At 41.1% G+C, this 62,668-nt stretch overlaps 1 protein-coding gene and 1 non-coding gene across 2 annotated transcripts; both read left to right on the top strand.

The window, feature by feature from the left end:
- The first annotated feature begins 21,584 nt into the window (after positions 1-21,584).
- LOC122699606 (adhesion G protein-coupled receptor E4-like) lies at positions 21,585-57,040 on the top strand. The gene is made up of 17 exons (XM_043911765.1): positions 21,585-21,628; positions 23,411-23,505; positions 27,748-27,798; positions 28,859-28,966; positions 31,039-31,191; positions 33,563-33,603; positions 34,471-34,606; positions 36,179-36,286; positions 39,149-39,333; positions 39,899-40,066; positions 42,077-42,271; positions 44,024-44,259; positions 46,551-46,617; positions 47,171-47,262; positions 48,240-48,420; positions 51,352-51,447; positions 55,573-57,040. Exons 2-17 carry the CDS (start codon positions 23,475-23,477, stop codon positions 55,681-55,683), a joined length of 1,959 nt encoding a protein of 652 aa, XP_043767700.1. The 5' UTR covers positions 21,585-21,628; positions 23,411-23,474; the 3' UTR covers positions 55,684-57,040.
- On the top strand, positions 24,752-24,816 carry LOC122701146. The gene has a single exon (XR_006342989.1). It is a non-coding gene; the product is annotated as a U7 small nuclear RNA (small nuclear RNA).
- Positions 57,041-62,668: the final 5,628 nt, after the last annotated feature.

Genomic DNA, 62,668 nt, shown 5'->3' with positions numbered 1-62,668 from the left:
GCTCGGAGATGTTAAAAAAATTTCATACTTTGCTGTATATCTGAAACTAATGTGTGTGCATGCTAAGTCGCTTCAGTTGTGTCTGACTCCTTGTGACCCTATGGACTGTAGCCCATCAGGCTCCTCTGTCCATGGGATTCTCCAGGCAAGAATACTGGAGTGGGTTGCCATGCCCTCCTCCAGGGGATCTTCCCATCCAGGGATAGAGCCTGGGTCTCCTGCATTGCAGGCAGATTCTTAACCATCTCAGCCACCAGGGAAGCCCTCTGAAACTAAGGAAACACTGTAAATCAACTATTCAACTGTATTTTATTGTTTTAATTGGAGGATAATTGTTTTCCAGTGTTGTGTGTTCTCTGCCTTACATCAATGCAAATAAGTCATAATTGTACATATATATCCCCTCCCTCTTTAGCCTCCCTGCCCCCCACCATCCCACCCCCTAGGTCATCACAGAGTGCAAGCGAGGCTGGGCTCCCTGTGTTATACAACAGCTTCCCACTAGTGATCTATTTTACACGTGATAGGGTATATGTGTCAGTGCTGCTATCTCAAATTCTCCTAGCCTCTCCTTCCCCTGCTGTGTCCATAAGTCCATCCTCTATGTCTGCATTTCCATTTCTTTGTAAATGGGTTCATCAATACTTTCTTCCAGATTCCGTATATATACATTCATATATGATATAATTTTTTCACTTCCTGACTTACTTCACTCTGTATAATAGTCTTTAGGTTCATCCACCTCATTAAAACTGACTGAAATGCATTCCTTTTTATGGTTGAGTGATATTCCATTGTATATATGTATCACAACTTCTTTATCCACTCATCTTTCAATGGACATCTAGGTTGATGGACATATGTAGTTCAGTTTTTAAAAAAATAAGAAACTTCCCTGGTTGTCTAGTGATTATGACTCCAAGCTTCCATTGCAGGGGGTGAGGTTGGATCCCTGGTAGGGGAACTAAGATCTCACCCATGCAGTGCAGTGTGCCCCCCCCCCAAATTAAGATTTTAGAAATTTGCACAGTCATTTATTCATCTGTAAATATTTATTAAGTATCTACTCTCTAGATATGATAATAAGCAAGAAGCACATTGCCTTTTTTTCCGTAGAACATATTTTCTAATGGCGAAGGAAACCCAATAAATATGTGAATGAATATCTAAATGGGCTGGATGTTGTCTGTTGACCCCTCTAAAGCCATTCAGTGGTCTTCCTGGAATGACAACACATCTGGAGTATGACTGTGGATGTTCTTGGCCTCTGGCTTTCAGTTGGTTTTGGCCAATGGGAGACACCAACAGAATATCATAAAAATGGAGGAGAGTGAGGTCAGGGTATTTGTTTTCTTAGCTTCTTCTCTACAGATCACCGTGCAAGGGTTTCTGTCCCTTGAATGGAGATCAGAGCTCCATGATCTGGTATACCGAGTCTTTTCAATTACAATTTCTTACTCCTTGTCTGTTCTGATATTTTCTCAGTAGCTTGACATGCAGTTTCTAAATGTCTTTAAAAAGATAATGTAGACAGGAATTGCCTGGTGGTGCAGAAGCTAGGACTCAGCGCTTCCACTGCCATGGGCCTGGGTTTAATCCCTGGAGAGGGAACTAAGACCCCACAAGCCATGAGGTGCAGTCAAAAAGATGTAGAAATCTTCAGTTATGCAATTTTTGGAATTAATATTCACATTTTTAAGGGCACAAACTACAATACATTTGTTCTCCCCACCAGCATTTTGCATGTTGTAATAACTACACAAAGAAAGTGAAAGTTGCTTAGTCGTGTCCGACACTTTGCAACCCCATGGACTATACAGTCCATGGAATTCTCCAGGGTAGAATACCGGAGTGGGTAGCCTTTCCCTTCTCCAGGGGATCTTCCTAACCCAGGGATCAAACCCAGGTCTCCCATATTGTAGGCGGATTCTTTACCAGCTGAGCCACCAGGGAAGCCCAATAATACTGGAGTGGGTAGCCTATCCCTTCTCCAGTGGATCTTCATGACCCAGGAACCAAATTGGGGTCCCCTCCCTTGAAGGTAAATTCTTTACCAGCTGAGCTGTAAGGGAATCCCAAATAACTACACAAATACCACAGAAAACAAAAGCCAATGTTTTCATAAAATCCATTCTGGAATTTATGAAAAATAACATCCATCAAAATTCATGGATAAGGGATATGATTTTGCCAAAATCCAAACAGGTCAACCAGATTCCCTGTTTAAATCTGTATGGGACTGGAAATTAATTTAGTCTTAATTTTTTAAGAGATCAAAGTCACATAACATAAAATTTTCCATTTAACCCATTTTATAGTGTATATAATTCAGTGTCTTATCAAAGAGTCAAAATGTGCAACCAAATGGAGTCATGTGCAAATCACATGGGGTCATGATTTTAACCATCTTATGTTCCAAGCTTAAAATTAAAAGTTGCTGGCTCTTTGAAAGGAAAGCAATGACAAACTTAGAGAGCATATTAAAAAGCAAAGACATCACTTTGCTGACAAAGGACTGTATAGTCAAAGCTATGGTTTTTCCAGTAGTCATGTATGGATGTGAGTTGGACCATCAAGAAGGCTGAGCACTGAAGAATGGATTCTTTCGAACTGTGGGGTTGGAGAAGACTCTCGAGAGTCCCTTGGACAGCAAGGAGAACAAACCAGTCAATCCTAAAGGAATCAGCCCTGACTGTTCATTGGAAGGGCCGATGCTGAAGTTGAAGCTCCAATATTTTGGCCACCTGATGGGAAGAGCAGACTCATTGGAAAAGACCCTGATGCTGGGAAATATTGAAGGCAGGAGGAGAAGAGGGTGTTGGAAGATGAGCTGGTTGGATAGCCAACATGAACTTGTGCAAACGCTAGGAGACAGTGGAAGACAGTGGAGCCTGGTGTGCTGCAGTCCATGGGGTCACAAAGAGTCAGACATGATTTTGTGACTGAAGAACTAAGAGCTTCCAAGCACACTTGGTACAAAGGGTTTGTTTGAAACAGAAGTGATGGTATACTCTACAGTCAAGGTTCAGTTCATGCCCAGTGAGCCAGGCAAAAAAGAATATTTGTATAAGTCACTAACCAGGAGCGTTTGGCATAAAATCTAAGCTGCTATTATAATAGGGCAGAGATACTGGGCTTTACTTTATTCTTGTGTCCTGCATGATGAGACACCTTCATCATATTTTCAACCAATTCCCATAGCAAAACCTACCATTTCAAAGTGTGTGTAGTTTCGTGAGAAACACTTGTTTGTAGATGATGGGCAATGGATTTGTGCTTTAGGTTCATGTGTTGGTCAAAGGAGAATGTTTTCTTCTTTTCTTTAAATGTAGCTTCCTCTTCCATGACAGTGGATAAGAAAGGTTTATTTATTTATTTTTCTTTGTTTTTTTTTATTTTTTATTAGTTGGAGGCTAATTACTTCACAACATTTCAGTGGGTTTTGTCATACATTGATATGAATCAGCCATAGAGTTACACGCATTCCCCATCCTGATCCCCCCTCCACCTCCCCCTCCACCCAATTCCTCTGGGTCTTCCCAGTGCACCAGGCCCGAGCACTTGTCTCATGCATCCCACCTGGGCTGGTGATCTGTTTCACCATAGATAATATACATGCTGTTCTCTCGAAACATCCCACCCTTGCCTTCTCCCACAGAGTTCAAAAGTCTGTTCTGTACTTCTGTGTCTCTTTTTCTGTTTTGCATATAGGGTTATCATTACCATCTTTCTAAATTCCATATATATGTGTTAGTATGCTGTAATGTTCTTTGTCTTTCTGGCTTAGTTCATTCTGTATAATGGGCTCCAGTTTCATCCATCTCGTTAGAACTGATTCAAATGAATTCTTTTTAGTGACTGAGTAATATTCCATGGTGTATATGTACCACAGCTTCCTTATCCATTCATCTGCTGATGGGCATCTAGGTTGCTTCCATGTCCTGGCTATTATAAACAGTGCTGCGATGAACATTGGTGTGCCCGTGTCCCTTTCAGATCTGGTTTCCTCAGTGTGTATGCCCAGAAGTGGGATTGCTGGGTCATATGGCAGTTCTATTTCCAGTTTTTTAAGAAATCTCCACACTGTTTTCCATAGTGGCTGTACTAGTTTGCATTCCCACCAACAGTGTAAGAGGGTTCCCTTTTCTCCACACCCTCTCCAGCACTTATTGCTTGTAGACTTTTGGATAGCAGCCATCCTGACTGGCGTGTAATGGTACCTCATTGTGGTTTTGATTTGCATTTCTCTGCTAATGAGTGATGTTGAGCATCTTTTCATGTGTTTGTTAGCCATCTGTATGTCTTCTTTGGAGAAATGTCTGTTTAGTTCTTTGGCCCATTTGTTGATTGGGTCATTTATTTTTCTGGAATTGAGCTGCAGGAGTTGCTTGTATATTTTTGAGATTAATCCGCTGTCTGTTGCTTCATTTGCTATTATTTTCTCCGAATCTGAGGGCTGTCTTTTCACCTTACTTATAGTTCCCTTTGTAGTGCAAAAGCTTTTAAGTTTCATTAGATCCCATTTGTTTAGTTTTGCTTTTATTTCCAATATTCTGGGAGGTGGGTCATAGAGGATCCTGCTGTGATTTATGTCAGAGAGTGTTTTGCCTATGTTCTCCTCTAGGAGTTTTATAGTTTCTGGTCTTACATTTAGATCTTTAATCCATTTTGAGTTTATGTTTGTGTATGGTGTTAGAAAGTGTTCTAGTTTCATTCTTTTACAAGTGGTTGACCAGTTTTCCCAGCACCACTTGTTAAAGAGGTTGTCTTTTTTCCATTGTATATCCTTGCCTCCTTTGTCAAAGATAAGGTGTCCATAGGTTCCTGGATTTATCTCTGGGCTTTCTACTCTGTTCCATTGATCTATATTTCTGTCTTTGTGCCAGTACCATACTGTCTTGATGACTGTGGCTTTGTAGTAGAGTCTGAAGTCAGGCAGGTTGATTCCTCCAGTTCCATTCTTCTTTCTCAAGATTACTTTGGCTATTTGAGGTTTTCTGTATTTCCATACAAACTGTGAAATTATTTGTTCTAGTTCTGTGAAAAATACCATTGGTAGCTTGATAGGGATTGCATTGAATCTATAGGTTGCTTTGGGTAGAATAGCCATTTTGATAATATTGATTCTTCCAATCCATGAACACGGTATGTTTCTCCATCTGTTTGTGTCCTCTTTGACTTCTTTCATCAGTGTTTTATAGTTTTCTATGTATAGGTCTTTTGTTTCTTTAGGTAGATATACTCCTAAGTATTTTATTCTTTTTGTTGCAATGGTGAATGATATTGTTTCCTTAATTTCTCTTTCTGTTTTCTCATTGTTAGTGTATTGGAATGCAAGGGATTTCTGTGTGTTAATTTTATATCCTGCAACTTTACTATATTCATTGATTAGCTCTAGTAATTTTCTGGTAGAGTCTTTAGGGTTTTCTATGTAGAGGATCATGTCATCTGCAAACAGCAAGAGTTTCACTTCTTCTTTTCCTATATGGATTCCTTTTACTTCTTTTTCTGCTCTGATTGCTGTGGCCAAAACTTCTAAGACTATGTTGAATAGTAGTGGTGAGAGTGGGCACCCTTGTCTTGTTCCTGATTTCAGAGGAAATGCTTTCAATTTTTCACCATTGAGGGTGATGCTTGCTGTGGGTTTGTCATATATAGCTTTTATTATGTTGAGGTATGTTCCTTCTATTCCTGCTTTCTGGAGAGTTTTAATCATAAAATGAGTGTTGAATTTTGTCAAAGGCTTTCTCTGCATCTATTGAGATAATCATATGGTTTTTATCTTTCAATTTGTTAATGTGGTGTATTACATTGATTGATTTGTGGATATTAAGGAATCCTTGCATTCCTGGGATAAAGCCCACTTGGTCATGGTGTATGATTTTTTTAATATGTTGTTGGATTCTGTTTGCTAGAATTTTGTTAAGGATTTTTGCATCTATGTTCATCAGTGATATTGGCCTGTAGTTTTCTTTTTTTGTGGCATCTTTGTCTGGTTTTGGAATTAGGGTGATGGTGGCCTCAGAATGAGTTTGGAAGTTTACCTTCATCTGCAATTTTCTGGAAGAGTTTGAGTAAGATAGGTGTTAGCTCTTCTATAAATTTTTGGTAGAATTCAGCTGTGAAGCCATCTGGTCCTGGGTTTTGTTTGCTGGAAGATTTTTGATTACAGTTTCGATTTCCTTGCTTGTGATGGCTCTGTTAAGATCTTCTATTTCTTCCTGGTTCAGTTTTGGAAAGTTATACTTTTCTAAGAATTTGTCCATTTCTTCCAAGTTGTCCATTTTATTGGCATAGAGCTGCTGGTAGTAGTCTCTTATGATCCTTTGTATTTCAGTGTTGTCTGTTGTGATCTCTCCATTTTCATTTCTAATTTTGTTAATTTGGTTCTTCTCTCTTTGTTTCTTAATGAGTCTTGCTAATGGTTTGTCAATTTTGTTTATTTTTTCAAAAAACCAGCTTTTAGCTTTGTTGATTTTTGCTATGGTCTCTTTAGTTTCTTTTGCATTTATTTCTGCCGTAATTTTTAAGATTTCTTTCCTTCTGCTAACCCTGGGGTTCTTCATTTCTTCCTTCTCTAGTTGCTTTAGGTGTAGAGTTAGGTTATTTATTTGACTTTTTTCTTGTTTCTTGATGTAAGCCTGTAATGCTATGAACCTTCCCCTTAGCACTGCTTATACAGTGTCCCATAGGTTTTGGGTTGTTGTGTTTTCATTTTCATTCATTTCTATACATATTTTGATTTCTTTTTTGATTTCTTCTATGATTTGTTGGTTATTCAGAAGCATGTTATTTAGCCTCCATATGTTTGAATTTTTAACAATTTTTTTCCTGTAATTGAGATCTAATCTTACTGCACTGTGGTCAGAAAAGATGACTGGAATGATTTCAGTTTTTTTTAATTTTCCAAGACCAGATTTATGGCCCAGGATGTGATCTATTCTGGAGAATGTTCCGTGTGCACTTGAGAAAAAGGTGAAGTTGATTGTTTTGGGGTGAAATGTCCTATAGATATCAATTAGGTCTAGCTGGTCCATTGTGTCATTTAAGATTTGTGTTTCCTTGTTAATTTTCTGTTTAGTTGATCTATCCATAGTTGTGAGTGGGGTATTAAAGTCTCCCACTATTATTGTGTTACTATTAATTTCCTCTTTCATACTCATTAGCGTTTGCCGTACATATTGTGGTGCTCCTATGTTGGGTGCATATATATTTATAATTGTTATATCTTCTTCTTGGATTGATCCTTTGATCATTATGTAGTGTCCTTCTCTGTCTCTTTTCACATCCTTTATTTGAAAGTCTATTTTATCTGATATGAGTATTGCGACTCCTGCTTTCTTTTGTTCTCCGTTTGCGTGAAATATTTTTTTCCAGCCCTTCACTTTTAGTCTGTATGTGTCTCTTGTTTTGAGGTGGGTCTCTTGTAGACAGCATATATAGGGGTCTTGTTTTTGTATCCATTCAGCCAATCTTTGTCTTTTGGTTGGGGCATTCAACCCATTTACATTTAAGGTAATTATTGATAGGTGTGGTCCCGTTGCCATTTACTTTGTTGTTTTGGGTTCACGTTTATACAACCTTTCTGCATTTCCTGTCTAGAGAAGATCCTTTAGCATTTGTTGAAGAGCTGGTTTGGTGGTGCTGAATTCTCTCAGCTTTTGCTTATCTGTAAAGCTTTTTGAATTCTCCTTCATATCTGAATGAGATCCTTGCTGGATACAGTAATCTAGGTTGTAGGTTATTCTCTTTCATTACTTTCAGTATGTCCTGCCATTCCCTTCTGGCCTGGAGGGTTTCTATTGATAGATCAGCTGTTATCCTTATGGGAATCCCTTTGTGTGTTATTTGTTGTTTCTCCCTTGCTGCTTTTAGTATTTGTTCTTTGCGTTTGATCTTTGTTAATTTGATTAATATGTGTCTTGGGGTGTTTCGCCTTGGGTTTATCCTGTTTGGGACTCTCTGGGTTTCTTGGACTTGGGTGGCTATTTCCTTCCCCATTTTAGGGAAGTTTTCAGCTATTATCTCCTCGAGTATTTTCTCATGGCCTTTCTTTTTGTCTTCTTCTTCTGGGACTCCTATGATTCGAATGTTGGGGCGTTTCACATTGTCCCAGAGGTCCCTGAGGTTGTCCTCATTTCTTTTGATCCTTTTTTCTTTTTTCCTCTCTTCTTCATTTATTTCCACCGTTTTGTCTTCTACCTCACTTATCCTATCTTCTGTCTCCATTATTCTACTCTTGATTCCCTCCAGAGTGTTTTTTATCTCATTCATTGCATTGTTCATTTTTAATTGACTCTTTTTTTTATTTCTTCTAGGTCTTTATTAAACATTTCTTGCATCTTTTCAATCTTTGTCTCCAGGCTATTTATCTGTAACTCCATTTTGTTTTCAAGATTTTGGATCATTTTTAGTATCATTATTGTAAACTCTTTTTCAGGTAGATTCCCTATCTCCTCCTCTTTTGTTTGACTTGGTGGGCATTTTTCATGTTCCTTTACCTGTTGGGTATTTCTCTGCCTTTTCATCTTGTTTAGATTGCTGTGTCTGGAATAGGGCTTTTTTTTTTTTTGTAAGGTTATAGTCGGATGTCGACCCGGCGGATGTCGACCTGGCGGATGTCGACCATCCAGAATCTCAGGAGGTCTTTGATTAGAAAGTGGAGGCCTGTTTGCAGTGCAGCAGGGGATGCCGTCCTTGGGGCCGAGCCTGCCCCTTTCCACTCCCCCCTGCCTCCTGCCTCTGGCGGGGCTGGGCCGGTCCGCAGCCTGCAAGCTCTTCTTTGGACTTTCTTGGTCCCTTTGTTCTGTGAACGGCCGGCAGTGTGTTCCGGCCGGTTAATTTTCTCTCTCTCTTTTGCTGCCCCACAGTTTAAGTTGGCAACTCACCAAAAGCTCCCTACGATTGTCCTCAGGGCACTCAGGCCCGGACCCTACCCCAAGCAATGCCTCCCGCTCCTCTCCGTTCCGCCCCCACTTGCTGGTGGCGGATGCGGGTGTCTGGGGTACTTTTCTGCTGGGAGTTGCTTTTAGGCTCGTAATCTGTGGGTTTTATTTATTGTTTCCCTCCCAGTCAGGTTGCCCTCTGAGATTCAAACACTTCCCCCAGGACCGCCAGTGCGAGGGTTTCCCGGGGTCTGGAAACGTCCTCTATTGAGACTCCCTTCCCGGGACGGATCTCCGTCCTTAGCTCTTTTGTCTCACTTTTTATCCTTTATATTTTGTCCTACCTCCTTTCAAAGACAATGGGCTGCTTTTCTGGGCGCCTGATGACCTCAGCTAGCGATCAGAAGTTGTTTTGTGAAGTTTGCTCTGCGTTCAGTTATTCTTTTGATGAATTTGTAGGAAAGAAAGGGGTCTCCCTGTCCTACTCCTCCGCCATCTTGGCGCCTCCTCTGATAAGAAAGGTTTAGCTTCAGGACTTCCCTGGTTGTCTAGTGGCTAAGAATCTGCCTGCCAATGCAGGGGGACTCAGGTTCGATCCCACATGCCATGGGAAATCTAAGCCCGTGTGCCACAACTACTGTGCCCAGGTTCCAGAGCCCACACTCCACAACAAGAGAAGCTGCCACGATGAGAAGCCTAGGTATGCAACTGGAGAATAGCCCCTACTTGCCACAACTAGAGAAAGTCAGCAACACAGACCCAGCACAGTCCAAAATAAATACATAAGATTTTAAAAAGACTATCTTTTAAAAAAAAGGGAAAAGTTTAGCTTCTTGGTAGAATGGTAGACATGCTAGAGTGCCAGGGTGTGTATTAGTTAGTGACCTGGTGAGAAGCAGCTGGACCAGTCAAGTGGATTAAACAGAGAGGGCTTAATGAAGAGACTTCATAGTGTGGGCAGATAAAAGCAGTTCTGAACCTAGTTCCAATGTGTGTGGTTTTCACAAAACCATTCTCTGACACCAGCTGGGAGTCCAACAATTCAACTCAATTGTGATACTGTCTACCCAGAGGTAGCATTATAAGTTCAGGGCTTGGTCCCACAAGACTGCCCCGCCCCCAACACCCAGTTTCAGATGCCAACACAAGTCCAAGTTGTGACCTGTGATTCTGTCCAACTGACTACAGATCAGAGGTTCCCACGACCCCCTCCATGAGTTCCATGAGTTTGCTAGAATGGCTCACAAAATTCAGAAAACATTTTACTTACTAGATTACTGGTTTATTATCAAAGGTATAACTCAAGATTTGTCAAATGGAAGAGATGCATAGGACAAGTTACTGGGAAAGCACACATTATTTCTGTTCCCTCTTCCCAAATCTTCATGTGTTCACCAACCCAGAAGCTCTCTGAATCCCAACCTTTTGAGTTTTTATAGAGGCTCATTACATAGCATTCCCTGATGGCTCAGTGGGTAAAGAACTTGCCTGCAATGCAGGAGGCACAGGAGACGCGGGTTCAGTCCCTGGGTCAAGAAGATCTCCTGAAGGAGGAAATGGCAACCCACTCCAGTATTCTTGCCTGGGAAATTCCAAGGACAGAGGAGCCTGTTGGACCACAGTCCAATGAAGTGGCAAAGAGTCAGACACGACTGAGCATGAGCATGGGACATAACATAGGAATGACTGATTAAATTGTTGCCATTGGTGACTGACTTGACCTCGAGCCCCTTTCCCCTCCCTGGAAATCAGGAGGATGTGACTGAAAGTTCCTACCTTTCATTATGTGGTTGGCTCCACTGGCAACCAGCCCCAACCATTAGGTACTTTCCCAAAGTCGCCTCATTAACATAAATGCAGTTGTGGTGGAAAGGGGCTTGTTATGTATAATTCATATTCACCTCTAGACAGCATATTAAAAGGCAGAGACATTACTTTGCCAACAAAGGTCCATCTAGTCAAAGCTATGGTTTTTCCAGTAGTTATGTATGGATGTGAGAGTTGGACCGTAAAGAAAGCAGAGCACTGAAGAACTGATGCTTTTGACCTGTGGTGTAGGAGAAGACTCTTGAGAGCCCCTTGAACAGCAAGGAGATCAAAGCAGTCAATCCCAAAGTAAACCAACCCTGAATATTCATTGGAAAGACTGATGCTGAAGCTGGAGCTCCAATACTTTGGCCACCTGATGTGAAGAGTCAACTCATTGGGAAAGACCCTGATGCTGTGAAAGATTGAAGGCAGGAGGAGGAGGGGGTGACAGAGGATGAGATGGTTAGATGGCATCACTGACTCAATGGACATGAGTTTGTGCAAACTCCAGGAGATAGTGAAGGATAGGGAAGCTTGGTGTGCTATAATCCATTGAGTCACAAAGAGCCAGACATGACTGAGTGACTGAACAACAACAATAATATTCACCTCTATGGCTCTAAAGTGGTTTCAGGAATCAAAGACAAGATATTGTAATAAAAGATGTTCCCATTGCTCTCATCACTCAGGAAGTTCCAAGGCTTTTAGAAGCTCTGTGCCAGAAATAGGATGAAGACCAAATACATATTTCTTATTTTAAAACACAATATCAGACTTCCCTGCTGGTCCAGTGGTTAAGAATCCTTCTGCCAATGCAGGGGACACAGGTTTTATCCCTGGTCTGGAAAGATTTCACATGCCATGGGGCAATTAACCCCATGCACCACACTACTGAGCCTGTGCTCTAGAGCCTGGGCTCTGCAATAAGAGAAGCCACCTCAATGAGAAGCCTGCACACTGCAACTAGAGAAAGCTTGTGCATAGCAACAAGGATCAAGTGCTGCCAAAAAGAGGAAATAAATTAATTAATTAAACGCTTTTTTAAAAACCCACAACAGGTTTAAAGGAAATAAAGGAGAGTGGGGCACCTGGAAGTATAATAGCAGTGGGGGAGGTGGGGTTCTTATAACTTCTTGTCTTAAGGGAGCATCTGGATGGAGCAAGTATAGGAAACTGGAAAGGGCTTTAGCCTGTGAGAGAAGAATTCAACCTCTGTCCAGATGAGCAGTCCCTGCTGGACAGAAGGAGCTGGGAAAATAAATATCCCCATCTCTCTTTTTTAAATCCTTCTTCCCTCCTTCAAGTGGCGTTGTTGTTGTTCAGTCACTCAGCTGTGTCCAACTCTTTGTGATCCCACGGCTGTAGCACACCAAGCTTCCCTAGCCTTCACTATCTCCCGGAGTCTGCTCAAACTCACGTCCATCAAGTCAGTGATGCCATCTAACCATCTCATCCTGTCACCCCCTCCTCCTCCTGCCTTCAATCTTTCCCAGCATCAGGGTCTTTCCCAATGAGTTGATTCTTCACATCAGGTGGCCAAAGTACTGGAGCTCCAGCTTCAGCATCAGTCCTGCCAATGAATATTCAGAGCTGATTTCCTTTATGATTGACTGGTTTGATCTTGCTGTCCCAGGGACTTCAAGAGCGTTTTCCAGCACCGCAATTAGAAAGCATCAATTCTTTGGCACCTAGCCTTCTTTAGGGTCCAACTCTCATATCTGTACATGACTACTGGAAAAACCATAGCTTTCACTATATGACCCTTTGTCAGAGATTGGTCAAGTGGCTACCACTGACATTTGTCTTGTTATTTGTCTTCCAAACCCAACTGGAAGAGACAGCACAAGAAGGGCCTGATTATATGATCAATACAGGACAACTCCAAGTACACAGAGCAGCATCTAAAAGGATGCTAGGATGGAGAGCAGATTCTTTCACAGTCATTCAAATTGAACGGTCTCACGTTTATTAAAGTTTGAGAGGTTGGCCATATCCTATTGAACTGTTCCTTAGATGGAACATTTGCTCCCTTGGTTGGTGAAGGAAAGAACTGGAATCCTGTGATGTGTGACAGGCTACTGCTTGACCAAGGAAGGATGAGATAGCTGAAGGAGAGATTAAAGAAGGAGGTCATCAGCAGATTCTCCTGTCTGATGACCTCTGCTTTTGTTGTTTTGCAGTTTGTTCATTGGTTCATGGGACACTGCATTGTCTGCCTGGATCCCTCTCTAGGGGCTTTAGGTTCAAACTCTTCAAGAGAGACACAACTTGAATGGATTGATCAATCAATATCCAATAGAGAGAACTGCTCTAAGACAGACTTCTCTGCTTGGGATACATCATAGGTTATTGGTGCCCATAGAACAAACCATGGTCCAATCCTAAAGGATGGGAGGTGAAGTCACATGGTATGATGCCTGGCAACATGTGTGGAAAGAACTCCTTCCAGTCCACTTTGTGAAATGTATCAGTTAGACTTGGCTGTGCAGCAAACAGTCCCCAAATTTCATTTGCTTAAAATAACAACTCTATTATTCTGTTCATGATTTTGTGGGTTGGCAAGTGATTTCTTCTGGTCTAGTCTACCTGGCTGGTCTGGACTGGTTCTTTCATGCATTTTCGGTCAGTTGGTGGGTCAGCTGTTTGCTGGATGATTAAACAGCCCACTCCTAGATCTGGCAGGTAGGCAATCAGGGTGAGGAATTATTGACTAAACAACCCTGGTTCTCTTCCACATGGCCTCTCATTCTCTAGCAAGCTAACTTGGGCTCATTTACATGGTGATCTTAGGGTTTCAAGTGCATCAGGAGAGGGAAAGCCCCAGTGCGTGAGCATTTTTCAAATCTCTGCTTGTATCCTGTTAACTTGCTATTCCACTGGCCAAAGTCAGTTACCTGGCCAAGTGTAGAGCCAGCATGGGTGGACTACACACAAAGATGGGTAATTCTTGCATCTATTCATGCAAATAATCTCTCACTTGCAGACTGATCTTCGAGCACACAGAATACGCAGAATTTCATAGACTTCTCTTGGATTCAGGCATTTCAGTTTAATATTTAGACAATTTTCACTTCACCTCAGCTGACAAAGATAGATCTAAACCTTTCAGTTGCCATGCAAAATAAACTTTTTCCCATGTTTTAATAACTGTAATTTTTTAAAAATTTTATTGAAGTATGGTTGATTTACAAGGCTGTATTATATCAAAAGAAACATTTTTTGAGTATCACATGAAGCAAATATTTTGAATACTACCAGAGGGGTTGACTGCCAGCCTACCTATACAGCCATATCTTGGTATTATTTGAATATTTTACTGCATTGACTCTAATTAATTTATAACAAGAAACAGGAAACTGAAAGACACTCATCGCAAGGATGTGAAACTAAATAAAGGAAACCTTATTTTAAATGGAGTTGGAAAAGCCAGAAAGGGGAGCTGTCATGCCTTACCATTCACTGCCATCTGCAGACCTCAAACAGGAAGAGAGGTACTTGGCATTTTCAACAGGAAAACTACTGCTTTATTAGCCAGTGGGAGGAAGGAAGGTTTTCTTCTTGCTTGGGGACAGCCCAGCCAATGAAAAGCCACTACACTTTCAACTCCCAGATTCTTTGCTTACAATAACCCTTTCCAACTGCCTTCCCCTCTAAAACAGCAGTTCCTCTTCTTCGCATCTCTGGACTTACATATAGTTTTTGCTATAGCACGCTTGTCCCATATTGCAATTCTCTGCTATTTCCAAATAAACTAATTTTTCTGGTAAAATAACTGGCAGTTTTATTTTTTCTTTATTTTAAAAAAATTTTTATTGAAGCATTTACAATGTTACATTAATTGGACTGCTTTATTTTTAAGGTCAACAGGGATATGTTTCACAACTATATTAAAACCAAGGCAAGATATCAATCACTAAATGTATATTTGAACTTGTCAAACTAGGAGATGTTTGCAATATTTGTGGTGGATCATTACCAAGACTCTTTTCATATGAATGAGAAGACAATTTCAGGACACCATATTAATGGAACCAGTCATGAATTTTACCAGCCAAGTGGTTGAGTTTAATTACATGGGGTGTCCCCAGTGGCTCAATAGTAGAAAAATCTGCCTGCGATGCAGGACATGCAGCAGGAGCTGTAGGTTTGATTCCTGGGTGAGGAAAATGCCCTGGAGAAGGAAATGGCAACTCACTCCAGTATTCTTGCCTGGAGAATCCTATGGACAGAGGAGCCTGGTGGGCTACAGTCCATGGTGTCACAAAAGAGTTGGACACGACCTAGTGACTAAACAACAACAATAACATATTGGGTGGCCCTGTCTCTAAGACCAGAGTTATAGGTAGTCATGTTGCAGAAGTGGTAAACTGAGAAATGAAAGGATAACAGGGAACTGGGTAACATAAAGTTTATCACACTCTTCCACACTCTGGACTTCCACCCTCTCATTAAAGGAGCCTTCTCAAAGTTGGATCCATTTTCTTGGCATCGATGGAGATTGGGACCACTCGCCATTACCTGGTTTTCCTCCTTGGCCACCATCATCATTTCCAAATTCATTTTCTGAAGTATGGTCCATCCTGATAATGTACTATTTAAATTACTTGGATGAAAAGAGAACTAATGGACCAATTATGCAAGTGCTCCTACTGAAAGGTTGTTACACAGCCATGAAAAACGCTGGGATTCTTGGCCTCCGGAGGAGAGGAATTCAATCCAGGGCCAGTGACAAGGCTTGATCACTTGGTGCTTCTGTGTAATAAAGTTTTATTAAAGTATAAAAGAGATAGAGAAAGCTTCTGACATAGACATCAGAACGGGGCAGAATGAGTGCCCCCCTGCTAGTCTTTAGCAGGAAGCTATATACCTACTAGCAGGCTACTAATTAGAGAAAGGAAATGTCTCATAACTCAGAGAGTGGCACCAGGCCCCTCACCCACAACATGCATTTTAAGATAACATTGGCACAAGGCGAGTCATCTCGGGCAATAAAATGATTGACATGAATCTTGAAGAAAGCCAGATTTCCAAGCAAATACATAGTCTCATTAATATAGCTTAAGAGAATATTAGCATGAATAAAAATACTGGTTTGTTGAGTAAAACATACTGATTTGTCAAGTCGGTTCTGAGTCTTGGGCAGAACTGACTTGAAGAAAGACGGAGTCTAAGGTAAATACGTAGTTCATTAACATAGCTTAAGAAAAGCATTTCCATAAGAAATATGCATTGGTTAGCCCAAGGTTTGAGAAAAGTTAAGCTTAGGTGTAACCAGGTGTTGTCATGGCAACACAGAATTTTATTTTATTTTATTTATTTATTTTTTCATTTATTTTTATTAGTTGGAGGCTAATTACTTCACAACATTGCAGTGGGTTTTGTCATACATTGACATGAATCAGCCATGGAGTTACATGTATTCCCCATCCCGATCCCCGCTCCCACCTCCCTCTCCACCCGATTCCTCTGGGTCTTCCCAGTGCACCAGGCCCGAGCACTTGTCTCAGGCATCCCACCTGGGCTGGTGATCTGTTTCACCATAGATAATATACATGCTGTTCTCTCGAAACATCCCACCCTCACCTTCTCCCACAGAGTCCAAAATTCTGTTCTGTACTTCTGTGTCTCTTTTACTGTTTTGCATATAGGGTTATCATTACCATCTTTCTAAACTCCGTATATATGTGTTAGTATGCTGTAATGTTCTTTAAGTTTCTGGCTTAGTTCACTCTGTATAATGGGCTCCAGTTTCATCCATCTCATTAGAACTGATTCAAATGAATACTTTTTATTTATTTATTTATTTATTAATTTATTTGTTTTTTTTTTGTCATACATTGATATGAATCAGCCATAGATTTACACGTATTCCCCATCCCGATCCCCCCTCCCACCTCCCCCTCCACCCGGTTCCTCTGGGTCTTCCCAGTGCACCAGGCCCGAGCACCTGTCTCATGCATCCCACCTGGGCTGGTGATCTGTTTCACCATAAATAGTATACAGGCTGTTCTTTTGAAATATCCCACCCTCACATTCTCCCACAGAGTCCAAAAGTCTGTTCTGTACATCTGTGTCTCTTTTTCTGTTTTGCATATAGGGTTATCATTACCATCTTTCTAAATTCCATATATGTGTGTTAGGATGCTGTAATGTTCTTTATCTTTCTGGCTTACTTCACTCTGTATAATGGGCTCCAGTTTCATCCATCTCATTAGAACTGATTCAAATGAATACTTTTTAATGGCTGAGTAATATTCCATGGTGTATATGTACCAGAGCTTCCTTATCCATTCATCTGCTGATGGGCATCTAGGTTGCTTCCATGTCCTGGCTATTATAAACAGTGCTGCGATGAACATTGGGGTACACGTGTCTCTTTCAGATCTGGTTTCCTCAGTGTGTATGCCCAGAAGTGGGATTGCTGGGTCATATGGCAGTTCTATTTCCAGTTTTTTAAGAAATCTCCACACTGTTCTCCATAGCGGCTGTACTAGTTTGCATTCCCACCAACAGTGTAAGAGGGTTCCCTTTTCTCCACACCCTCTCCAGCATTTATTGCTTGTAGACTTTTGGATAGCAGCCATCCTGACTGGCGTGTAATGGTACCTCATTGTGGTTTTGATTTGCATTTCTCTAATAATGAGTGATGTTGAGCATCTTTTCATGTGTTTGTTAGCCATCTGTATGTCTTCTTTGGAGAAACGTCTGTTTAGTTCTTTGGCCCATTTTTTGATTGGGTCATTTATTTTTCTGGAATTGAGCTTCAGGAGTTGCTTGTATATTTTTGAGATTAATCCTTTGTCTGTTGCTTCATTTGCTATTATTTTCTCCGAATCTGAGGGCTGTCTTTTCACCTTACTTATAGTTTCCTTTCTTGTGCAAAAGCTTTTAAGTTTCATTAGGTCCCATGTGTTTATTTTTGCTTTTATTTCCAATATTCTGGGAGGTGGGTCATAGAGGATCCTGCTGTGATTTATGTCGGAGAGTGTTTTGCCTATGTTCTCCTCTAGGAGTTTTATAGTTTCTGGTCTTACATTTAGATCTTTAATCCATTTTGAGTTTATCTTTGTGTATGGTGTTAGAAAGTGTTCTAGTTTCATTCTTTTACAAGTGGTTGACCAGTTTTCCCAGCACCACTTGTTAAAGAGGTTGTCTTTTTGCCATTGTATATCCTTGCCTCCTTTGTCAAAGATAAGGTGTCCATAGGTTCGTGGATTTATCTCTGGGCTTTCTATTCTGTTCCATTGATCTATATTTCTGTCTTTGTGCCAGTACCATACTGTCTTGATGACTGTGGCTTTGTAGTAGAGTCTGAAGTCAGGCAGGTTGATTCCTCCAGTTCCATTCTTCTTTCTCAAGATTACTTGGGCTATTCGAGGTTTTTTGTATTTCCATACAAACTGTGAAATTATTTGGTCTAGTTCTGTGAAAAATACCTTTGGTAGCTTGATAGGGATTGCATTGAATCTATAGGTTGTTTTGGGTAGGATAGCCATTTTGACAATATTGATTCTTCCAATCCATGAACACGGTATGTTTCTCCATCTGTTTGTGTCCTCTTTGACTTCTTTCATCAGTGTTTTATAGTTTTCTATGTATAGGTCTTTTGTTTCTTTAGGTAGATATACTCCTAAGTATTTTATTCTTTTTGTTGCAATGGTGAATGATATTGTTTCCTTAATTTCTCTTTCTGTTTTCTCATTGTTAGTGTATTGGAATGCAAGGGATTTCTGTGTGTTAATTTTATATCCTGCAACTTTACTATATTCATTGATTAGCTCTAGTAATTTTCTGGTAGAGTCTTTAGGGTTTTCTATGTAGAGGATCATGTCATCTGCAAACAGCAAGAGTTTCACTTCTTCTTTTCCTATATGGATTCCTTTCACTTCTTTTTCTGCTCTGATTGCTGTGGCCAAAACTTCTAAGACTATGTTGAATAGTAGTGGTGAGAGTGGGCACCCTTGTTTTGTTCCTGATTTCAGAGGAAAAGCTTTCAATTTTTCACCATTGAGAGTAATGCTTGCTGTGAATTTGTCATATATAGCTTTTATTATGTTGAGGTATGTTCCTTCTATTCCTGCTTTCTGGAGAGTTTTAATCATAAATGAGTGTTGAATTTTGTCAAAGGCTTTCTCTGCATCTATTGAGATAATCATATGGTTTTTATCTTTCAATTTGTTAATGTGGTGTATTACATTGATTGATTTGTGGATATTAAAGAATCCTTGCATTCCTGGGATAAAGCCCACTTGGTCATGGTGTATGATTTTTTTAATATGTTGTTGGATTCTGTTTGCTAGAATTTTGTTAAGGATTTTTGCATCTATGTTCATCAGTGATATTGGCCCGTAGTTTTCTTTTTTTGTGTCATCTTTGTCTGGTTTTGGAATTAGGGTGATGGTGGCCTCAGAATGAGTTTGGAAGTTTACCTTCATCTGCAATTTTCTGGAAGAGTTTGAGTAAGATAGGTGTTAGCTCTTCTATAAATTTTTGGTAGAATTCAGCTAGCCATCTGGTCCTGGGCTTTTGTTTGCTGGAAGATTTCTGATTACAGTTTCGATTTCCTTGCTTGTGGTGGCTCTGTTAATATCTTCTATTTCTTCCTGGTTCAGTTTTGGAAAGTTATACTTTTCTAAGAATTTGTCCATTTCTTCCAAGTTGTCCATTTTATTGGCATAGAGCTGCTGGTAGTAGTCTCTTATGATCCTTTGTATTTCAGGCAACACAGAATTTTAAAAGAAACCTCCTTCTAATTTTGTGTAGAAAAGGGGAAAAAATCTGACTCTTGCCCTCCTGCCACTTAGTTCAATTCAGTTCAGTAACTCAGTCGTGTCTGATTCTTTGAGACCCAATAGACTGCAGCATGCCAGGCTTCCCTGTCCATCACCAACTCCTGGAGCTTACTCAGACTCATGTCCATCAAATCAGTGATATCACCCAACTGTCTCATCCTCTGTTGTCCCCTTCTCCTTTGCCTTCAATCTTTCCCAGCATCAGGGTCTTTTCCAAGGAGTCAGTTCAGTCAGGTGGCCAAAGTATTGGAGTTTCAGCATCAGTCCTTCCAGTGAATATTTAGGACTGATTTCCTTTAGGATGGACTGGTTGGATCTCCTTGCAGTCCAAGAGACTCTCAAGAGTTTTGTCCAGCACCACAGTTCAAAAGCATCAATTCTTCAGTGCTCAGCTTTCTTTATAGTCCAACTCTCATATCCATACATGACTACTGGAAAAACCATAGCTTTGACTAGACGGACCTTTGTCAACAAAGTAATGTCTCTGCTTTTTAACATGCTGTCTAGGTCTGTCATAGCTTTTATTCCAAGGAGCAGGTGTCTTTTAATTTCATGGCTGCAGTCACTGTCTGCAGTGATTTTGGAGACCAAGAAAATAAAGTCTGTCACTGTTTCCATTGTTTCGCCATCTATTTGCCATGAAGTGATGGGACAAGATGCCATGATCTTTGTTTTTTGAATGCTGAGTTTTAAACCAGCTTTTTCACTCTCTTCTCACTTTGATCGAGAGACTCTCTAGTTCTTCTTAGCTTTCTGCCATCAGGGTGGTGTCATCTGCATATCTCAGGTTATTGGTATTTCTCCTGGCAGTCTTGATTCCAGCTTGTGCTTCATACAGCCTAGCATTTGGCTTGATGTACTCTACATAGAAGTTAAATAAGCAGGGTCACAATATACAGGCTTACTCCTTTTCCAGTTTGGATTCAGTCTGCTATTCCATGTCTAGTTCTAACTGTTGCTTCTTGACCTGCATTCAGATTTCTCAAGAGGCAGGTTAGGTGGTCTGGTATTCCCATCTCTTTCAGAATTTTCCACAATTTGTTGTGATCTACACAGTCAAAGGCTTTGGCGTAATCAATAAAGCAGAAGTAGATGTTTTTCTGGTATTCTCTTGCTTTTTGATGATCCAACAGATGTTGGCAATTTGATCTCTGGTTCCTCTGCCTTTTCTAAATCCAGCCTGAATATCTGGAAATTCACGGTTCAGGTACTATTGAAGCCTGGCTTGAAGAATTTTGAGCATTACTTTGCTAGCGTGTGAGATGAATGCAATTGTGAGGTAGTTCAAACATTCTTTGGCATTGCCTTTCTCTGGGATTGGAATGAAAACTGACTTTTTCCAGTCCTGTGGCCACTGATGAGTTTTCCAAATTTGTAGTCATATTGAATGCAGCACTTTCACAGCATCATATTTTAGGATTTGAAATAGCTCAACTGGAATTCCATCATCCCCACTAGCTCTGTCCATAGTGATGCTTCCTAAGGCCCACTTGACTTGGCATTTTAGGATGTCTGGCTCTAGGTGAGTGACCACACCATTGTGGTTATCTGGGTCATGAAGATCTTTTCTGTATCATTCTTCTGTGTATTATTGCCACCTCCTCTTAATATCTTCTGCTTCTGTTAGGTCCATACTATTTCTGTCCTTTATTGTGCTCATATTTGCATGAAATTTTCCCTTGGTATCTCTAATTTTCTTGAGGAGATCTCTAATCTTTCCCATTTTATTGTTTTTCTCTATTTCTTTGCATTGATCACTGAGGAAGGTTTTCTTATCTCTCCTTGCTATTCTTTGGAACTTTGCATCCAAATGGGCATATCTTTCCTTGTCTCCTTTGCCTTTAGTTTCTCTTCTTTTCTCAGCTATTTGTAAGGCCTCCTCAGACAACGTTTTTGCATTTCTGCCGCTTAAGAGAAAGATAAAAAATGTCTGCCTCTGCAGCCTATTTCCTCCATTTGCGGGGCCTTGGCTTTCCTGCATGTTACCACCTCACTACTAATGCCCGTAGTCATCTCATGCAGCCACAAGACTCCTTGAGCAACTAAAGCTCGAGATAAGAAGAGATGTACTTCCTGTTTTGGTTGCTGTTAGCTCGGAGAAGCTACCAGACTGGGTGACCAGCGAGGACTTTCGTCTTGTGGGTAAGGAGGAACTGGTTTTGTGTTTTTTCCACGAAAAATAGAATGTGCTTTGCTTGTGAGCTTGGGTCTTAAAATAATACACTGGCTCTGGAAAGATTTTAAAGGATAGCTCGTTCGATGTCCTGTTGCTTTATTTTTAAACTTAAATTTATTTTAAAATTTATTTATTTTTAATTGGAGAATAATTGCTTTACAATATTGTACTGGTTTTGCCATGCTTTATCTCTTGAAAGATGCTCTAGGGACATTGTTTCATATTTATTTCCCCATTTCAGTTTAGTACGTATAGAACATAGTAAAATGTTTTCAAATACCCAAAAGAAATCATGAATTGTGTGTTGAGGGGCTTAAGAAGAACTAAAATAAAGTTTCAATGAACAGAGTCTGAAGCAAATACTGCTTTGTGAAACTTGGTTCATTTTTCTCTCTATCTTTGTGAAGTAAAATGTATTTTTTATAATAGGTCTTTTTAAAAAAAAAAAAAAAACAACAAACTCTCTAAATCAATGTTGCTAGATATGTGAAATAAACAGACCCAAAGAACAAATACGATATGATCTCACTTAGATGTAGAAACTATGGTAGTCAAATGCTTAGAAGCAGAGACTAGAATGATGTTTTCCAGGGGAGGGAGGGAGATGGGAGGGGAAGGTCATAGGGTATAAAGTTTTAATTACACAAGATGAAAAACTCCAGTGACAGCTTAATGTCTATAGCTAATGATGTTGTATTGTATACTTAAAATTTTCTAAGAGGGTAGATCTTATGTTAAGTGTTATTCACACACACACACACACTCAAATCATAAAGAGGGCAGGAGAATAATTTCAGATATGATGGATATGTTTCTGTCCTTGATGGTAGTGATAGTTTCATATGTATATATTTATTTCTAAGCTTATCAAGTTATATACATAAAATATGTACTTTTGCATGCTTTTTACATGATGACCATCCCTCAGTAAAGTGGTTAAAAAAAAAGAAATCAACATCACTAGAGGTCTCAGCTCTTCCGAAAAATATTATCACCCTTTTCACATACGATATTCACTTCAGTTAAACTGGTTTCGAAAGAGTCTTTAAAAAAAAAGAATAACCATTAACTAGACTGGGTTTCTCCACATTGAGAGTTTCTATAGTTTATCTTAGGGTAGGCTTTTGGAAGGGAAGTATAGTCAAAAAGGGAAATGAATGTTGAGAGAAGGGAAAGGATCAGGAAGTAACAAAGTGTAACTCCTGGCACATGCCAACATACAGAATGTCTCGAGGTAAAGTCCATGGTCTCCAGATCTCCAGCGTTCTAATTATTCCCTCCAGATCCCCAAATGGCCTCATTTATTTATATTCCAAGTTTAGACCTAGGCGACAAGGGGGTTTGGGCTTCCCAAGTGGCATTAGTGATAAAGAACCTCCCTGCTAGTGCAAGAGACTTAAGAAATGCAGGTTTGACCCCTGGGTTGGGAAGATCTCCTGAAGGCATGGCAACCCATTCCAGCGTTCTTGCCTGGAGAATCCCATGGACAGAGGAGCCTGGCAGGCTACAGTCCAAAGGGTGGCAAAGAGTCGAATAGGACTGAGTGACGACGACGACTACTACTAACCTTGCTTCTAGAAGCCATTATGCTATAATCATCCTTGTAGAACCTTGCTTATTTCCCAGAATTGGAGTTGTTGAGTCAAAAGACAGATAGAAATGAAAGGGTTTTGATAAACAATGAACCACCTGCCTGCTAAATTTTGTGACCATCCAAAATAAATCCTCATGGGGCTTATTTATCCCAGGAACCCTTGTCACATCCTGCTTGGGAGTGCTTCTAAGGTTGTCGTTCCAGGAACCTCGACTGCTATGGGAAGCAGGTGCCTGTTGCTACTCTCTGGTGAGTAGAACAAAGAATTCTCTCCACCCTCCAGTACCCTGGGTACCCCAGCTTCGGTTGCTTTCCAGAATTTGGCACTTTCTCCAGAAATTCCTGTGTGTGTGTCCTACTCCAAAGTCTGATACTAAGTCTCTTAGTTGCTCTCCTCCAAAGCAGAACTGAGACAAAAACTTAGGTTTAATTAATTTAGGCTTCCCAGATGGTGCTAGTAGTAAAGAACATGCCTGCCAATGAAGGAGACATAAGAGATGTGGGTTCGAGCGCTCGATGGGGAAGATCCCCTGGAGAAGGGCATGGCAACCCATTCCAGTATTCTTGCCTGGAGAATCTCATGGACAGAGGATCCTGGTGGGCTACGGTCCGTAGGGTCCCAAAGAATTGGACACAACTGAAGCGAATGAGCACAAATAGGAAGGTTTTAGGGTCCTTTGGGAAAGGAAGCCAAAGAGGGAAGAGAGAAGAGTGACGGTGAGGGGTTAGCACTGTGGATAACTGGTACTCCTGGGTATCCTTTCAGGGTGTAATGTGTCTTAGAAGGGCAAAGAATCTGGGCTGTGTATCTTCCAGTCCTGTTCCTGTGCTTCTTGATGCCCTTCACGGGCTGCAGAAAAACACCCTTTTACAGAAAGATACAGGAAGCTTCCCTGGTGGCTCAGACGGTAAAGTGTCTGCCCGCAGTGCGGGAGACCCAGGTTCGATCCCTGGGTTGGGAAGATCCCCTGTAGAAGGCAATGGCAACCCACTCCAGTACTCTTGCCTGAAACATTCCATGGACTGAGGAGCCTGGTAGGCTACAGTCCATGGGGTCGCAGAGTCGGACACAACTGAGCGACTTCACTTTTACTTTCACATATGTTATCTGCTTACTGTGTAACCCCTTTCTGGGTAGGCTTAGGGGACATGGCAAGCATATAACATGCTGACTGACCACTATGCAGGTCCAAGCTTGGAGGACTATTGCTTAGTATATTATAGTAACTGGAACCTACCCACCTGTCTGCTCTGGGCTTTAGAGACTTCAAGATAATAAAAAATACCACTGGAGGAATCAAATACAGTTTAAGCCTAGGCCGTTTGTAAGCAGTTCTTAGAGGCAAGCAAGTGATAGCCATTAGTTTATGACAGAAGTGAACTTATTTTTTCTTTCTGTAAAGATCCAGGTAATCACTATTCTCAGCTTTGTGGGCCGTTTGGATCTCTGTCTTAATGCCTCAGCTCTGCTTGTTGCTTTATAAAAGCAGCCACAGAGTGGGACAGATCTTTTGGAATTTTTCTAGTGGGGTTTTCACAAAACTGCATTGGAAACCCCCCACAAAAAAGTAAACAAATAAAAGCAGCCACCGACCTTTCCTGAACGGATGGGCACTGCCGTGTTCCAATAAAGCTTGATTTATAGACATAGGAATGGGAATTTCAGGTAATTTCCACATTCCATGCATGCACTATATTCTCCTTGATTAAAAAATATATATATTTAAAAACCACTAAGAACAATTCTTAGTTCATGGGCTGCACAAAAACCAGGCAAGGGTCTGCATTTGGCCCAAGGCCATAGTTTGCTGACCCCTACCCTATGGTCATATTTCTTCTTTATGTGTCAGAAAAGCACTCACAAGGAAAATGCAGAGGCTTGAGGGTTTGGTTTTTTTTTTTTTTTTAGCTGTGCTGGATCTTCGTCACTGCTTGCAGACTACTTTCTGGTTGTGGTGCACAGGCTTCTCATTGCGGGGGCTTCTCTTGTTGTGGAGTGCTGGCTCTAGGGTGCACGGGCTTCAGTAGTTGCAGCACACTGGCTTGGTTGCCCCATGGCATGTGGGATCTTCCCGGACCAGAGATCCACCCTATGTCCCGTGCATTGGCAGGTAGATTCTTGACCACTGAACCACCAGGGATGCCCAATGAAGTGTCTACAAAAGCCCCAAAACGATGGGATTCGGAGAGCTTCTGGGTTGGCGAACACATGGAGATTTGAGGAAAGTAGTGGCTGGAGGGGGCACGGAATCCCCACCCCCTTCCTCATACCTTGCCCAGTGTGTGCCTTCCATTGTCTCTTTCTGAGATATATTCTTCTATGCGTGCATGCCAAGTCATTTCAGTCATGTCCGACTGTGACCCAATGGACTGTAGCCCGCCAGACTCTTCTGTCCACGGGGTTCTCCAGGCGAGAATACTGGAGTGGGTTTCCATGCTGTCCCGGGAATCTTTCCAACCCAGGGATGCCCGTGTCTCTTATGTCCCCTGCATCGGCAGGCAGGTTCTTTACCACAAGTGCCACCTGGGAAGCCCAATATCCTCCTACAATAAGCTGGTAATCCAGTAAGTACATGGCTTCTTTGAGTTCTGTGAGCTGCTCTAGCAAATTAATTGAATCCAAAGAGGGAGTCATTGGAATATCCAATCCATAGCCAGTTGGTCAGAAGCCCACGGGACAACTTGGAATTGTGATGGGCATCTGAAGTCTTTGGGACTGAGCCCTTAACCTGGGATATCTGATGCTCTTCCAGGGGAGTTAGTGTCAGAACTGAGTTGAGAGGGACAGATTCGGAGGTTGGGATTGACACATACACACTACTCTATATAAAATAGATAGAGGAATTCCCTATCCCAGTGGTTAGGGCTCTGCGCTTCCACTGCAGGGAGCACAGGTCTGATCTTTGGTCGGAGAATTTAAGATCCCACGTGCCATGCTGCATTACAAAAATAAAAAATAGATAACAAATAAGGATCTATTTTAGGTTTCCCAGGTAGCATTAGAGGCAAAGAATCCACCTGCCAATGCAGGAGACATAAGAGACGTGGGTTTGATCCCTGGGTGGGGAAGATCCCTTGGAGGAGGGCATGGCAACCCACTCCAGTATTCTTGCCTGGAGAATCCCATGGGCTGAGGAGCCTGGTGGGTCCACAAGGTCACAAAGAGTTGGACACAACTGAAGCAATTTAGCATAGCACAAGGATCTATTTTATAGCACAGGAAACTCTTCTCAATACTCTGTAATGATCTATATGAGAAAAAAATCTGAAAAAGAATGGGAGGGAAAAAGAAAAAAAGAGCTGAGTTTAATTATAGGATACCCAGAGAAATGCAAATCAAAACCTCAATGAGGTACCATTACACGCCAGTCAGAATGGCTGCTATCCAAAAGTCTACAGGCAATAAATGTTGGAGAGGATGTGGAGAAAAGGGAACCCTCTTACACTGTTGGTGGGAATGCAAACTAGTACAGCCACTATGGAGAACAGTGCGGAAATTCCTTAAAAAACTGGAAATAGAACTGCCATATGACCCAGGAATCCCACTCCTGGGCATACACACCGAGGAAACCAGATCTGAAAGAAACACGTGCACACCAATGTTCATCGCAGCACTGTTTACAATAGCCAGGACGTGGAAGCAACCTAGATGCCCATCAGCAGACGAATGGATAAGGAAACTGTGGTACATATACACCATGGAATATTACTCAGCCATTAAAAAGAATTAATTTGAATCAGTTCTAATGAGGTGGATGAAACTGGAGCCCCTTATACAGAGTGAAGTAAGCCAGAAAGAAAAACACCAATACAGTATACTAACGCATATATATGGAATTTAGAAAGATGGTAACGATAACCCTATATGCAAGACAGAAAAAGAGACTCAGATGTATAGAACAGACTTTTGGACTCTATGGGAGAAGGCAAGGGTGGGATGATCTGAGAGAACAGCATTGAAACATGTATATTATCAAGTGTGAAACAGATCGCCAGTCCAGGTTGGATGCATGAGACAAGTGCTCAGGGCGGGTGCACTGGGAAGACCCAGAGGGATGGGATGGGGAGGGAGGTGGGAAGGGGGTTCAGGATGGAGAACACATGTAAATTCATGAATGATTCATGTCAATGTATGGCAAAAACCACTACAATATTGTAAAGTAATTAGCCTCCAACTAATAAAAATAATTGGGAAAAAAATAATTATAGGATACCCAGCTGGTGTCAGAGGATTGCTTATTGCTGAGGGAGCTCCCGTTGTCCCCCACACACATTGGATTTGGGTGTAGAGTCTCTGATAGCTGTAATCAGTACTCTATGATGCCCTTCTGTGACACTAGTGTTTATAGCCAGTCTAGAAGAATCTACAGTGAAGCTAGCACACATATGACTTGACAAGAGGAGACAAAGTCCCCCAACTCACTGAGGCCTCAGCCAGGTGAAGCCTCAGGGCATCTCCCATCTGCTTTATCTCTGCCCTCATTCTTCTAGGTCTCAGTGTCCTCCTGGCTCTGTCAGGATTGGAAGCAAAGAAGGCTGGAGGTGAGTATGTTGTTATTGATCAGTTTCTCAGTCATACCCTACTCTGCAATCCCATGGACCACAGCATACCAGGCTTCTTTGTCCTTCACTAACATTGCAAACACTTCATACTTCAATGAGAAAAAAAGACACCTTGGTTTGTTTTTGTAGTTGCATACATGAACCTCACTTTTCTACACTATTTGCTTGTTGGTTATCCTCCTCATGTTTCCTGTTTTCCAGCCCTCCATTGTTGTTTTTCCATCACTAAATCATGTCTGACTCTGCAATCCCATGGACTGCAGCACACCAGGCTTTCCTGTCCTTCACCATCTCCCAGAAGTTGCTCAAACTCATGTGCATTGAGTCACTGATGCCATACAACCATCTCATCCTCTCTCAACACCTTCTCCTCCTGCCCTCAATCTTTCCCAGCATCAGGGTCTTTTCTAATGACTCAACTCTTCACATAAGGTGGCCAATGGATTGGAGCTTCAGCATCAGTTCTTCCAGTTAATATTCAGGGTTGATTTCCTTTAGGATTGACTGGTTTGATCACCTTGCCGTCCCAGAGACTCTCAAGAGTCTTCTCTGGCACCACCAGCCCCCAATACATGTAGCAAAAAACAGCTTTATTGTTGCAGTTTTTGTTGTTAATTATTCTGGTTAGCTGATTCATATATAGAAGGAGAAGCTGATTTATTTTTAATCCACTGACTCAGTCAGTCCATCACTGTTTGAGGAAACTACTCCTTGGGGAAGAAGACCTTGAGAACCAGTATGTGGTGCTCAAAAAGGATGCTAGTGGCCCGAGGAAGCCCTCAGTAAGGAAACACAGGTGCTGAAATCTGGAAGCTCTACTGACAAGCAAAAGTGGTATTGGTGGCAGAGGTGGGGAATGGGTGGGGCATGGAGAGAATCTATGTTCAGCAGTAGGATGAATTCCAAAAGGATGCCAATAAGCTATTCCCAGGAGGAGGTTCTTGTGACTGCAGCATTTGGTACATCATAGGTGCTCAATGAGTATTTCTTGAATGAAATGAACAAACAAATGAATGAATGGATTCTATGTTCCTTGCAGTTTCCTGTCCTCCGTGCCCAGAAAATGCTAACTGCCTCAAAAATGGCACCTGCGTTTGCAAAGATGGATTTCAGTCTGTGTCTCAGGGGTCCTCTCAGAAATGTGAAGGTAAAGAAGAAGTCTGCATTCATCTTGGCATTTGAAAGGGACCAGGGGCAACCTTCTTAGTCTCAAATACTGTGTCACCTAGTGGTGCTGACACTGCAATGGTACAATGATATTACAAAGTGGAAAGTATCAGGACTGCCTCCACATCCCTATAGAAGTCCCCAGCCCTTGCCTTCTTCTCATGTGCATCCTAATGCTGGCTTAGTGAGCCATGATATTGGCTTGGTTTTTCTTCAGAGAAAAGTGGTGTTCTCAGGACCCTGGACTCTTAAAGTCTCAAGCACTGGTGATTGTTTTTTTTTTTTTTTTGGGGGGGGTGGTTCTGAGGATTCCACAAGGGCAGGGAGAATCTCTTTTGTTTATCACTCAATGCATAGGAAAAAGAACAATATCACATGGCAGATGCCCAACAAATAAGTGTTCCCCAAAGTAACAAATGAATAAACTCTCTCATCACTCAGCATCTTCTGTGATGTGGTCCCAACTTAGCTTTTCAGTGTCACTTTTCATTACTCTCATCAGCTCTGGCCAAATCTCTTTAATTTCTACAAATTCTAAAGGTCAATCTAAATGCCAAGGGCACTACCACTCCTGAATCCTAATTGCCGGGACTGGTTAACTGTTTGGTGGTGGTGTCGTGTCAATTCATTAGGTAAAACAGAAAATAGTAGACTATTTAAGACGCATTTATTCCTTTTAAACTTCATTTTACTGTGGCAAAATGTATAAGTTACAATTTACCATGTCGCTCAGTCGTGTCCAACTCTTTGAGACCCCATGAACTGTAGCCCATCAGGCTCTTCTGTCCTTGGGATTTCCCAGGCAAGAATATTGGAGTGTGTTGCCATTTCCTTCTCCAGGGATCTTCCCGATCCAGGGATCAAACCCATGTCTCCTGTCTCCTGCATCGGCAGGCAGATTCTTCACCACTGAGCCACTTGGGAAGCCAGGTGTATCTTTCAGTGGTGTTTAATACATTCACATTATTGTGCAACCAACTCTACCATCCAACCACAGAACTTTCTCATCATCTCAAATGGAAACCTTGTACCCATTAAATGCTAAATTTCCATTCCTACTCCTCCCCCAGCCCTTGGCAACCACCATCCTACTTTCTATCTCTGTTAATTTGACTCCTTTAGGGCCCTCCTATAAGTGGAATCATATGATAATGTATTTATTTAAATTGTTTTTTTCAATTATAGTAAAATATGTATAATGCAATTCAACATTTTAATCATTGTTATTGTTATTCACTGTTATTCATTGACTACTTTGTTATTGTACTTCACTGTTATTTAGTATATTCACACTGTTGTGCAACCATTGCTGCCGTTCATCTACAGAACATTTTTCATCTTGCAGAACTGAAACTCTTTCCCCGTTAAACACTAACTTCCCTCTTCTCTCCCCCTAGTCCCTGGCACCCACCATTCTACTTTCTATCTTGGAATCATATAATATTGGATGTATTTTTTTAGACGTTGTATTTTGAAACAGTTTGAGACTTAAAGAAAAACTGCAAAACAGTGCAATGAATTCTGTAGAGCTTTTCCTCAGTTCTCTAAGGTCAGCCAATGATATGACAGCCTTCATACAGTGAGCAAAATCAGAGGATGAATATTGGTACAATAATATCAACTGGACTAGACACTTTATGCAGATTTTACCAGTTCTCCCCCTAAAATCCACCCCCCTTATTTTCCTCTTCTAAGAGCCATTTCAGGGTCTCACATTGCATTTAGTCATCTCAGTCCTGCCTCATCTAATCTGTGAGAGATTCTTAATCCTTCCTTGTCTTCTATGATCTTGATCCTTTTGATAGGACATCAGAGAAGGCCTTCTGAACTTTATTTCACTCAACAGTGTATCCTAGAAATTACTTTGGCTTTATAAGGTAACTTCAGGAGAATTGTCATCTCTATATTGAATCATCTTAACCAAGGACAGATGTTCTGGGTACATTTATAAGTGATGTTGGGTAGGAGAGATCTCATGGGCAAGGGAAAACAATATGGTTTTTTGAGAATAAAAAGTGATATTTTCTAATGATATTTTCTCTTGATTCACAGATATTGATGAGTGTGTGACTGGGCGGGCAAAGTGCAAGCAGAAAGCATATTGCAGAAATGGAATTGGAAATTACTACTGCAGCTGTATCCCACATTATCCTGTCTTAAACTGGGTGGCTAGTATCTTTACATTGAATCATGCAGAATGTTATGGTAAGAATCTCCAAATACTCCAGTAATCAAATACTCCACCATGAAAAAGGAGGCAGGAGAAGATCCCTTGAGAGTTTCACCAATTTCAGGCTAGGGTAACAGGGTAGAGATCTGTCCTGGTCCTCACTCTTCAATCCATTATTGTCCTTGGTAACCGTTTCCTGGGAGATTTCACTCAAGCCTATGGCAACAGTCACCACCTCCAAGTAGATGCTTTTGTTGTTGTTGTTGTTCAGTCATGTCTGACTCTGCGACCCCATGGACTGCAGCACACCAGACTTCCCTGTCCTTCACTATATGCCTGAGTTTGCTCAAACTCATGCCATCCAACCATCTCCTCTTCTGTCATCCCCTTCTCCTCCTGCCTTCAATCTTTCCCAGCATCAGGGTCTTTTCCAGTGAGTCAGCATTTCACATCAGGTGGCCAGTGTCACTTAAAATACGATGCTAGAGAAAAAAAAAAATACGATGCTAGGTAGACAACAACTGATTGTTATTATCTCAATTAACACCGGTTTCTCTGGGAAGGGTTTTCCACACCCCAAACATGGCCTTTTTCTGTATACTGCCAAGTCGTCTCATCCTATGTATTAATATGTTGGACTCTTATAATCACTCAATTATTTGCTTGGCAACTTTGCCATAGGCTGCAGACTCCGCAAGGGAACATATTTTGTCTCTCTTTTTAAAAAACTGGAGTATAGTTGCTTTACCATGCTGTGTTAGTATCTGCTGCACAATGAAGCGAATCAGCCCTGTGTATACACATACCTCCTTCCTCCCACCCCCTCCATCCCACCATCCGGGTTATCACAGAGCACTGGGCTGAGCTCCCTGCACTGTCCTGCAGGTTCCCACTAGCTATCCGTTTGACACATGGTGGTGTGTTTAGGTCAGTCCCAGTCTCCCAGTTCATCTCATTCCCTCTACCCCTTCCGTGTTCACATGTCTGTTCTCTGTTTCTGCCCTGCAAACAGACTCATCCACAAATTTTTCTAGATTCCACATAAATGTGTTAATATACAGTATTTGTTTTTCTCTTTCTGACTTACTTTCCTCTGTATGACAGAATTTAGGTCCACCCATGTCTCTACAAATGACCCAATTTCATTCCTTTCGTTTGTTTGTTTCTTCTACTTATTTATTATTATTTAATATTTAAACTTTATGTTTTATCTGAAAATGTATTTTATCTTAATTCTTAGTTATTTTTGTTCACTTTAAAGAAATCATTGTTTTCTAGATTCCATTGTTTCTGATGATAATCTTTCTGATGATAATCTTTTTTTCTCTTTGTCTTTGATTTTCAACAGTTTTTTTTGAGGTTATTTGCTTGTTTTTAAAATTTATTTTGTTTTAATTGAAGGATAATTGCTTTACAAAATTCTGTTGTTTTCTGTCAAACCTCAACATGAATCAGTCGTAGGTATACACACATCCCCTTCCTTTTGAACCTCCCTCCCATCTCCCTCCCCATCCCACCCCTCTAGGTTGATACAGAGCCCCTGTTTGAGTTCCCTGAGCCACACAGCAAATTCCTGTTGGCTATCTATTTTATATATGGTGATGTAAGTTTCCTTGTTACTCTTCCCATACATCTCACCCTCTCCTCCCCATTCCCCACGTCTCTTCTCTATGTCTGATTCTCCATCGTTGCCCTGTAAATAAATTCTTCAGTACCATTTTTCTAGATTCCATATATATGCACTAGAATATGATACTATCTTTTTCTTTCTGACTTACTTCACTCTGTATAATTGGCTCTAGGTTCATCCACCTCATTAGAACTGACTCAAATGCGTTCCTTTTTATGGCTGAGTAATATTCCGTTGTGTATATATACCACAACTTTTTTATCCATTCATCTGTCGATGTACATCTAGGTTGCTTCCATGTTGTAGCTATTATAAATACAGCTGCAGTGAACATTGGGGTACTTGTGTCTTTTTGAATTATGGTTTTCTTAGGGTCTGTGCTCAAGGATGGGATTGCTGGGTCATGTGGTAGTTCTATTTTTAGCTTGTTAAAGAACCTCCCATACTGTTCCCCATAGTGGCTATATCAATTCACATTCCCATCAACAGTGAAAGATCATGGCATCTGTCTCTTTATTCACCTATGTTTATAAGATTTAGCCTCCCTCTTAGTAGGTGCTCCATAAATCCTACTGACTGAACTTTTGAATGAGAAACCCCATCCTAATTCTCTTTGAAAATTCTACTGTAGAAGAGATTTGGGAATTCTTAGAATGAAATTAGGATGGTATTTGGGTAGAGAAGGAAACACTCAACTTGAATGTGATTGGAAGAAAGATCTATGTTAGAGTGTGTTATTTCCCACATTTCATTTGACTATTACTTTTCTTTCTCAGAGGATGCCAGAAATGAGACACAGGTACCAGGCAACATTTGGGTAAGTAAGGTGTAGCCTAGGTTTGAAAAACAATCCATCTTACCATGCCTTTCTCCTGCTCGAATACTACCATGGCTCTCTATGACTTCTTGTTGTTGTTGTTCAGTCGCCAAGTCGTGTCTGACTCTTTGCAGCCCCATGGACTGCAGCATACCGGGCTCTCCTGTCCTTCAATAACTCCTGGAGTTTGCTCAAATTCATGTTTGTTGAGTCAGTGATGTTATCTAACCATCTCATCCTCTGTCGCCCCTTCTCCTTTTGCCCTCAATCTTTCCCAGCATCAGAGGCTTTTCCAATGAATTGGCTCTCTGCATCAGGTGGTCTTCTAATGAACATTCAGGGTTGACTTCCTTTAAGATTGACTGGTTTGATCTCCTTGCTGTCCAAAAGACTCTCAAGAATCATCTCCAGTAACACAGTTTGAAAGTATCAACTCTTTGGTGCTTTGCCTTCTTTATGGTCCAGCTTTCACATCTGTGCATGACTACTGGAAAGACCATACATAGTCTTGACTATATGGACATTTGTCAGCGAAGTGATGTCTTTGCTTTTTAACATACTGCCTAGGTTTGTCATAGCTTTCCTGCCAAGATGCAATCGTCTTCTAATTTCATGGCTGCAGTGACCATCAGCAGTGGTTTTATAGCACAAGAAAAGGAATCTGTCACTTGCCCTTCTGTTTGCCATGAAGTGATGGGACTGGAGGACATGATCTTAGTTTTTTTTTAAATATTGAATTTTAAGCCAGCTTTTCCACTCTCCTCCACTCTCATCAAGAGGCTGGCTCACTCAACCACACTTATGTATATTCCTGCTTTTCAAAGTTTCAATAACCATCTACCTAATTAGTTTTTATTTCTTTGAAAGGAAACGCTGAGGAACAATGGAAGCAAAAACTACATTGCACAACAGGCAACCCAACTACTTCAACATGTAGAATTGACCATATGGAACAAGGGTTTTGTTTCTCCAGGAAAGCATGAAGATTCTATATTTGACATAGGTAAGAAACACTAAGCATTAGTTTTAAGACCAGAAAATTTTATGAAAGTCATCTTTCTTTTTTTTTTTTTTTAATTTTTTTATTAGTTGGAGGCTAATTACTTCACAACATTTCAGTGGGTCTTGTCATACATGAAAGTCATCTTTCATCAGACCTTGTGTTAATATGTTCACATATCATGAACAGAGTTCACTTAAGTGATTTTTCCCAAATGCAGAAGGTCACTCCCAGGGGACTATTCCTTTGGAAAATTTTTATTTTTTCTTGCTAAATTTTTAAAAATTGAATTATAGTTGATTTACATTATTGTGTTAGTTTCAGGTATATAGTAGGGCTTCCCAGGTGGCACTAGTGGTAAAGAACCCATCTGCCAGTGCAGGAGACATAACAGATGTGGGTTCAACTGCTGAGTTGGGAGGAGTCCCTGGAGGAGGGCATGGCAACCCACTCCAGTGTTCTTGCCTGGAGAATCCCATGAACAGAAGAGCCTGACTTCAGTCCATGGGGTTGCAAAGAGTCAGACATGACTGAATTGACTTAGCAAGCACACATGCATGTATAGCATAGTGATTCAGTACTTTTGCAGATTACATCCCATTGCAGATTATTATGAGATATTGGGTATAATTTTGTGTGCTATTCAGTAAATCTCTGTTGCTTATCTATTTTATATATTATAGTCTGTACCTGTTAATCCCATAATCCCAGTTTATCCCTCCCCACTGCCTCTCCCCTTTGGTAACCATAAATTTGTTTTCTATGTCTGTGAATCTGTTTCTATTCTGTACATACACTCATTTGTATTATTTTTTAGATTCCACATGTAAGTGTTACCTATAGTATTTGTCTTTCTATGACATTTTATTAAGTATTATATTCTCTAGGTCCATCCATGTTGCTGCAAATGGCAATATTTCATTCTTTTTAATGGCTGAGTAATATTCCAATATGTACCACATATTCCTACGTCATCTGTTGATGGGCACTTAGGCTGCTACCATATCTTGGCTATCATGCATAGTCCTGCTGTGAACACTGGGGTGAATGGATCTTTTTAAATTAGAGTGTCTGGTTTTTTTTTTTTTTGGATCTATGCCCAGGAGTAGAATTCCTGGATCATGTGGTAGCTCTGTTTCTAGTTGTTATTTTTGTTTGTTTGTTTGTTTGTTTTTTAATGAAAACTCTGTTTCTTGGAAAAGTTTTAAATGCTTAGCTTCCCTTGCTTAAAAAAATTAGTTCTCCTTTCCCCAGGTGCCCCATTACACATTGTTTAAAGAAAACTTTTCCCTTTAAATACTCTATGGTAAAGGCTGAGCCTGCCTGTTTTAGTTCCAGCTCTGGGAAGCACGACAGTCCTCTCTCTTCCCCTGAGTTGTGTGACCCATATGTGTTGCCTATACTTTCGGCATTTCATCTCCACCAGTTAGAAATGTTAGGGGAGGACCAAATGGTCTACTTTGCATGGAGTAAATAAAATGACTAGTAATGGATCTGTCAAAGAAGGAAGTTATTAGCAAGTTTTTTAGGCATGAGAACTGAGCAAAGCAGGACTCACTTTCCTAATATTTCCAGTTTATGAAACCAAGAAGTGCAATGAGACAAGTGAGAAGACTGTTCTAGAAGCTGGAAACAACACAATGGATATCGATTGCCCAAATGCTTTCAAAGGAACCACAAGAGGTACTGTGTCTAAGATGACTTATACCCTTGACCTATAACTTCTAGGCACTCTTGTCTCATTTCTAGGTGATGGAGCCAAACTTTCAAAGCATTCAAGGTACGAAGACTCTTCTGGCAGAATTGAAAGATCTGCCTTGACCACTAACCAGGCAATTTTGAGGACACAGTTTGTATGGACTTTGTGATACACACGGAGGTTCAAACAGGGATTTTTTGACTTATCTCCTTAAAAGGGATGGGCTGGTGCATGCTCAGTTTCATGTGCTGATCCAAAAAGCTTACTCTTTTTTAAAAACTTTATTTTTTAAGTGTCATCCCTGGTGGCTCAGCTGTAAAGAATCCACATGCAATGTAGGAGACCTGGGTTCGATCCCTGGGTTGGGAAGATCCCCTGGAGAAGGGAAAGGCTATCCACTCCAGTATTCTGGCCTGGAGAATTCCATGGACTCTATAGTCCATGGGGTCGCAAAGAGTCGGACACAACTGAGTGACTTTCACTTTCATAGTTGATTTACAATGTCATGCCAGTCTCTGCTATAAAGCGAAGTGACTCAGTTAATACACATTCTTTTTTTTTTTAATATTCTTTTCCATTATGGTTTATCACAGGATATAGAATATAGTTCCCTGTGTTATAACAGTAGAACCTTGTTGCTTACCTATTCTATATATAATAGTTTATATCCACTTGCTCATCCCACACTCCCAGTCCTTCTCTCCCCTATCCCCCTCCCCTTTGGCAACCTTGTCTGTTCTCTGTGTCTGTGAGTCTGTTTCTATTTTGTAGATACGTTTGTCTGTGCCATATTTTAGATTCCATATATAAGTGATATCATAGGCATATTTGTGTCTCTTTCTCACTTTACTAAGTATGATTATCTCTAGGACCATTTGAGTAACTGCAAATGGCATTATTTCATTCTTTTTTTTGGCTGAGTAATATTCCATTGTATATACACACCACATCTTCTTTACCTATTCCTCTGTTGATGGACATTTAAGCTGTTTCTGTGCTTTGATTATTGTGAACACTGCTGCCATGAACATAGGGGTACATGTACCTTTTTGAATTATAGCTTTATCAGGAAACATGCCCAAGAGTGGGATTGTTGGATCATATATTGGTTTTTTGAGGAACCGCCACACCATTTTCCATAGTGGCTGCACCAACTTACATTCCCACCAAATGTAGTGTAGAAGTGTTTCCTCAGAGAAGCTCACTCTTGATGATGGCACATGAGTTGCCTCAAACACTCTTTCCCTTGAGAAGCATTTTATATAATCTCTCTACTTAAAACAGTCACCCAGTCTTCTGCTAGCCTATAAGTTGGCAAATTTTTCTGTAAGAACACAAGAGGATAAATATTTCTGATTTTGGGGGCCAGATGATTTTTGTTTTATCTACTCAACTCTTGACACTGTAGTGTGAAAGCAGCCATGGGTGATGTGTAAATGAAGGGACATGGCTGTGTGCCAATAAAACTCTATTTACAAAAACAGGTGGTAGGCTGGATTTGACCCCAGGCCATAATTTGACACCCCTGCTTTATTCTATCATTTTATTTAAGTCTCTGCATCACATCAACACCATGCAATCCTTTCTGGTTTATTTATTTGTTTGTCGTCTATCTCTCCCAGGACGTCGTCTCACTGATGGCAGGGACTCTGCCCATTGTGTTCCCTGATGTGTTGCAATGCCTGGACCACTGTCCAGTACACAGTAGATGCTCAGCAAACATGTGACAAATGAATGAATGAATGCATGCATGAAAAGTATGTCAAAGAGAAAGACCCAGTTACCTTGAGAGAGTGAAGAACTTGTTCCTATGATTCCTCCAGAACATTCCTGGCTACTGGTTAATCTTCGCTGTTTACTGTGAGCTGTAGAAGAGAGGAGGGAGAGGGGAAGACATCTAAAAATGAGTTGATTTTTATTATTCTTTCAGCCATTCACTCCTTTTTAAAATCTATTTTTTAATTTATTTTTGGTCGTGCTGGGTCTTTGTTCCTGCTTGCGGGCTTTCTCCAGTTGCAGTGCCGTGTTTCTCATTGTGGTGGTTTCTCCTGTTGTGGAGCAGAGGCTTCACAGGATGCATGGGCTTCTGGTTGTGATTCACAGGCTCCAGAGCACAGGCTCAGTGGTTGTGGCTTAGTTGCTCTGCGTCATGTGGAATCTTCCAGGACCAGGGATTAAACCCATTTCCTCTGCATTGGCAGGTGATTCTTATCCACTGGACCACCAGAGAAGTCCAGTTGATTTTTTAGGTCGAGTAAATAGTGATACAGGTGGTTAAGTGGTTTGGGGTAAAACTGGGATGGTAACACATGAATGATTGCAGTTTAGGAAACTGTGTCATATGTGCATTTAACTTCTATGACTTAAGTTCTTCTAGCATGAAAAGGGGAAGGGAAGAGGGTGGGAGGGAGACAGAGCGAGAGAAAGAGAAAAAGAGAGAGAGAGGCTGACAAAGGGAGGTAGGAGGAGGGAGTGCGGGAAGGATGAGAGAATAAATTAAATAGAATGGGCTATCCTGCATACTTTTCCATTAAATTAGATACCCAAGAGTCAGCTTGAGATGGAAGATGGGAATTATTTGGAATATTTTAGATTATTCATTATTAATTATTATTGATTATTATTATTTATTATTAATTATTGATACATTAGACTATATATTACATATACAGAATAATAATCCCTAAGTCACATGTAATGTATTGATTGGGCAATGGAAAAGATTTTCAAGTGCAATTTTGACTTTATATAATATTTGCCTTACAACCCTCACACAGAACACTAATGTACCAATTCCCCAACCTCTAGACACCCTAGAAAACTTGACTTTTCTTCCATTTTCTCAGATAGGAGTGCAGTGGCGCTTATCACTTATCGATCTCTTGGGGATGTTCTAAATGGATCCTTTTTCAGTGATAGAAGAGGGATAAAGGAAGTCAACCTGAACTCTCAAGTGATAAGTGGCTCCATTGGTGCAGAGGAAAAAGTTAATCTATATAAACCTGTGCTCCTGACCTTCCAACATACTCAGGTGAGCAAAATCTAGGCTTTACCTCCAACAGGTGGATTATCAGAGTCCTGGCAGGAAACTGCATTCAACTCTGATCACTCAGCATTAAAAGAACTAACAAATGTTGAGGCACTCAGAGTGGCAAATGTGGGGCAGCTATTATCACATTTAAGCATAAAAAGGCAATGGGGCTGGAGACAGTGGGGGGATGAGCATTGCCCAGTGAAGGCTGCAGGTATACAGGAAGATTGCCCATTGGAGATGGAGGCAATTTGCAGCAGAAAAGCAGTACAGAAGAAATACCAGAGCTGCCTCTTCTCCCTCTCATCCGCTTCTCTCATTGGTCTTATCAATGACAAACAACCTGGGGAAAGCAATGCATAACAGTCAGTCCCAGAGATAATCAGAGAAGGGCAGAATAAATGAAGAACAAACCCCACAGTGAAAGTGGGGTATGCAACACTTCCCCACAAGGGTTTCAGAATTTTTCCAATCCAGTTTCCAACCCAGTGCACCTCAATTAACCTATAAAGTTGAAATGATAAAAACCAGAAGGAGAACCACTTTTATGCTCTTCTCTTTCCAGCCAGGTGGTGGGAGGAGAAAATATTTCTGTGTCTACTGGAAAGGATCAAAGGATGGGGGCAGCTGGTCGACGGAGGGCTGTGCTCACTTGGGCAGCAACGATTCTCACACCCAATGCAAGTGCTCCCACCTTTCCAGCTTTGCTGTCCTCATGGCACTTGTTCCCAAGGTACAACAATTTATGGTCCCTTACAGTGAGCTGGATCGTGTCCGGGAAGACTCTCTGGGTCTCAGTGGGGAAAAAAAGCAACTCTGAGATAAGGAGTCAAGCAGAAGTAGATTACTTGAGAGTTAATTCCAGGAAGCATCAGTAAAGAAGTGGGAAATGAAATGGGAAAGAGACAGAACCCAATCAGAGAAGCCGGATACCAGGTACCACTATGAGTAACTGGGCTTACTTCTCTCTGGGAGATTTTTGGAGTGAGTGTAGAAGACACACCTCAGAGTCATCCTAACTGAATGGAGAGAAAGCTGGGTTATTTATACACCACCTCCCTTCAGTCATTTGTTGAAAGCTACATCACCGACTCAATGGATATGAATTTGAGCAAATTCTGGGAGATAGCAGAGGACACAGGAGACTGGTGTGCTGCAGTCTGTGGGGTTGCAAAGAGTCAGACAAGACTTAGCAACTGAATAACAACAACATCCAGGGGGTATTCATTCTCTTGACATGTCCATGGGCATGGGCAGAGTGTGCTCAAGCTAGCAGAGAAAGCCCTCAGTCATTGAAAAGTCGGTTGTCAGCCCCTATGGTGGAAAGGCCCATGGAGACCTGTTACTCTGCGAGAAATAGAGCTAACCCCCATCGCCAGAACAAAGGCAACTGGCCATCACCCGTGTAAAAGCATAGCCCCCTAAACTTCCCAGGTGCCAACCATATCTCAGATAACTCAGATTTAAAGAAATTGACCTAACTTGTTTCCCCATTTATTTTAAACTCCCATTTATTGAGCATTGACTGGAAGATAACACCATATTTCTTATGTAAATGCATAACCTCATTTTGTTCATTTAACAGGTTTGTATATAAGTGCCTTTGTTGTTCAGTTACTAAGTCGTGTCTGACTCTTTGAGACTCCACACACTATAGTGCATCAGGCTCCTCTGTCCTCCTGGAGTTTGCTCAAATTCATGTCCATTCATAGTCAGTGATGTTATCTAACCAACTCAATGGGCATGAATTTGAGTAAACTACTATACGCCTGATGCCATTCCAGGCATTGTGGATACTACAGAGAACAAGACAGCCTTCATGAGATTATTTTTGATTGCTGTCTTGTCCAATAGGATCACCACTCGTGGTTATTGAACACTTAAAATGTGACTAGTGTGACTGAAGAAACAAATTCTATTCCATTTGAATGTATTTAAATTAAGAAATAGTATAAAATATTTTTCCACCAAATACAACTTTGTTGTTTGGTAGGACCATGTTTGGTAGGACCACTCTTTAAAATATAGTATTTGATTGAGATGCTTGGTAAGTGTAAAGTACACACTGGATTTCAAAGACCGAATATGGAGGAAAAAGTACCAACTATTTCATTAATAACTTTTACACCGAGAGTAATTTGAACTGATTATATTTTGTTATATCATTATATTAATTATATGACATTCAACACATTGAACTGATAGTATTTTGAACCTGGGTACGTGAGTGCTAAATTGCTTCAGTCGTGTCCGATTCTTTGTGAGTGTAGCCTGTGGATTATAGCCCACCAGGCTCCTCTGACTATGGGGTTCTCTAGGCAAGAATACTTGAGTGGGTTACCATGCCTGTCTCCAGGGGATCTTCCTGACCCAGCGATCAAACCTGCTTGTTACATCTCCTGAATTGGCAGGCAGGTTCTTTACCACTCGCACCACCTGGGAAGCCCAGAATTTTGAACACGGACTATTAAATCAACATGACTTGTTTCTTTTGACCTTTTCAAAAACACGGCTACTAGAAAATTTAAAATTGTGCACATGGCTCATCTGTTTCTATTTGTCAGTGCTGGTCTAGCTCTGTGTGATAAATGCTATAACTGCCCGTATTTTGAAGAGGGAATCACCAAGTCTCAGAGAGATTAAGTCATTTCTTTGGGAGCTGAATTGAAAAGCCCATCTGATGCTCCATCAGGAACATACCTATAGAGCTAGAATAATAGATTCCTCCTTTGGTGTCTCCTAGGATGATCCGGTGCTGACCATGATCACCTATGTGGGGCTGAGCCTCTCTCTGCTCTGCCTCCTCCTGGCAGCCCTCACCTTCCTCCTGTGTCGATCCATCAGGAACACCAGCACTACCCTCCACCTGCAGCTCTCCATCTGCCTCTTCCTGGCCCACCTCCTCTTCCTCGTGGGGATTGATCAAACTGAACCTGAGGTAGGTCAGTTAACATATTATTTATTTCATTGTCCTAATCCAATCTAGCCACTTAGTAGGAAAGATGGGATGAATGATGATAAACACCAATGATGTGTGGGGTAAAAAGCAAGAGTTCTCATTTCATCTCTCTGTATAATTTTGAACATGACCCATAATTTCTTTTTAAAAATTTTATTTTTCTTATTGAAGTATAGTTGACTTACAGTGCTGTACCAATGACTATAATTTCTGAGGGGTTATTTAGCAAAATGTTTGAGTGTCAGACTGATGGTGTTAGTTAGGGTTACAATAGCTACTGCAACAAATAAACTATAAAATATCAGTGGTTTTTCACAAGAGTAGTTCATTTTTCTCTGTGGGTCAGTAGAGGGTGAGTGAACAGGTGTAAAGGGTATCTCTCCTCCAACCTCAGGCCATGGGAGGCACTCTCATCTTCCATACACAGCTTCCAAGGTCATCCTGCGATTCTTTCCATTTTGACCAAGTGGAAAGAGAAAGAGCATGGTGGAGTCCTAGGAGAGGGGTTTATATGGACCTCTCAAATCCCATTGGCTAGAATCCAGTCACATGGTCAAACTAACTGCAAGGAGTGGTGGGAAATGTAGTCTCTGCTTGGTAAGTCGAGTCCTAGTGATAAACTGAGGGAGGATGGATGCTTGGCATATTGGTGGATGTGACTTTGCTGGTTTCTGCCATACATTTCATAAATAAAATTTATTGGAACCATGACCTTTGATATCTGAGAGCTAGAGAAGATGGATGTCCCAGTTCAAGCAGAGGGAGCAAATTCTTCCTTTCTCCAACTTTCTGTTCTATTCAGGCCCTTGACAAATTGGATGATGCCAATCCTCATTGGTGAGGACCATCTTTGTTACTCAGTCTATTGATTCTGATGCTAATATCTTCCAGACATATCCTCACAGACATGCCCAGAAATCATGTGTTATCAGTTATCTGGACATGCCCTAGCCCAGTCAAGCTGAAACATAAAATTAACCATCACATTCCCCCAAAGGGCAAGGTCAATGGAGTATTGATTTACTAACTCTTGTCTATTATGAATTTGATGCTGCTTCCACAGTGGTTCAGATTGTAAAGAATCTGCCTGCAATACAGTAGACCCAGGTTCAATCCTTGGTTTGGAAAGATCTTCTGGAGAAGAGCATGGCTACCAATCCAGTATTCTTGCCTGGAGAATTCCATGGACTGAGGAACCTTGCAGGCTACAGTTGATTAGGTCACAAAGAGCCAGACCCGACTGAATGACTAACACTTTCACTTTTCACCCATGGCATTCATTTCTTGGCACTTCTGACTTGCCCCATGCACGAGATAGGCAGATTTCAATGGCTGGTGAAAATCCCTAGAAGATGTGTTACCCCTAAGCAAAATGGCACAGGTGTAAGAATTGAAATTCCAGGCTAGCATGCAGGAAATAATAAGTGCTAAGGATATAATTTGACTTCCCAGGTGGTGCTAGTGGTAAAGAACCTGGCTGCCAATGCAAGAGACATAAGAGGTGCAGGTTTGATCCCTGGGTGGGGAAGAGCCCCTGGAGGAGGGCATGGCAACCCACTCCAGTATTCTTGCCTGGAGAATCCCATGGACAAAGGAGCCTGGTGGGCTACAGTCCATGGGGGTCACAAAGAGTTGGACATGACTGAAGCGACTTGGCATGCATGCAGGCAAGGATATACTCAGGTACAGCCCACATCAGCTCCATGTTCCTAACTCTACTCTCCCCTCCAGGTGCTATGCAAGGTCATCGCAGGTGTACTGCATTACCTCTACCTGGCCGCCTTCACCTGGATGTTCCTCGAAGGGCTACATCTCTTCCTCACTGTCAGGAACCTCAAGGTGGCCAACTACACCAGCACAGGCAGATTCAAGAAGAGGTTCATGTACCCTGTAGGCTACGGGGTCCCAGCTCTGATTGTGGCTGTATCGGCAACAGTAGGACACAAGAATTATGGAACATATACTCAGTAAGCATGATGAGTGCATTCATGGTGGAAGTGGTGTCCATTACCAGTACAAAATCTGAAACACTGAGGTAGAGAGGGGCTGGCAAACTTTCTATAAAAAAAAAAAAGAAAAACAACAGATGGTAACTATTATTGTTTTGCAAGCCATATGGTCTTTTTGGTAATTACTCAACATTGCCCCTGTGGTGTTATAGACAATTTGTAAACTAGTGGATGTGATTGTGTTTATTTTATTTTATTTTTTTATTAATATATTTATTTTTATTGCTGGACTGTTAGTTCTTTGCAGGCAGCTCTTAAGTCATATACTATATATCCCCATCACTTAGCACAAACCTGACACTACACACTACCTTTGCCAATTTGGTCGTGCACAACTCTTAAATTCTTTTCAGTAAGTAATAATAGCCATCAAAATACTTGAGATGAACAAGAATGAGCTATTTCCCTACAACCTTTCTTCCTCGTTATAGCGAAAGTAAGCTCATATAAAATTTTACCACATATGAATATATTTATTAAATAAACTTTTAAATGCATGGAATAATTCATTCATTCTGCAGGCTTGGGGAAGGCTCATCTTTGTATCTTTTAGATACTAGAATATCACCTTCCTGGAAAGGTTCACTTGAGGCAGATAAGACAGTAATCCAAATCAGGATCCATTTATCCTCACAATAGGCATCAGACAGCTAGAAATCTGCTTCAAAGGCAAGACACAGGATCATTTAGGCTCAAGACTTTGGACCATATCCCTTCAGGGTCTTCCTGGATTCTTTTTTTTTTTTTTTTCATTTATTTTTATTAGTTGGAGGCTAATTATTTTACAATATTGTAGTGGTTTTTGCCATACATTGACATGAATCAGCCATGGATTTACATGTGTTCCCCATCCCAATCCCCCCTCCCGTGGTTGTGTTTAAATAAAACTTTCTTTACAAAAACAAAGAGTGTACCAGATTTGGCCTGTGGGCCATAGATTGTAACCCTTGGAATAGAATCAAGTATGGGAGATTTTCTGCCTACTGAGTATTGGTAATTGCTTACTTTTACCAGTTTCATATTGTCATGTCCTCTTTCAGAATAAATTATATTGATAAATTATACTATCTTTGCAAATATAAGCTATGAAAGAATACAAAGTATTGAGCATTAGAGTGCTTGGTACGTGAAATATGCTTGATTATTAGTGTTGATAGTTTTTTTAGCTGAAAATTATTACTTTTACTCTCTTATTTTAGCAATCATTATTATTAGAATCCACATTCAATGTGGGAGACCTGGGTTCAATCCCTGGGTTGGGAAGATCCCCTGGAGGAGGGCATGGCAACCCACTCCAGTATTCTTGCTTGGAGAATTTCATGGACAGAGGAGCCTGGTGGGCTATAGTCCATGGGGTTGCAAAGAGTCAGTCATGACTGAGCAACTAAGCACAGCACATTATTACAATATATTTATTGAGATTCCCTGGTAGTTCAGCTGGTAAAGAATCCACCTGCAATGCAGGAGACCCTGGTTCGATTCCTGAGTCAGGAAGTTTCCCTGGACAAGGGAACGGCTACCCACTCCAGTATTCTGGCCTGAAGAATTCCATGGACTCTATAGTCCATGGGGTTGCAAAGATTCAGACAAGACTTTCACTTTTCACTTTCACATCGTATTAGAATACATTATTAGCTACAACCATTGATCTTTAATTCTATCAGGAAATGTATTAAAAATGTATGCACATTATCTCATTTAATCTTTACTATGAGATCTATATGGTGAAAACTTTGATAAAAGAAATCAAAGTAAATTCAAATAAATGAAGTGATAGTCCATGTTCACGGACAGGAAGACTCAATATTGTCAAGAAGTCAGTTTTTTCTTACTTGATCTATAGATTGAATGTATTCCCAACCAAAATCCAGAAAATTATTTTGTGGATATTGACAATCCAGTTCTGATGTTTACAGGGAGCGGCAAATGACCCAGAATAGCTAACACAATATTGAAGGAGAAAAGCAAAGTCAGAGGACTGATAATACTATCTGACTTCAAGACTTGGTATATAGTCACAGTAATTACTTTATCTTTTCAACACTTTGGTTGGCACCACTTTACACTTGGGAAACTGAGGTTCAAAGCATGCAGTTTGCAAGAGATGAGGACCCATGTTTAATTCCACCTAAGATTCAGATCTGAACTAAACAGGTATGGACACTGCTCAGATATTGCTACAGTGGCCTGAATTCAAGTCCTTTGCTTTCTCCTAAGAAATCAGTTAATGCTTATCTTTCTCTCAACAGCTGCTGGCTCAAACTTGATAAAGAGTTCATCTGGAGCTTCACAGGGCCAGTAGCACTCATTATCTTGGTAGGTGACCAACCAATGATATTTACTGGCCAAACACAGAGTGTATTTCTTATCTGTCAAAGTGGAAATGAGATGTGATAAGGAAATACAGCCTAAAGTGATCAACCCTTCTTGCTGGAAATATTGTCTTCACATGTCTTTCCTCAGCTTCCCCCTGTTCCCTGGTTCCTCTGATATAACATAACCCTCTGCTGGGAATTCTTTTAAAAATCCAGTATTTGTTCATTTGACAAACCTTTAGAAAATATTCACTCTGCATAGAACATTTTTCTGTTTGCCAAGAAATTCCTGATTACATCCATCATCCTGTTATAGATATGAATAGCATTCTTTCACTTTTAAAGTGTCCTGGCTTGAATGATAAATTATATAGTCAAGCTAATCAACCATCAGATGCTATGGGTTCTATAGTCTGTGTTGTATAAAAGACCTGAGCCTATGTGCATAAAGCCTGTATCTTTGTGGAAAAGATTCTTAGGTCTACCTCAAGTTGGGTTGCATGACATAGCTTCAAAAGACAGTTCCAAGTCAATTTTCCATTCTGTTTCCACAGATAAACTTGGTGTTCTACTTCCAAGTTCTGTGGATTTTGAGAAGCAAACTTTCCTCCCTTAATAAAGAAGTTTCCACCATTCAGAACACCAGGTAAGAATGTATACCAGAATTAGTAGTACCCATAGATTTTTTTCCTATAGGATCACATTTTCTGGGACCACCCAGAAAATACAAAATACAAAATAGTGTATAAAACTTACAAAAATAGTGTATAAAAATAGTATATAAAACTTCATACAAAATACAAATATACAAAATAGTATATAAAACTTCCAGGTAAAAATAGTGTATAAAATACACTATTACAAAAATAGTGTATAAGACTTCCAGGTAAAAAACTACAGAGGAATAATTTTCAAGAGTGAGAAAAAGCATTATTCTCAGAGATCATAAACATTAGGTTTTCCATTGCTGCTGTGCAAAAAGATTCATCAGTACCATCTTCTTAGATTGCATGTATGCATTAATATGAGATATTTGTTTTTGTCTTTCTGACTTACTTCACTCTGTATAAAAGGGTCTAGGTTCATGGAGACGCAGACACAGAGAACAGACTTGTGGACACAGCAGGCAAAGGAGAGAGTGGGATGAATAGAAAGTAGCATTGAAACAGATACATTACCATATGCAAAATAGAGCCAGTGGGAATTTGCTATATGATGGAAGGAGCTCAGATCTGGTACCCTGTGACAACCTAGAGGGGTGGGATGAGGTGGGAGGTCTGAGGGAGGTTGAAGAGGGAGGGGGCATACCTATGGCGGATTCACATTGATGTATGGCAGAAACCAACACAATATTGTAAAGCAATTATCCTCTAATTAAAAATAAATTTTAAAAACTCCTTTTAATTAACAAAAAAAAAAAAACAAATTGGGTTCTGCCTTCTTCAAGTTGCATGACTTCAAGGAAGGCACTTTGCTACATGAGCTGTTTATGAGGTTTAACTAAGGTAATGCATGAGAGGGCTTCCTGGGTGGCACTAGCGGTAAAGAACCTGCTTAAAGCCTTTAGTGCAGTGCACACTATGTAGTGATAAACGAGAGGTATTACTCTTTTTACTTTTTCAGAGTCATGACATTTAAAGCCATCTCTCAGCTGTTTATCCTGGGATGTTCTTGGGGTCTTGGTTTTTTCTTGGTTGAAGAAGTTGGGAAGACCATCGGATCGATCATTGCCTACATGTTCACCATCATCAATGTCCTACAGGGGACGTTGCTTTTTGTGGTACACTGTCTTCTTAATCACCAGGTAAGGCAAATCATTTTGTGTCTCACCAGCTTAATCTGAAAGTCTTGTTGAATTGTTCATATCCTCGCCCTTCTCTGACCTTGTGAAAGTCACTTAGTCATGTCTGACTCTTTGCAACCCCATGGTCTGTAGTCCATGGGATTCTCCAGGCAAGAATACTGGAGCGGGTAGCCATTCCCTTCTCCAGGGGATCTTCCCAACCCAGGGATCAAACTCAGGTCTCCCGCATTGCAGACGGATTCTTTACCATCTGAGCCATCAGGGAAGCCCTGGAGTGGGTAGCCGTTTCCTTCTCCAGGGGATCTTCTCTCTGACCTTGTATATTTATATTTTTGGAGTTGCCTTGATTCTAGGAAGAGGGTTTAGGTGCTTCTTGGGTAAACCATGTGCTCTGAGTCTCGTCCATCCATCATTCCAATCTGGATCTTCCATATGGGAAAAAAAAGATTGTTAGTCTAGTTATTAATAACTTCTTTTTAAGTAAACTTTTTATTTTGGAATAATCTTAGAAGTATAAGAAAGTTGCATGCATTTGTCTGCTGGTGACTGCCATAAAAAATACCATAGACAGAGTGATCTGGTCAATAGAAATTTATCTTCTCACAATTCGGGAGACCAGATGCCTAATATCAGGGTGTCAGTATGTTTGGGTTCTGAAGAGGACTCTCTTCTTGGTAGATGGTCACTTTCTGAAAGTGTCTTCCCATGGGAGTAAGAATGAGAGTTTTCCGGTATCTTTTCTTATGAGGATGTTGTTAATCTTACTGAACAGGGACTCAGTGCTTATGACCTCGTGCCTGCTAAGTTGGTTCAGTCGTGTCCGACTCTCCACAACCTCATGGACTGGGCCCACCAGGCTCCTCTGTCCATGGGATTCTCCAGGCAAAAATACTGGAGTGGGTTGCCACGCCCCCCTCCAGGGGATCTTCCTGACCCAGGGACTGAACCTGTATTTCTTGTGTCTCCTGCATTGGCAGGCAGGTTCTATACCGCTAGCACCACCTGGGAGCTTATGACCACATTTAACCTTAATCACGTCCATCATGGTCATACCTCCAGATACAGTCACATTGGGAAAGTTAGGGCTTTCATATATGAATTTTGGGGGGACACAATTTAATTCATAGCAGAACACATGTCAGTCTGGATAAGGGCGTTTCTGCTGTAATAACAGTTAGCTCATCCCCCTCTGATTTCAGTGGCTTACAATGACAAAGACTTATTTCTTGCTCCTGCTACATAGCTCTGGTATGATATGTATTGTCTTCACTCTCATGGAGGCTGAAGGGGCAGCCCTTATTTTTTAGTAGAACATTGGTGTGTTCATGACAAAGGGAAAGGAGATTATGGCGAAGTACAGTTCAGCTCCCTTCCACTGGCCAAAGCAGACCCCATGGCCGTACCTGAATTTGTCAGAGAGGATGAATAATCCTCCTAGTCAGGTGCACTGTATGGAAAAGTGCTGGTTTATTGGCATAATTTTATATTACCACAAACCCAGAAAGACCAGCTCTAATCCTGGTATTCCCACTAACTGGGTTGCTGTGTGACTCTGGGAAGGCTGCTTACTCTCTCTGAACCTTGGTTTTTCTCACCTGCAAATATGGCAATACCTGCCTCGCCGGATTGAGAATTAAACGAGATAACATAAAACAAATGTCTTAGCAATTTGTGGCACACATGTTCTCAGTGAGGGTCATTATAATTTCACTCTTTATAGGGTAAAGATTGAAAATAACTTTCCTGGCTTTTTTCCCTCTGGTGTTGAGTAGAACTACCAGGAACTAAGATGCTGGCAGTGAAAAGACCATCTTAACACTAACTCTTTCATCTTTTAGTGCCTTAATGCTTGGTACTCCTCACACACAGAAGTAAAACAGAACTTAATGTGAGTTAATGTTGAGTATTAAGAATTTAGATGTCTTTTTAAAAATGTGATAATGTGGTTAAAGGAAGGCAGTTCATGGAATCACAGTGGGTGGTCTAGTGTCAGGGCTCTGGGTAAGTATGACAAGGTTTTGCATGCTGGCTATGTGATCTTAGGCAAGTCTACTTCCAAGAGTCTCAATTTCTTCACATTTCATTGGGGATAAGAGAAGTATCTTTCTTCTGTTGTTTCTTCTGAATGTTACATTGCATTGGTTAAGATATTAACTGATACATTGTCTATAAAGTACATTAAACATTGCTCAGTTCAGTTCATTTCAGTCACTCAGTCGTGTCCGACTCTTTGCGACCCCATGAATCGCAGCACGCCAGGCCTCCCTGTCCATCACCAACTCCTGGAATCTACTCAAGCTCATGTCCATTGAGTAGGTGATGCCATCCAGCCATCTCATCTTCTGTCGTCCCCTTCTCCTCCTGCCCCCAATCCCTCCCAGCATCAGGGTCTTTTCCAATGAGTCAACTCTTATGAAGTGGCCGAAGTACTGGAGTTTCAGCTTCAGCATCAGTCCTTCCAATGAACACCCAGGACTGATCTCCAGTTAACGTTCAATAAATAATGGCCTTCATCATCGTAATTATCACACCACCATTACCTTCTTTGTCATCATCACCATCATGACCACAATCCTTTTCATCATTATTACTATCATATCATCACCACCACCATCATCACCTTCATTATGGTCACCATCATACCAACATCATCATCATTTTCACCATCACCCTCACCACCATCAACATCATCATTATTATAATCCTATATAGAATCCTTATGGTGCCTTTCATTTAGTAAATGCCTCTTTAACAACCAAGCAAATCCAATCTAAATCAAATGAATCAGCATGAACATGGCAATATTACACCAAGAATCAGGATAAGGGTGACAGAGAATATGTATTGGCATCTATATCTTTAATTTCCTATTTTAGGGTCTTTTCTCCCAAACCAAGCTTTGGATGTAACACAAGCCTCTATATTCCTTAGGTGCAGATGGAATTCAAGCAGTGGTTTGGTGGGGTGCGGAAAGGGGTTGAAACTGAAAGCTCTGAGGTATTTCGCTCTACTACTCAGGTCAAAATGGTAAGATGGGCTCTTCTGCATTGCCGTGTACTTGTCTGAACTCAGTATCTCCTGCTACTAGGAACTTCCTGGTTGCTTATCTGAAAAAAAGGGAAATTACATTAGATTCCTGTATTAAGCTGTGGAAGTTTCTGGGTTTTGAGACCAAACCCAGAAAATCTCTTCTTTCCCTTTTTCTTCTGCTCTCTCTTCCTTCTTTCCTTTGTTTCTTCCTCTTCAGTGCATTAACAAATACCCAATGATATTTAACAGAAATATTACATTTATTCAACAACATTCTATTAACAAAAATTAGCTGAGTTCCTAGTTTGTGCCAGCCACTGTTTTAGATATTGGGGGAAGATCCTCACCTTCACAGAGTTGATATTCTAATAGGGAGTAGACAGACAGTAAACCACCAAAAGTAGATTATACAGTGTGCTACAAAATGATATATTCTATAGAAAAAATATAGAGCAATGGACTCACAGATATAGAGGACAAACTCAGGGCTGGACTTGAAGAGAGGCATTGTATAGGGGTGGGGACATGGGAGGTATGAACAGTTGGGTACAAGATGGGCTCAGAGCTCTATTTTACAACACAGGAATATAGCCAATATTTTGTAATAACTTCAAATGGAAATTAACCTTTTAAATTATATTAAAATTTTAAAATAAAAAGGAGAGAAATTTAGAAAGCAGCCAGGAATGCACCAGGCTGAAAGAGTTTTGTTGTTCTTCAGTGGCTCAGTCATGTCCAACTCTTTGTGACCCCATGGACTATATAGCATGCCAGGCTCCTCCATCCATGGAATTTTTCAGGCAAGAATACTGGAGTGGGTTGCCATGTCTTCCTCCAGGGGATCTTCCCAATACAGCAATTAAACCTGCATCTCCTACACTGCAGCTAGATTCTTTACCACTGAACCACCAGGGAAGCTCTGGGAAGAGTTTATTTTAAATAATATGACCATAATGAACCTCCCTTCCCAGGTGGCACCAGTGGTAAAGAACCTGCCTGCCAGTATAGGAGACATAAGAGAGGCAGTTTCAATCCCTGGGTCAGGAAGATCTCCTGTAGGAGGACATGGCAACCCACTCCAGTATTCTTGCCTAGAGAACCCCACGGACGGAGGAGCCTGGTGGGCTACACTTCACAGAGTCACACAAAGTCGGATACAACTGAAGTGACTCAGCACACAGCACAATGAACCTCCCTAAGACTCTGGCACTTGGGTCCTCAGTCGTGTCCAACTCTTTGTGACCCCATGGACTGCAGCCCAGCAAGCTCCTCTGTCCCTGGAATTCTCCAGGCAAGAATACTGGAGTGGGTTACCATTTCCTTCTCCAGGGAATCTTCCAGACCCAGGGATCAACCTGGGTCTCCCTCATTGCAGATTCTTTACTGTCTGAGCCACTAGGGAAGCCAAAGACTTGATGAATGTATCTAATTTTTAAAAAAATGACCCCTGGGGGAATCCTCTGGTGGTCCAGTGATTAGGGCTCTATGCTTTCACTGCTGAGGGCATGAAGTCAGTCTCTGATGAGGGAATTAAGATTCCCTAGTGCTAAGACCCTAATGCCGGGAAAGACTGAAGGCAGGAGGAGAAGGGGTCAGCAGAAGATGAGATGGTTAGATGGTATCACCGACTCAATGGACATGAGTTTGAGCAAACTCTGGGAGATAGTGAAGGACAGGGGAGCCTGGCGTGCTGCAGTCCATGGGGTCGCAAAGAGTCAGACAGGATTTAGCAGCTGAACAATAGCAACAAAGCAAGAAATTAAGACTCTCAAATACAATGAGCAATTTCCACTGGCCAGGCATTGCCCTAGGCAGAAGGAAAACAATAGTGACCAAAACAATGAAATTTATAGAGAGTAGAGATTGACCAAAACACCTTTAGGGGCAAGACAAATATCATACAATGAGACAGAGTATGCAGAGAATTAAAATAGAATATAGTGATAGGTAGTGAGGGAAAGACTATTATGGAATGAATGGTTAGGGAAAAACTGAGGAGGTGACATTTCAACTAACTATATAGAAGAGTCCAGAATAATAATCATAATCCCTTATTTTTTTTTAACGTAGATTATTTTTAAAGTCCACATTCTTGCCTGGGAAATCCCATGGATAGAGGAGGCTGACGTGCTGCAATCCATGGAGTCTCAAAGAGTCAGATGCAACTTAGCGACTAAACAACAACATTTTTAAAGTCTTTACTGAATGTGTTACAATATTGCTTGTTTTATGTTTTGGTTTTTTGGCCCCTGAAGCATATGGGATCTTAACTCCCCAGCTAAGGATTGAACCCACACCCTCTTCATTGAAAGGCAAAGTCTTAACCACTGGACCCCCAGGAGAGTCTCATAATCCTTGTCTTTGGACAACATGTTACATTCTAAAAAGCACATAATCAGAGACTTTCCTGGTTGTCCAGTGGTTAGGGCTGTGCGCTTCCACTGCAGGGGGGCATGGATTAGATACCTGGTCCGGAACTAAGATTCTTCATGCTGTGTGGTGGAGCCAACAATAAATAAATAAGTAGCACATAATCAACCTAACCAAGCTTGCAACCTCCATTAATCCTCTGTAGCATTTAAGTGATCCATCACTATTGGGTTTACATACAGCCCAAGTGTCTGGCTTCAGATCCCAGATTCTACCATCTCCAGGCTGTGTGACCTTGCACAAGCCACTTAATATCTCTGAACCTCAGTTTCTTCATCTGTAAAATGGGAATGATAATAATATCTGTCTCATCATGAGAATTAAATGATATCTTATAGGTTAAGCACTTCAAATGCTACCTGGCACACAGCATGTGTTAGTTGTTCAGTCACGTCTGACTACTTGTGACCTCATGGACTGTAACCCACCAGGCTCCTCTGTCCATGGAATTCTCCAGGCAAGAATACCTGAATGGTTTCCAGTCTCTTCTCCAGTGGAACTTCCTGATCCAGGGGCTAAACCCAGGTTTCCTGCATTACAGGCAGATTCTTTACCTCTGAGCCCCATACACTTAATGTTTGTGAAGAGATTAAATTTTTAAACCCCATCATAGATGATGTTATGGGGTGTTGAGTAAAAAAAAACAAACAAACAAAAAACGCACAACCTAAAAGTTGAGAATTATGTTTTATTTGTCAGACTTTCCGAGGACTTCAAGAAGAGCTCTGAGGGACTGCTCCAAAGAGGCAAGGGAGGAGTCAGGTTATATAAGAGTTTTTACAACAAAGATCAGGTAGTCAGAACAGCAAAAGATTACTGTTCATTAAGGGAAATTAACTTAAGAGACATCTGAAAGTTAAGGAATTTAGTGCTTTTCTATGTACAGGAAAATGCGAGTCTGCGTGTGTGCTGTAAGCCGCTTCAGTCATGTCCCACTCTATGCGATCCTATGGACTGAGCCCTCCAGGCAAGACTGCTGGAGTGGGTTGCCATGCCCTCCTGGATCTTCCCGACCCAGGAATAGAGGATCTTCCCGACCCAGGGATGGAACTCAAGTCTCTTAAGTCTCCTGCTTTGCAGATGGGTTCTTTCCCTCTAGCTGCTGCTAAGTCGCTTCAGTCGTGTCCAACTCTGTGTGATCCCATAGATGGCAGCCCACCAGGCTCCCCCATCCCTGGGATTCTCCAGGCAAGAACACTGAAGTGGGTTGCCATTTCCTTCTCCAATGCATGCAAGTGAAAAGTGAAAGTGAAGTCGCTCAGTCACGTCCGACTCGTAGCGACCGCATGGACTGCAGCCTACCAGGCTCCTCCATCCAAGGGATTGTCCAGGAGAGAGTACTGGAGGGGGGTGCCATTGCCTTCTCCTTTCCCACTAACACCCCCTGGGAAACCCACAAGAGCCTAGGCTCATTGAAATAATTGCTTTGATGAGCTCCTTAGCTATTTACCTCGGTATCCCATTCTTTCTCATCCCGAGTCCCCTCAGGGTGCACCTTTGTGGATGGCTGTCCCATCCTTTGTTTACTGATACATCAGGCAACATTTTTCAGATATTAGCTTTGGATTTACTGAGCTTTGAACTGTAGGGCAGTTCTAGCTTGTCACTTCCAAGCAGGCTTAGAAGTTTTAGTTAATTTCTGAGGTGTTCATTTCCCTTCAGCTTTTTCTCCACATTGTTTCCCCCAAATAGGAGAAGCTGGAGAAGTCACCGGAATACTTTTGCAAAAAAGACTCTGCGTCTATCCAGCCACCGCCTGGGCCTCACCTTATTAGTGTCTCTTGGCTCAAAACAGACAACTGAGCTGCATGTGGACTGCGCCCCTCACACGTGTGGATGGGACCAACGCCACTGTCGACTTTTCCTGTGAGAATGAGTCCTGACTGATTTCCTCATCTTGGTTTCTCTCTCCATAGAAAGAAAGGGACACCTGGGAGAATTCTTAGATCCAGAATCCAGTATGGTGTGTCAGGGGCAATCAAATGGTTAAGAAATCCTTTTTCATGATGAGAGAAATAAGTGGATTTTCCTCTGCTAGACATTACCAACTTGCATATGACTGACTAACTTCTGGATTCAGCTTACAGATTCTCCTTTGGCTTCTCCATTGCATTTTATGCTCCCCAAGATTTTGCATCTCTGGACACCTGCATAACTCAATAATTCTCATATGAAGTAATATGAAAAGAGGGTTGCATGCTTGGCAATGCAAAAATGGGGCACCACCAGTCCCACTTAGGGGTGAATTGTCTCCGGGAAGAATTTTGTGGTCAGAACACCAGCACTTTCCCCGTTTTCTTTGCCTGAAGACTTTTTTTAACCTACCTTATTCTCTGATTAAGTATAATTTTGTTTTCTTAGTTTCATCTCTGAAGGAAAGTTACAGGACTCAAAATAGCCTGGAGTTAAAATTCCTCTCCAGGTCCTCCCCACCATTCTATGCAAAACAAAGAACTCTCTCACTCGAAGAAAAAATGGACATTAAGGGATTGATTATACCCAGCTCCCAGCTGGTCCAGCCTCTGGCCGATCTCCAAAATTCCTTGCCCCAGCTCGTTTAAGAGACAACTACTTCGAACAACCTCGGAGAAGAACAGGCCCCCTTAAGACAGTAGCTTTCCACATACATGCCTATATATACTTACTCTTTTCTTGGGTAAGTGCGGGAGCTCACTAATCTGACTGCTGCCCCTTCTTGCCTCATTAAAGGTGCTCTGTTCCTGTAAAGTGCCGGTCTCATTCTTTTTCTGATCCTCACCTTCTCTAACTCCTTTACCCTACAATCTCCATGTCCTGGTATAAATGCTAACAAACTGAAACAATGTGGCATATCACATCAGTAATTTGATCTGATTTATTTTGTTCTACTGTTTCTAAATTCGTTTCCAAACATATTGGGTTTTAGGTGTGTATTTTCAGCATTAGAATTATTAAGTGCATGGATAACTTTGTGACCAGACAATGTTTCCAAAACAATTTTAAATTGTAATGACAGTACAATTATAATTCATTAAAAAAGAAAGTGTAGAACATACTGTAAAGTTAAGCATATAGTCAAATTCAGAATACTCCAATACTGTATTTATTACAGGCTTCCCAGGGGGCACTAGTGGTAAAGACCCTGCCTGCCAGTGCAAGAGAAGTAAGAAACACAGGTTCGATCCCTGGGTTGGGAAGATCCCCTGGAGGAGGAAATGGCAACCCACTCCAGTATTCTTGCCTGGGAAATCCCATGGACAGAGGAACCTGGTGGGCTATAGTCCATGGGGTCACAGAGTCAGACAAGACTGAGCACACACACATACATAATGCTATAATATGGTGGTGTGTTAACAACTTAGTCTAGTGTAAAGGTTAAGGGATGAGATATTAAAAATAACTGTAGCTACCTTAATTTGTTAACAAATACAAAATATAAAAGAGATTGTAATTGTGATATCAAAGACAAAAAAGGAGAGAAGGGTGGAGCTTTTATGTGTGATTGGGGTTAGTGAAAATGAAAGTCACTCAGTCGTGTCCTACCCTTTGTGACCCCATGGACTATACAGTCCATGGAATTCTCCAGGCCAGAATACTGCAATGGGTAGCCTTTCCCTTCTCCAGGGGATCTTCCCAACCCAGGGATTAAACCCAGGTCTCCCCACATTGCAGGTGGATTCTTTACCAACTGTGCCACAAGAGAAGCCCAAGAATACTGGAGTGGGTAGCCTATCCCTTCTCCAGGGGATCTTCCCAACCCAGGAATCAAACCAGGGTCTTGTGCATTGCAGGTGGATTCTTTACCAGCTGAGTATCAGGGACGCCCTGGGGTTAAGTTGCTATCAACTTAAAATGGATGATTTTAGCCGTTAGATGTTTTATGGAAGCTTTGGGGTAACCACAAAGGCAAAAACGTTTAGTAGATTCACACACCAGAAAAATGGAATCATTGTATACCACCTTGGAAAATCATCAGTTCATAAAGGTAGGCAGAGAGGAGAAAGGGAACAGTGGAGCTACAAAAAAACTCCCAGGTAGCAACTAACAAAATGACATTAGTAGGTCCTTAACTAATAAGGACCTACAGTAGAACTCAGGGAACTCTATTCAATACTCTCTAATAGCTTACATGGGAAAAGAATCTTAAAAAAGAGTGAATATATGTATACATATAACTGATTCACTTTACTGTACAGTAGAAGCTAACACAACATTGTAAATCAACTATATTCCAATTAAAAAAACAAAAACAACATTTATACAATGGAATATTACTCAGCTGTTAAAAAGAATGAAATAATGCCATTTGTCGCAACATGGGTGGACCTCTAGATTGCCATACTGAGTGAAGTAAGTCAGGCAGAGAAAGAGAAATATCTTTATTATGACATTGCTTATATGTGGAATCTAAAAAGAACTGATACAGATTAACTTACTTACAAAAAAGAAACAGATTTACAGACTTAGAGAATGAATTTATGGTTGCCCATGCGTGCCAAGTCTCCTCAGTCATGTCCGACTCTTTGCTACCCTATGAATTGTAGTCCACCAGGCTCCTCTGTCCATAGGAATTCTCCAGTCAAGAATACCAGAGTGGTTTGCCATGCCCTCCTCCAAGGGATCTTCCCAACCCAGGGATTGAATCTGTGGTTCCTGCATTGCAGGCGGAGTCTTTACTGCTGAGCCACTGGGGAAGACCATGGTTGCCCGTACATACATATTTTAGATGGATGACCAATAAGGACCTACTGTATAGCACACAGAACTCTGCTCAATGTTATGTGTCAGCGTGGATGGGAGGGGAGTTTGGGAGAGAGTGGATACATGTACATGCATGGCTGAGTCCCTTTGCTGTTCGCCTGAAGCTATTGCAACGTTGTTAATCAGTTAAACTCCTATACAAAATAAAAAGTTAAAAAAATTAAAGCTTCACTGAGAAATAAAATGGACTTTTACATAAATATAATTTAAAAATAATTTTAAAAATAAACAAAAATTGTAACAACCATAAATGTTAAAATAGCAGCCAAGAGTCACCATAGTTCATTTGAAGAGATTTTGTGTGCATTTTTAAGGTCATAGACAAAGGACTGTGTCCTTTTTCTGTTTAGGGGGCTCAAACATCTCCTCTATGTGGTAGCAATATAACCAGAGTGTACAAATCACTTCCCCTCCCAGCTTTGAAATTATGTGATTTCTCTTGAAAAGCTAGCTTCTCCTATGGCTCAGTGGATAAAGAATCTGCCTGCAAAGCAAAAGACATAAGAGACGTGGGTTAGATCCCTGGGTCGGGAAGATGCTCTGGAGAAGGAAATGGCAAGCCACTCCAATATTGTTGCCTGGAGAATCCCATGGATAGAGGAGCCTGGTGGACTACAGTCCATGGGGTCACAAAGAGTCGGACACAACTGAGAGACTTAACACCTTAACACTTTCTCTTCCTTGAAAAGTTAAAATTTAGGGAAATTCACATGGTTTCAAAATGTGTACACATAGAATGAGTTCTTATATTGTGCAATTTCAAATTTACATAGATGGAACTTACATAAAACAAAATATTTTTCAGGGGGACAATTTGGCACTAATTCTCCACGTTTAAGCATTTCATAATCCTTCCATTTAAAAACTTCCTTGCTAGGAATCTACCAAGGGGATATTGTGATAAGTGTAATCTATACATACAGGGACATAGGATATACAAATTCAGGTCAATGATGTTGAATTTTAAAAAATGTACAGCCTCCAAGTTGAGAGTCAGGCTTCCCTGGTGGCCCAGTGATTAAGAATCTGCCTGCCAACACTGTTTATAATAGCCAGGACATGGAAGCAACCTAGATGCCCATCAACAGACTAATGGATAAGGAAGCTATGGTACATATACACAATGGAATATTACTCAGCCATTAAAAAGAATTCATTTGAATCTGTTCTACTGAGATGGATGAAACTGGAGCCCATTATACAGAGTGAAATAAGCCAGAAAGATAAAGACCAATACAGTATACTAACGCATATATATGGAATTTAAAAAGATGGTAACGATAACCCAATATGCAAAACGAAAAAGAGACTCAGATGTACAGAACAGACTTTTGGACTCTGTGGGAGAAGGCGAGGGTGGGATGTTCTGAGAGAATAGCACTGAAACAAGTATACTATCAAGGGTGAAACAGACCACCAGCCCAGGTTGGATGCATGAGACAAGCGCTCAGGGCTGGTGCACTGGGAAGACCCAGAGGGATGGGATGGGGAGGGAGGCGGGAGGGGGGATCGGGATGGGGAACACATGTAAATCCAAGGTTGATTCATGTCAATTTATGGCAAAAACCACTACAATATTGTAAAGTAATTAGCCTCCAACTAATAAAAATAAATGGAAAAAAATAATAAAATTTAAAAATTTAAAAAAAAAAAAAAGAATCTGCCTGCCAGTGCAGGGGACATGGGTTTGATCCCCAGTCCAGGAAGATTCCACGTGCCGTAGAGTAACTAAGCTGTGTGCCACAAGTACTGAGCGTGGGTGCCTAGAGCCTGCGCTCTGCAACAGAAGCAACCACTGCTTCGAGAAACCTGTGCACTGCAACTGGAGTGTAGCCCCCGCTTGCTACAACTAGAGAAAACTCACGCAACAACGAAGACCCAGTGCAACCAAAAATAAACACAAATTTTTAAAAAATTGAAGTTGATAGTTAAGTTTTATTTGGTGGAAAATCTCAAATAACTTTGAGAGACTGCTCCAAAGAGGCAAGGGCAGGACCCAAGATACATAGGAGTTTTTGCAATAAAAACCAAGTAGTTGGAACATCAAAAGTGACTTAAAGGGAAAGTCACTCAGTTGTGTCCAACTGTTTTCAATTCCATGGATTATACAGGAATTCTCCAGGCCAGAATACAAGAGTGGATAGCCTTTCTCCTCTCCAGGGGATCTTCCCAACCCAGGAATCAAACCCAGGTCTGCCACATTGCAGGCTTATTCTTTACCAGCTGAGCCACAAGGGAAGCCCAAGAATACTGGAGTGGGTAGCCTATCCCTTCTCCAGCGGATCTTCCTGACCCAAGAATCGAACTGGGGTCTCCTACATTGCAGGTGGATTCTTTACCAACTGAGCTATCAGGGATGCCTTGGAACATCAAAAGGTTACTATTAATTAAAGAAAACCAGATATCTTAAGTTAAGAAATTTAGCGCTTTTTTATGTATGGGAAGATGCAAGAGTCTGGGCTCACTGAAATCATTCCTTTGACATGCACCTAGGCTTACCTGTGCTTTCTTGCCCTGAATCTCCTCATAGTGGTTGTCTGCAGTGGCTGAAGGCTTGATGGTGGGCAACCTGTTTTTTTCAACCCTGAGTTCCATCAGGGCTCACCATCTGGATGGCTGCAATACCCTTTGTTTACTGACGTGGCAGGCAATATTTTTCATTCACAATGTGATTTGTTCTATCACCCTGAATTATTTGCTGTGATGTATCAGATGGAGGAAAAAGGAACACTTTGTACAGAAAATGTTGCCTTAAACTTGTGCATACAGTTACAAAATCGCTAAGCTACCATGCTCAAAGATAACCCAGGCTAGCATGGCTTAACTTTTGTTGTTGTTCAGTCGCTACGTGGTATTGTCTTGCTGGACTCTTTGGGACCCCTTGGACTGCAGCGCACCAGGCTTCCCTGTCCCTCACTATCTCCCAGAGTTTGCCCAAACTCGTGTCCATTGAATCAGTGATGCCATCCAACCATCTCATCCTCTGTCATCCCCTTATCCTCCTGCTTTCAATCTTTCTCAGCATCATGGTCGTTTCCATCGATTTTGCTCCTTGCATCAGGTGGCCAGAGGGTTGGAGCTTCAGCTTCAGCATCAATCCTTCCAATGAATATTCAGGGTTGATTTCCTTTGTGTGTGTGTGTGTGTGTGTTTAAAATATTATACTTTATTCTAATAAATTTCTAAAATTTTGATAAATAGACAAATTTTTTAGAAACCATGATTCATAAAATTAATACTAAAAAAAAGATACAGAAGGTTTGCAGCATTATAATTTTCTCTAGTTTTACTGAGGTATAATTGACAAATAAAAATTGTATATATTTAAGTTGTACAACATGATCCTTTAATATATGTATACATTATGAAATGACTATCACAATCAAGGTAATTAACATAGCCATCACCTCATTTAGTTCTTTTTCACTTTTTTTCTTTTGTGAGAACAATTAAAATTTCCTCTCTGATATGCTCAGTTCAGTTCAGTCGCTCAGTCATGTCCGACTCTTTGAGACCCCATGAATCGCAGCATGCCAGGCCTCCCTGTCCATTACCAACTCCCAGAGTTTACTCAAACTCAAGCCCATCGAGTCGGTGATGCCATCCAGCCATCTCATCCTCTGTCGTCCCCTTCTCCTTCTGCCCCCAATCCCTCCCAGCATCAGGGTCTTTTCCAATGAGTCAACTTTTCACATGAGGTAGGTAGTTCAGCATCATTCATTACTAAGGGACAACTTGGCCTCAGGAAATGTTTGGCAACTTCTGGAGGCAACTTTGGCATCACAGACAACGTTGGCATTAGTGAACAAAAGCAAGGGATTCTGTTTAGCATTCTACAATGCAGAGGACACACTCCCAGTCACAAAGAATTATACAGCCACCCCCAAATGTCAGTAATGCTGAGCTTGAGAAACTCTGCCCTTACTTTCTATAAATGCTAAACTCAGCTATATTCCTTTTGCCACTGGATGCAGGAAATTTTCTACAGAATATATGAGTGGTAAAGAGAAAGTAGCTTTTAATAGGAAATTCAATATTCTCTTTCTTT

This window comes from Cervus elaphus, chromosome 9, assembly GCF_910594005.1.
Source record: "Cervus elaphus chromosome 9, mCerEla1.1, whole genome shotgun sequence".
In the NCBI taxonomy this organism is placed as follows: Eukaryota; Metazoa; Chordata; class Mammalia; order Artiodactyla; family Cervidae; genus Cervus; species Cervus elaphus.
Note: the sequence above shows the minus strand (reverse complement) of the source record. Positions and strands in the feature narration are given on the sequence as shown.

Coding starts and splice junctions, on each gene's coding strand:
- LOC122699606 (XM_043911765.1), top strand. CDS start 23,475: ATGGGAAGCAGGTGCCTGTTGCTACTCTCTG. Junction 27,799..28,858: donor GGAAGCAAAGAAGGCTGGAG/GTGAGTATGTTG, acceptor TGTTCCTTGCAG/TTTCCTGTCCTCCGTGCCCA. Junction 51,448..55,572: donor CTACTACTCAGGTCAAAATG/GTAAGATGGGCT, acceptor TCCCCCAAATAG/GAGAAGCTGGAGAAGTCACC.